The sequence below is a fragment of the Nomascus leucogenys genome, chromosome 2 (assembly GCF_006542625.1).
Source record: "Nomascus leucogenys isolate Asia chromosome 2, Asia_NLE_v1, whole genome shotgun sequence".
NCBI lineage: Eukaryota > Metazoa > Chordata > Mammalia > Primates > Hylobatidae > Nomascus > Nomascus leucogenys.
In genome coordinates this window covers 18,281,966-18,336,203 of record NC_044382.1, presented here as the reverse complement: position 1 = coordinate 18,336,203, position 54,238 = coordinate 18,281,966, and the positions used below count along the sequence as shown (strand labels likewise).

Sequence of the window (54,238 nt, the reverse complement as noted above, 5' to 3'; positions counted from 1 at the left end):
TAAAAAAAGCTCAAAGGGAAAAACATAGATTTGGTGGCTACTCTGTAACCAATTAAGTAAATTTAGCATTACCAAGGATGTAACAATTTGGCATTTTATACCTACTAACCTGAATCAAATGATACTAACCTGAATTGAATAAAGCCTTTCAACCGAACCTCTGATTAGCAGAAAACCTAGAATAATTCGTTAAATGGCATACAAGAAGATACTCATATCAAGTAAGTGGGATATTCTTCAAAATTTTAATGTCATGAAAAAATAAAAAGGTGGTTCAGAAATAAAAGATAATAAAATCAGAAATAAAAGATATTGGGGGGACTTTCAATATGGTCTGCGTATTAGGTAATATTAAAGAATTATTACTTTTTATCAGGTGTGAAGAATGGTTTTGTAATTATAAAGGATAATGTCAGCTGGGCATGGTGGCTCACACCTGTAATCCCAGCACTTTGGGAGGCCGAGGTGGGTGGATTGCCTGAGGTCAGAAGTTCGAGACCAGCCTGGCCAACATGGTGAAACCCCATCTCTACTAAAAATACAAAAATTAGCCGGGCATGGTGGTGTGCACCTGTAATCCCAGCTACAGGGGAGGCTGAGGCATGAGAATCACTTGAGCCCAAGAAGTGGAGGTTGCAGTGAGCTGAGATCGCGCCATTGCACTCCAGCCTGAGCAAAAAGAGTGAAACTCTGTTTAAAAAAAAAAAAAAAAAAGGATGTCCTTATTTTTAGGAGATGCATGATGAAGTATGTAGGGGTAAAGGCACACGATGAACTCACTTTAAAATGGTTCAGAAAACACACATAAACACACATGCAAGTGTACACATGCACATACAGACACACACAGTATTGGTTATTAAGCTATAGTCTCAGTTCCAAACTCAGCTACGTGATGCCAGGGCTGGGACTTTGCAAATCACATTTCTTCTTTACCAGCCGGCCTTCTGTCAGCCTGCAAATAGGGAATACTAGAAGAAGACTGGAAGTCAAGAAGAGTGGCAAGGAACTTGGTCCTTTCTGTTTTGTTCCTGTTACTGTCATTGTCACTAAGCAACAGTTCCTTACTCTGGCAATGACAGTTATTTCCCGTAGGAGCAGCTGGTTCAAGTTTGCATTTTTTTCCACAATCTCAGTCTCATTATACTTCTTCAGACAACCAGTATCAGATGGCAGATGCTCTCTCAGTCCCAGCTGCATGGGGCCTTCCATCAAAGCTTCTGCATTTTAATAATCCCAAATTACTCTCCATGTTCTCCCAGCTGTAGGGCTCGTAGCTGCTTTGTGCATTTACTATAGTATTCCTTTTGCCCCTCCAGTTCTCCAATACCTGGTTAACACTTTTTTATGTTAAATTCTCTCTGTGAAAGTAACTGGTATAGCTTATGTATCCTGACTGAACCCTGATTGATTCAGAAATTGGGATCAGGAGTCCCAGGAAACAGACTCTCAAAGATGGAATTTTTGAGGTGTTTGGGTTTGTCTTTAGACTTGAATGAAATGTTGAGCTCTTTGTCATGAAATGGGATGCTGGTAATCCATGGGATGGAATGGCACTGATATTCAAATTATTTATTGTAATAAAGAACCCCCTGAGGCAGGTGCCTTGGGGGCCCACGTGGCTGCTTAGAATGAAGATGACTATAAACATTGTGAGGTGGGATGCCTGCTTCTGAGTGCATGGAGCGCTTATAGGAAGAAAATGTCATACTCAGCTCTTTCAAATCTCAGCTCAAGTCTTTGTCAGAGAACTAGACAGCATCTGTGGCAGTCCTGAAAGTATCTAAATGAGATTTAGATACATTTCATAGCCTACATTTCCCAGCAAAAGTTAGGGTGAGAATTTGGAAAATGTCCCCAAGACTTGGAATGAGGACATCTTCATGGACTTGGATGAAGCTCAAAATCTTCCATGTCTGAGATTAGCTATCTTTTGCCTGAAGACCTTGTAATAACCTCACCTGAGGCAAGTGCCTTTCAAGGAGGTGCCTATATTCTCTAAGACACAGCCTAACTACTCCTTGTTGCCACCAGAACGTAACTAGGGTCAAACCCAGCATATTCCAAGGGAACAAATACAAAGTCTGATTCTGAAGGAAAGACTTATAATCCAAAAGAACTGCAAGATTTTTCTAATTTCTATAGGCAGAAACCTGGTCAATATATATTGGAATGGGATTCTAAGAGTGTTAGACCAAACAAGGTGGAATATAACAGGCCAAATTTACTGGTATGAGAGTACTTATCAGAGATTCTGGGTGTTAGATTGTATTAAGAATTTACTTACTTAGATGACAGAAACTTGGACTAAACAGTAACCTACATATAATCAATTTGAGGTCTCAGAACTTTCTGGCATAATGTAGAGAAAGGAATCCAAAGTCTTAAGAGGTTCTTAGTGATAAGGCAAATGATTTTTTTTCTCTACACCAATTTGCAATGAACACCAGAAACAGTTTGTCTTTACCTGACAGAGCCAAGAGATCACCTTCACAGACTTGCCTTAGGGATATATTAACTTACTGACTGCTATAATACAGTCTGCAGAGATTTCGATCATCTTGACATTCCACAGAGTAACTGATCTGATAAGAAGGTAGTAGCAAGTACTTTAGATGTCTTAGCAAAATGCATGTGGGTCAGAGAATGGGAGATAACCACCACAAAAATAGAGGGACTCATGACCTTAGCGAAGTTTCTGATGAACTAATAGTCTGGAGCATATTGCAATATCCCCTTCAAGGTGAACAAGAAGTTGCTGTGCCTTGCATGACCTACCACTATACAGCAGAGGAACAGTGCTTGATGAGCTTCTTTTTAAATCTGGATGCAACATATACCACGAATGAGTGATGCTGCTCTGACCCATTTACCAAGTAATCCATAAGACTGCCAGTTTGGAGTGGAGACTAGAGCCCGAAAAGGCTCTACAGCAAGTCCATGCTGTAGTGCTAGCTACTCTGCCACTTGGAGCTTAAGAGGCAGCAGATCCAATGACACCTGAATGTAGCAAATAGGAATTCTTTATGGAGGCTTTGGCAAATGCCAATAGGAGAACTGAAGCACTGACCTCTGGGGTGGTAGAGAAAATCCACACCCTCTTCTGTAGATAACTATTTTTCTCTTGAGAAATAGTCACTGATTTGCTACTAGGCATCTAACCATGGGACAGGGTGCTATTTGATCAAGCAAGCTATAAATTGGAGTGAGCATAGCAGCAATCTATCCTCAAGTGGAAAGAAGTACAGAAGAAACAAAGATTAAGCAGATTTGGAAGGCACAAGCAAGTTGCCTGAGTAAGTGGCTTAACACCTTTAACACCTACTTGTGTTGCAAGCCTTCTTTTTTCTCAATCCATAATTTAGGCTACATGGGGAGTTCCTTATGACCAGCTGACTAGCAGTAAGAAATTTAGAACTGCTTTATAATTTATTCTGACCAATATGCTGGTACAAGCTGGTTGCTGCAAAATCTATTGCAGCATTACAACCCCGATCAGGTACGTCTTGGAAAGATCCTAATGAAGGGAAAAAGTTCCTAGAGAAAATTTTGAGCAGTACGTTTGGTTCTCTACTATGTCTGAATTGAACATTATCCAAAAGTATGGATCTAAACTGCAGTAGTCAAGGGAAGTTACTAATGTTTTGATGGATGATCAGGGACTTGGAAAAAACAGATTGAGAAGATAAGTGACAAGAAGGTGTGGGGGAGAGGTATATGAAAGGACCTCTTAGAATAGGCAGAGAATTAAAGACAACTGTGCTCCAGATAAATACTTACCAAAGGATGTTGTGTGCCCATGAGAATGCAATTTGCAGCTGTCAACTACAGGCAACATAATTAACCAGGGGCCCCAGATACTGAAATTAATGCACTCTGAATTTCATCACTGTACTTGTGCCGGTTCACGCTTCCTGGGAGCTCTCCCCAGCAAATGTCTGAGCGTGGCAAGAATACTTAGCCACGCCTATTCCTGGAATATATGGGTCTCTTGTGACAGCTGACTTTGGCTTGAGGTCTTCCGGACTGCCTTGCTGAACCTAAACTAACACAGACATCCATCCACTGCAGAGGAGGCTCTCAATAAACAGTAAGACAGGATGACACTCTTTCACATAGACCAATGGAAAAGATAAAAGAACCCAGAAATAAATCTACACATTTATAGCCAACTCATTTTTGACAAAGGCACCAAGAACATAAACTTAGGAAAGGGTGGTCTCTTTAATTAGTGGTGCTGGGAAAACTGGATATCCACATACAGAAGAATGAAACAGGATCTCTTTTACAACATACAAAAATCAACTAAAAATGGATTAAAGACTTAAACCTAAGTTCAAGAACTATTAAATTACTAGACAAAAACATAGAGAAGACCCTACAGGATATTGGTCCGGGAAAAAATTTTTGAATAAGACCTCAAAAGCACAGGCAACAAAAGAAAAACAGACAAAGGGATTACCTTAAATGAATAAGCATCTGCACGGTAAAGGAAACCATCAACGGAGTGAAAAGACAACCTACAGAATGGGAGAAAATACTTGCAAACTATCCATTTGACAAGAGATTAATAGCCAGAATATATAAAGAACTCAAGCAACTCAATAGCAAAAACCAAATAATCCAAATTAAAAATGGGCAAAAGTCCTGAGTAGATAATTCTCAAAAGAAGACATAAAAATGGCCAACAGGTATATGACAAAATGTTCAACATCACTAATCATCAGGGAGATGCAAATCAAAACCACAATGAGATATCATCTACCCCAGTTAAAATGGCTATTGCCAAAAAGACAAAAAATAATAAATGCTAGTGAGGATGCAGAGAAGGAGAATGCTCATACACTGTTGGTAGGGATGTAAAGTGGTACAGTGAATATAGAGAACAATGTGGAGGTTCCTCAAAAAAATTAAAAATAGAACCACTATATGATCCAGTAATCCCACTGCTAAGTATGTATCCACACGAAAGGAAATCAGTGTATCTGCACTCCTATGTTTACTGTAGCACTATTCACAACAGCAAACATATGGAACCAACCTGTCTCCATCAATGGATGAATGGATAAAGATGTGGTATATATACACAATGGAATATTATTTGGCCTTAAAAAAAGAATGAAATCCTGTCATTTGCAGCAACACGAATGAGACCGGAGGTCATTATGTTCAGTGAAATAAGTCAGGCCTAGAAAGACAAATATCACATATTCTCAGTCATATGTGGGAGCTAAAAACATGGATCTCATGGAGACAGAGAGTAAAATGGTAGTTAGCGGAGGCTGCAAAGAGTAGGGTGGTGGTGGTTGTGGTGGGCGGGGGAGAATGCAGAGAAGTTGGTAATTAAGTAAAAAAAAATAGCTATAAAGAAGGAATATGGGGCTGGGCATGGTGGCTCACACCTGTAATCCCAGCACTTTGGGAGGCCGAGGTAGATGGATCACTTGAGGTCAGGAGTTTGAGACCAGCCTGGCCAACATGGTGAAACCCCGTCTCTACTAAAAATACAAATATTAGCCAGGTGTGGTGGCAGGCGCCTGTAATCCCAGCTACTCGAGAGGCTGAGGCAGGAGAATTGCTTGGACCCGGGAGGTGGAGGTTGCAGTAAGCTGAGATCTCGCCATTGCACCCTAGCCTAGGCAACAAGAGCAAAACTATGTCTCAAAAACAAAACAAAACAAAAAAAAGGAGCATGTTAGAGTATTCAATAATACACTAGGCAACCTATAGTTAACAGTAATTTATTGTATACTTCAAAATAGCTGGAAAAATTGTAATGCTCCCAACACAAAGAAAAATGTTTGAGGTGACATATTACAATACCCCGATTTGATCAAGACACACTGTATACATGTGTAAAACTGTCACATGTACACCCCAAATATGTATAACTCTCAAATATCAGTTTAAAAAAAGAAAAAAAAAGATGACATCCTCAGTGGATATCAGATGGCCTCTTTCCCCAGCCTTCCTAATGACTGCCCAATAGGTCCATCTACAAGAGAGGCCATGCTGGCAAGGATGGAGACTCACACTTAGGCTCAACAACATGGACTTCCCCTCACCAAGTTTGATACGCTGAGTGCCTGACCTGCCAACAGCAGGGACCAACACTGAACTCCTATGTACTTGGTGGCACGTTGATTACAGTGGGCACTTTCTATTTACTGTCACTAGAAGAGATACATATTCTGGATACGACTTTGTCTTTATTATCTCTGCCAGCCTTGTTAACTATCATGGTATCATGCACATTACTTATTATCAAAAATTAGCAAAGGGGTATGTATTAGTCTGCTTGGGCTGCCACAATAAAATGCCACGGACTAGGTGAATTAAACAACAGAAATTTATTCCTTACAGTGGAGGGTGTGAAGTCCAAGATCAAGGTACTGGCAAAGTAGGTTTCATTCTAAGGCCTCTTCTCTTGGCCTTGTAGGCAGCTGCCATCTTGCACAAATCTCTTGGCATCTCTTCTTCTTATAAGGGCACTAATCTCACGGGACCAGGGTCCTGCCCTCATGACCTCACCTAACCCTAACGACCTCCCAAAGGCCCCATCTCCAAGTACTGTCATATTGATGGGGGGTTAGGCCTTCAACATGTGAATTTGGGGGGGAAACATTCAGTTCATAACAGAGTGTGGCAATAGACTGATGCCCATGGAATTTATTGGCTTTGTCATGTACTTCATCACCCAGAAACATCTGCTTTGTTAGAAGGATAGAATGATTTACTTAAGACTCAGTTACTTGCAACTGAGAGAAAATAACCTAAAAGGATTAGGTTCTATTTCACGGGATGCAGTATGTGCTTTGAATCGATAACCAAAGATATGTAACCCTAACTTCCAAGGTCAAAATATGAGCCCAGAAATTAAGGAGTGAAAGTGGGAGTGGATCATTTTACTATTGCACCTAATAATCCACTCACAGAACTTGTGCTTCCCTTTGCTGCATCTGTGAACTGTTATTTTGGCAGTCTTGTTTCCCAAGAGAGGAATGCTTCCACCTGGGGATATAACAGTGGTTCTACTGAATTGTAAGTTGAGACTGTCACTGATCATTTTGGGGTTGTGCTATGAGGATGAATTCCAGTGGGCCTGAAATTGGCCTCAGCTGTTTGCATAGCACCAAATCCTGGTCAAGGCATAATATATCCTGATTAATAATATTGTTTTGCAACCTTATTTTTGAGGAGTTTCAGGGTAGTTTGTACCCGTTTATCAACAGTTTAATAGTCAGATGAATGATTTATACCTAGGGACCTCTGCCCCTCCCCCTGTTCTCCTTCCTCCAGGGACACAAAAACTTGGTTGCTGGGGCTGGTTATGTGCCAGAAATATGCCTGTGTGAACAGCAGGGTGTAAGAAACCCCAGCTGAGGCTCCATTTTGAGCCCTCTGGTTCTGAGGTGTTCCATGTTCATACTGTTGGTCCCTGATCCAAGACAGTGTGTCCCTGCTGCCCTGTATTAGTTTCCTATTGCCGCTCTAACACTTTACCACAAAATCAGTAGCTTAAAACGACATAAATTTATTATCTTACATTCTGTAGGTCAGAAGTCCAAAATCAGTCTTATGAACTAAGGTAAAGTTGTCAGTCAACAGGCTGATTTCTTCTGGAAATTCAAGTGGAGAATCTGTTCTTACCTTTTCCAAATTCTAGAGGCTGCCTGTATTCCTAGGCTGGTGGCCCCTTCTTTCATCTTCAAAGCTGGCAGAGTAGCATCTTCAAAACTCTGACTCCCTGACCTTTGCTTTTATCCTCACATCTTCTTTGACTCTCCTGTCTCCTTATGAGAGGGACCCTTGTGACTACAATGGGCCCATTGGATAATCCAGGATAATCTTCCTATCTCAAGATATTTCACTTAATCAAATTTGCGAAGTCCTTTCTTCCCATGTAAAGTAACATATGCACAGGTTTCAGGGATAAATATGCAGACACCTTTGAAGGACCATTTTTCTGCCTACCATAAGCCCTGACACTTGGTGCTCAAAACTGTCCTCTCCAGACCTCTTCTTATGAGGCAGCCTTTGGGTATGATGTATACCTGTACTTTAATGCTGATACTATACTACGTCCTTTTCCTGTAATAAATTATAGATTTGTCATTTTGGGTCCTATTATCTGGCAAATGAATTCTGTCCATCACCATTAGTACTGGGCTCATGTCACTGAACCAATACGCAAAGAGGGGGAATATTTTACTGGCTAGGGCAATCAATAATGATTACTAAGGAGAAATTGGGTTGCTGCTACACAATGGCAGCAAGAAAGACTATGTCTGGGACACCAGTGGATGCTCTGAGTACACCTCTTAAAGCTTCCATGTCCAATAACAAATGTTAATAAAAAGTAATTCTTTTTATTTCTTTTTATTGCCTAATTGCCCTGGTTAGAATCTCCAAGTACAATGTTAAATAAAAGTGGTGGCTGGGAGCAGTGGCTCACATCTGTAATACTAGCACTCTGGGAGGCCAAGGCAGGCAGAATGCTCGAGCTCAGGAGTTTGAGACCAGCCTGGGCAACATGGCAAAATCCCATCTCTACATCAAATTTGAAGCTTTCAAAGTCTACCTTAATTTGAAGGGCAGTATAAGGTTATTGTGTGTTGTGATTTGTGCTTCTGTGAATAAAGAGAGACCTTAGATTATTTTACTTTTGTTTTACAAATTTGCTGTAAATCTTATCATAATTCAGCAATGGATTGAGTCCTGTCTCAGCTACTAACTAGTTGTATAAACTTTGTATTTCTTGGCATATAGGAATCAAGAGATCTGACAGTCTGATCATCTTGTTTTGACTTGCTCAGCATTCATTCATTCACTTGCTTCTTTTAATAATAACACCCTGATTTTTCTTGAGGAACTATTTTCCCCCAACTATCAGTCCATATTACCCCCTCCTGGCTAATTAGTTAGCTGTAGTACTTTTGCTGGAATTAATGGGAAAGATGCTATACATGCTAAACTAATAAGATGTGTCTGGACTTCCAGTGGTTTCTGAATTCAAATACATTAAAGCCATGCTCATAGTATTTGATATAATTTAGTGCTAAAAAAAAACCCTGTATACTATCCAGAGCTTTTTTTTTTTGATATGGGTCTCTCTCTATTGCCCAGGCTGGAGTGCAGTGGCACAATCACAGCTCACTGCAGCCTCCACCTCCTGGGCTGAAGCAATCCTCCCAATACACCCTCCCAAGTAGCTAGGACTATGAGGGCATGCCACCACACCGGGCTAATTTTTGTAGAGAAAGGGTGTCACTTTGTTGGCCAGGCTGGTCTTGAGCTCCTGGGCTCAAGTGATCTTCCTGCTATGGCCTCCCAAAGTGCCAGGATTACAGCTGTGAGCCACTGTGCCCAGCCTTTTTTTTTTTTTTCCAGACAAGGTCTCACTCTGTCACCCAGGCTGGAGTGCAGTGGCACCATCATGGCCTACTTCAGCCTCAACCTTTTGGGCTCAAGGAAATCTCCTGTCGCAGTCTTTTGAGTAGCTGGGACTACAGGCATGTGCTACCATGCCCAGCTAATTTTATTTTTTGTAGAGACGGGGTCTTGATATGTTGCTCAGGCTAGTCTTGAACTCCTGGCCTCAACAGCCCACCTGCCTCAGCTTCCCAAAGTGCTGGGATTACCGGTGTGAGTGACTGCACCCGGCCTCAGAGCCTATTTTTAAAAATTGAGGCTGGGTGCAGTGGCTCATGCTTGTAATCCCAGCACTTTGGGAGGCCAAGGCAGGTGGATCACTTGAGGTCAGGAGTTCGAGACCAGCCTGGCCAACATGGTGAAACCCTATCTCTACTAAAAATACAAAAATTAGCTAGACGCAGTGGTGGGCATCTGTAATCCCAGCTACTTGGGAGGCTGAGACAGGAGAATCTCTTGAATCCGGGAGTGGAGGTTGCAGTGAGCTGAGATCATGATCACACCACTGCACTCCAGCCTGGGTGACAGAATGAAACTCCGTCTCAAAAAAAAAAAAAAAAAAAATTGAGATATAATTCAAGTATCATCAAGTTCACTCTTTAAAAGTATAAGTTAGCCGGGCGTGGGGGTGCACACCTGTAGCCCCAGCACTTTGGGAGGTCGAGGTGGGTGGATCACGAGGTCAGATGGAGACCATCCTGGCTAACATGGTGAAACCCCGTCTCTACTAAAAATACAAAAAAATTAGCTGGGCATGGTGGCGGGTGCCTGTAGTCCCAGCTACTCAGGAGGCTGAGGCAGGAGAATGGCGTGAACCCAGGAGGCGGAGCTTGCAGCAAGCTGAGACTGTGCCACTGAACTCCAGCCTGGGCAACAGAGCAAGACTCTGCTTCAAAAAAAAAAAAAAAAAAAAAAGAAAAAGTATAAGTCTATTTGGTTTTGCTTTCCGTTGGCTCACGCCTAAAAATGCTGACCTGTTATTTAATAACTTTAAGCAGCTTTTGGTGGCTTAGACAAACAGTGAGGATTTCAAAAATCCACATGCTTCTATTACAGAAAAAGTCATTTATATTTTCTCTTTCCCACCTGTGTTTCCCAGTGATTTCTTGCAGTCTCGTAGTTACTGGCTCCAACAGAGTTCTGCCTGCCAATTTTCAGTCCACAGAACTCAGGTAGGGAATTTTAAATTTGAGCCACTACTACCTTTTCTAGAGATGTTTAAAATCAGCTATTTGGCAAAATCTGTAATGAGAGTAAAGTTGCTGTCATTCAAACCTATACAGAGAGTGACATCTGCTGGTCATGAACATTATGTTTTTATTCTATTTTATTCCTTTTCAAAATTTATCAATGACTCTAAAATAAAACATAAGAAAAGTAATTATCTCTTCTTTGGGAAAAAAGAAACCAACACATGACTAAAATTCCAATATATGTACCATTGTGGGACATTTTTAAACTCAAAAAAGTTCAAATTCTTTCATTTTAGCAAACACTGTGGCTCTTTCATTGGATCGGGAGAAAATAAATTGTTGTAGAATTTGAAAATGAATAAAAATCCTAGTTAGCCATTTCCTTAAAAATGTCCTTTGAGTTTTTGTTTCAGAGCAGCAATAACTAATTTAGTCTAAGACCTAATGAAAGACTGGCTATCAAAGGTCATTTCATCCTGGTCCTTCTATCATACTATTAAATCCTAGGTTTCATACATGCCCATGTCCCTATTCCTACCTCCTTCCTAACTTTAGAATTGCATACAGATTAAACTTTATATATACACATCTAGATTTTTTTTTTTTTTTTTGAGATGGAGTCTCACTCTGTCACCTAGGCTTGGGGTGCAGTGGCACGATCTCGGCTCACTGCAACCTGTGTCTCCCGGGTTCAAGCAATTCTCCCGTCTCAGCCTCCTGAGTAGCTGGGATTACAGGCGCATGCCACCATGCCTGGCTAATTTTTGTATTTTTAGTAGAGGTGGGGTTTCACCATGTTAGCCAGGCTGGTTTCGAACTCCTGACCTAGTGATCTGCCCGCCTTGGCCTCCCAAAGTGCTGGGATTACAGGCGTGAGCCACCACGCCTGGCCTACACATCTAGATTTCCATATTAGCTTTGGAAATTTTTCTTTGATGTTAGATTGTAATAGGAAAATTAGGACCTATATTCTGTTATTACATTTTTAAGTGAAAAAAGGCATGTATTTATACTTACTGATAAAATATAAACTTTGATTTGCGTACTAATGTGGCATCTAAATTTGGTAGTCAGGTTCCATTTCCCTTCAGGTTTATTTTTTATTTTTCACTATTATAAAAATGTTGTGATTAGCCATCTTATAAGTAAAACTTTTGGACATTCCTGATTCTTTCCACATGATAAATTTATAGAGGAAAAAATCTTAATCAAAGGGCTATAAATAACCAACAAAGAGACTAACATTAGTGTAATAATAATAAAAAATTGAGAGGAATAGAAGAGATGGATATTTTATAAATTCAATCCTTACGTATTATCTAGGGGAGTCAATATATAACTTTTAAAGCTGATACAACTGCTATATGTCATGGTATGAACATACTACTTAAGAGATGTGGGTGGAACCACAAGAAATTACAGAAGAAATGGGTAATTGGGCAGGAAGGGGATTGTGGCTTTTCCTTATAGGACTCTCTATATCATTTTTTCCCAGCCTTGAGCATGTAGTACTTTGATAAAACATTAATGTTTAAAAATATACATGAAAATTTATTTAAATTAAAAAATATTTTGCCAAATTATCATCCAGAAAAAGTGTGCTAAGTTAGATTCCCATGGGGAATTTTTTGATGGTCTTGAATTACTCCATTGATTTCATGTCAATTTATTTATGATTTATACTCTGACATTTTGAACTTAGAAAAATACATATAAATGTAATATAAGTGACAAAATTAGGGTAAAGGAAAAATAAGTATAGGAAAAATTGAACCCAGAGGACCCAAGAATCCAAGAATGCATCAGAACAGTCTGGAAAGCTGGTTACGAATGAGGATCCTTGACCTTATCACAGACCTGCTAATCACAATCTCTAGCGTAAGGCTCAGGAATCTCCTTTTCAGCAGCCTTGATAACTTGGAGTTCTGAAGTAATTTAAAGATGACAAACAGTGATTAATATATTAGGCTATTTATTAATATGATAATCATAGCACAGGAGCTAGGGGAAGGGACACTGTGAGACTAACTCCAAAGAGTATATTTAAAAATAAGTCTTATATAAGCCAGATCATTCCTTTTCCCATTATATTTCATAATCCTCTTCTGATTTCATTAACCTCTCCATAACAAAGATGGGCGAACTTAATCTGTCATTTTGCCTTTTTGCCTTCTAGGATATCTTCTCTTTTCTCCTGGCTCAATTCCTAGCCTATTGCACGATTTAGCTGGATATTCTAGTGCTTAGGTATCTTTTTCATATACCACACGAACACGTTAAACAGATACTTAGAATTAGGAACATTTCATGATAGCAACTAGGCAGTAGTACTTAATCTTTTCTGCTGTTTGTGTTTTTATTCTCAAAACACATTTTCACATGCCTCATTCAAAATTAAAGTTCTTAAGTTTTTTAGACATAGAATTCAGTATATCATAAATATGAAAGAGACAGAATTACAGCTTAATTTTACAATGGCATTAAGATTATTCACTAAAAAAGTATATCAGCTTACAGTGACTTCTGCTGTAGCTGTAGCTTTTGTTCAATGATGTCTGAGAAACGAGGAACTTTTTTTGAAATAGCCACACGGATATCATCACTCAGATTAAAGCAGCTTCTGGACTTTGTTTTGAAATGTAAAAGTGATGAAAATCCCAACTCACAAAGGTATGTAGTTGCAAATGGCATAAGGATTTCTAGAGCTGTCTTTGCCAGGTTTGGAAACACTGTGAATTGGGCACACCAGAAATCCTCAAGCTTCATTGTCTCAAATTCCATTAGGATTTGGCCACTAGCTCGTAATTCAGCAAGATCATTTTTCATTAAATAACTATCATCAACAAAATCGATATTAAAAAGAAATGGATCCAATATCCATTTACTTGCCTCATTAAGATCTCCAACGGAAAAATATCCATGGAAGAAGTTGCTCAATTGTTGCAGATGCAGTGTTATTTCAGCTGCAATGAATACACCTTCATTATCTGAAACAATTATTTCTTCAAGAAAAGGAAAATTGGTAAAATTTCTTTTCTCAATTCGTTTTTGCCAACATGGAAACTTCCTAACAAAAGCAGATAACTTCTCTCTAGCTGATACTGTGTTCATCCCAGTCCTTTGCATAGATGCACTGAGTTCATTCAAGTGTTTGAATAAATCTGCAAGGTATGCTAGGTGAATTTTAAACTCTTTATTTTCAAAGCCATCAACTAAATTACTGCTTTTGTGGTGAAGAAACTGATTTATTTCTTCATACATTTCAAAAATGTGAGTAAGTATTTGGCCTCGGGAAAGCCACCTCATTTCAGTATGGAAAAGGAGGACACTATATTCTATGCCAATTTCTTCAAAGAAAGCCTGAAATAGGCGATGATTTGGAGCTCTCCCTTTGATGAAATTTATTACCCTCACCACAGTAAACAGAGCATCCCTCAGTTTTGTAGGCAATGTCTTTATGACAAGTGCGTGAGGATTCAATAAACAATGTGTGACTACGATATGAGGTATCTCTTTTTTCACGTAGGCAACAAACTCGGAATTTTCTCCTAGCATAGAGGAGGCACCATCAGTACAAACAGAGCCACATACATCAAGTGCTATCTTATGCTTCAGAAAGAAGTCTCTGAAGAGATTGAACACATCTATTCCTTTCATGGATAGCTGTAATGGTTCACAGAAGAGAAATTCTTCTACGATCTCTCTTTCTTTTATATAGCGCACAAATGCCATTAGCTGACTGCAGTCATCCATGTCAGTTGTCTCAGCAAGCTGAATACCCACTTTAAGAGGACTGGCTTTGATATCTTCTAGAACTTGCTGTAAGATATCTTGGCTCATTTCATCAATTCTAGAATGGATCACGTCATCTGATAAGGGTACCTGCTGAAGCTTCTTTTGTGCATCTGGTCCCAAAACTATTTGTGCTATTTCCAGTGCACAAGGTTTCACTAACTTTTCAGCTACTGTATGAGGATTCTTCTCCTTGGCACATAAATACGCAAATTGATATGATGCCTGTAATAAAGTATCCTCATGAGATGCAACTCCAAATGCTTTCAAGGTTTCACTCTGATCAGATGGTGTTGGCATATGCTTCAGGCTATTGAGATCATGCCCAGCTACACCACCATGCTGTCTGTTAAAATGGTCTGACAGTTTTGATGGTCTGAGGTCAGCATTTGAAAATACTGAGTTACACAACACACACTGTGGACGCTGAGTTCCATCTACTTCCGTTGTACAGGTGAACCAGTAGCGAACATAGTCATCATCCCATTTGCGTTTCTTCGACATGGCACACAAAAATTCTCAGGTAGTATTCCAGAGATGCCACAGAATTTTGCTTTGGGAGTAAAATATAACCCACACATTAAAAACCAGTGGCTAACTGAATTAAAACAAAGCCACATCACATGCTATATTGTCATCACATGCTATCTTGTATATGTCAAGATATAGCCTGCAGCATGTCAATTCAAAGTAAGCCATGACAGGATATAGTTCAACTTAAAGCTAGCAACTCATAGCTAATGCCCTGGAATAAATGATTTACCAGCAAGTTATATATGGGAGATTTGAGCTTAGACAAGTTATGAACACCTGTAAGTCCTTTATTGGTGAATTATAGTTATGGCTTGTTTTCAATAATGTATGTTACAAACAAATCTAGCACATTTTGTATCCCTAGAAAGGGCATCTCACTACCACCACCTTCTTCCATTCAGCCCCAAAGATGTATGCATACCCTCAGTTAAGAATCATTGAATAAAGGAGCAATTCACTAAATAAGGAAGGGTGGATTCTGACATGGAGGTTAAAATAATTGTATAAATTTATGGGGTAGAAGTGCAATTTTGTTATATGCATAGACCGCATAGTGGCGAAGTGAGGGTTTTTAGGGTATCCGTCACCCAAATAACATACATTGTACTCATTATTTCTCATCTACTCCCTCCCACCCCACCCTTCCAAGTCTCCTTTATCCATCACTCCATTATCTACGTCCATGTGTACATATTATTTAGCTACCATTTACGAGTGAGAACATGCTAGTTCTTTTTAATAGTTAAAGATTAAACAGGTCTGTAATACTATTTGAACCTTGAGCAGTTTTGACTCCAACTTAGGCAGAGAATTTCAAATAGGTCTTTAAGTCTGATTAAGCCATCCTTGATGCAAAGGTAGGCTACAAATTGGCTCAGAGCTTCCTTGCTGCTAAGTGTAACACACTATCGGTCCATGATTCATAGCGTCCATATAAAAAAGCAAAATGGCCGGGCGTGGTAGCTCATGCCTGTAATCCCAGCACTTTAGAAGGCTGAGGTGGGTGGATTGCCTGAGCTCAGGAGTTCCAGACCAGCCTGGGCAATATGGTGAAACCCCATCTCTACTAAAAATACAAAAAATTAGCTGGGCATGGTGGCATACGCCTGTAGTCCCAGCTACTAAGCCAAGATCATGCCACTGCACTCCAGCCTGGGCGACAGAGCAAGTCTCTGTCAAAAAAAAAAAAAAAAAAAAAACAAAACAAAAAAGCAAAACAACTTGCTCAGGGAAAACACAACTATTCTTGTTACTGAGACTTCAGAAAAATCCCTCTCATAGGATAACACTCTTAAGTAAAATAACGAATTTCATGATGCTTTTCCACCTAAATACCTCTAAGGGAAAGCAGTCAAGAACACACACACACACACATACACAAAATAAGCAGCATTCCTAAGGTTTGGTTTAACCCAAAGACAGGATGTAGAAGGCCCTACCCATAGAGATTCTGATTCTCTAGCTACGGAGTGGGGGCCTAGAATCTGTATTGTAAATAAGTATTTTAGATAATTCTTATAAATAGTAACTAGAACAGTGATCTGGGACAAGAGATACCGTATCATCACAATCACTGGGAAACCCTTTGAAAATATACAGGTCCCTGCACTACCTTAGAACTAATACATCATCTTCCCCAAAAGCAGAACAAAAGAATATGAAATAATGTTGTTCAGGCAATCCTGAAACACATCCTGGTTAAGTAGTCAGACTTAGGGGAATGAAAACATATCCTTCAAACCAATCCTCAGCTAACAAATATTCTAGGTTTCTAAGTGAATGGTCCCAATGCTTTAATAGATATTTAAATTTTCTACGTTTTCTGAGTTGATGACAGCCTCCTATGAAAGTTGAAACCTAAAATGAAAGCCATGTCTTTTCTTTTTCTCTCTCTTTAGCAATGAGTAAAGGCATAATCCACAGGTAGGCTCAAATATACCTTAGAAAACATTCTATCTCCAAGATAAGTAAGTGATCCCCAAAGTTTCCAAAGTTCTGTGCCAGAGAATGTGGCTGAAATAAAGTAACAGGTACACATTTAAATCTGAATGCCCACTTTGGCCATTAAAAGAAAAATCACAAGCCAAGAATATCTACTTAAAGCATTAGCTTTCAAGTGGATCTACCAAGAGGAACTAGTTGTAAAGTGTACTCCAATAAAATAAGCTGAGCTGTTACACAGCTGTTATGAGCCTGTTAAATTGGAGGATGTCTGCCAATCAAAAAAGACAACCTGAAGTTTAAAGAGCTGATCTTAAGACTTCTTTTGTCAAGTAATGAGACTACATGGCCACTTTTGCTTAGAACCACTTCTAATTAATGATGATAAAATTATGACATTACCATAAATGCTTATTTTTCTGTATTCTATTAATGTATATTTATCATGTAATATTTGGGGAGGAAGAGGGAATAAAGGAATATGTTTTTAGTCACATTAGAAATCATTACAAGAGGGGCCCAGTGCCGTGGCTCACACCTGTTATATCAGCACTTTGGGAGGCCAAGGTGGGCAGATCACTTGAGGTCAGGAGTTCCAGACCAGCCTGGCCAACACAGTGAAACTCTGTCTCTACTAAAAATACAAAAATTAGCTGGGTGTGGTGGCGCATGCCTGTCATCCCATCTACTCGGGAGGCTGAGGCAGGAGAATCGCTTGAACCCAGGGGGCAGAGGTTGCAGTGAGCTGAGATCATGCCACTGCACTCCAGCCTGGGTGAGAGAGCCAGACTCTGTCTCAAAAAAAGGCTGGGCACGGTGGCTCATGTTAATAATCCCAGCACTTTGGGAGGCCGAGGAAGGCGGATCACCTGAGGTCAGGAGTTCAAGACTGGCCCCGCCAACTTGGCGAAACCTCGTCTCTACTAAAAATACAAAAATTAGCTGTGCATGGTGCCTATAATCCCAGCTACTGGGGAGGCTGATGCAGGAGAATCGCTTGATCTGCGAGGCGGAGGTTGCAGTGAGCCGAGATGACGCCACTGCACTCTCCAGACTGGGTGACAGAGTGAGACTCTGTCTCAAAAACAAAACAAAACAAACTGGAAATCATTACAAGATCTGTTAAGAGTCCATTCCTATCCACCTTGACTATGTCTCTCAAGTATATTTTAATTTAAAATTTATCTGAACAGTTTTAGGAAAATCAATTTATAGTATTCTTCTCCATCCCCCTTAAAAAGGGAGAACAGGTGGCAAGAATTTTCAAGGGCCTCAAAGATGAACTTACGGCCCAAGAGGCTTGTGTTTTAGAACCTCACAATTTGCACTTTCGCTTTTGTGGTATTTAGGAATTACAATATCCAAAAAAATGTAAACATTAAAAAGCATCTTCATGATAAGGAGATATTGTTAAACAGGCATGATAATGGTATTGTGGTTGTGTTTTTCAAAAGTCCTCATTTGTTAGATACAGACAATTATTTACAAGTGAAATAAGATGTCTGGGATTCCTTTGAAATACTGTACTTCAGCACACTCACAAACATGCACAAAGCGGGGTGGAGATAAAAGAAATGACTGGCCTTAAGCTGGTAACTCTTGAAGCTGGATGATGGGTACACATCATTACACCGTTCTATTTTAATGTATTTTGGAAACTTTCCATAATAAAAAGATAAAAAGCATTATCTTAAGATAGATATCACTCATTTTAAGAATGATTCTATTGAGAGATTATCTTCAGATGCTTAATGAAAGATCTGATATAACAAGGTAAAATGTTTTTGCAAGTTTATGAAGGGTAGATATGAAAAAGTATTACAATTGAGAAAAATCAGTTAAAAGTGAACACTCACAAAACAAATATTTAGGGAATGGTAATATATATACATATATATTCCAGCAGTGAAAACACCAAAGTGCAGTTGTAAAACTAAAACTCCAAACCAAATACAATTCAACTTCTATCTAGCCACTGCGTATGCAAGATCATGATAGGCGCAGGTGTTTGGGGAGGCAGAGCATTTAACCATTACATTTTACAGTTAAAATCAATAGCAGGAGAATGGGGGCAGGAACTTGGTGGCTGGGCAGACGCTCCAGGGGCAAACGCCTGGGATCGTGGCTTTGTCACTTACAGGCTGGGACCTTTCCAAGCCTCAGTTCCTCCAGAGGGGATAACAGTACCTACCTTACAGGGTTGTTGGGAGGTTTAATTATAAGAATGCATGCAAATAACAAGCAGCTCTTAACTGATAGGGCCTGATGGTGTTACTGTTAAGGACGGAGATTTTTACAGCCTCCTGGGTGAGATAAGAACGCCAGCAGCTAGGAAAAAAAAAGACTCAGCGCGGTCTCCGCCCGCCCGTCTCCAAGCCTGAGGCGCAGGCCTATGGGATGCTCGGGCTTCTTTTAGGCGCCCGTTTCAGGCTCCAATCCCACTCTCCGCTCAGCCTAGGGCCCAGCCTCTGGCCGTCGGAACCAGTAGAGGCGGCGGTTCCTCAGGTCCGACCCCCGAGCAGGAATCTGCGGTGCGCCTGGGGAGAGAAGCATCCGCAACTACCTCCACCTCAGCCAGGCCCGGGTTCCATCCGGGTTCTCCAGGGTGCTTCCCGCCCGCAAACGGGGCGAGGCGTCTCCCACACGCAGGCGCAGTAGCAAAGAGCTGTGGGATGGGCTGGCTGGCTTGAGTATTGAGCATGCGCGCTAGGCCTCCCCAAATTTTTTTTTTTTTTTTTTTTTAGATTGTGTACGTGGAAAAAGAAACCGTTTGTTTATTGTGTCTGCCAGAAAGGATGAACTGTACAATTTCAGGAATGGAAGGGGCTGTAAAGTCCACATAGTTCTTTTTAACATGCAGAGAACTGAAACTTTTATATTGTGTCGGGCTTTGAGCTTGGAGATAAAACGCTTGATAATTGCCATGTTCCATGTGGAATAAATGAGAGAAAAAGAGAAGGAAGCTCATTGTAATTTCAGATTAGACATTTCAGCAGTGAAGGATGAGCTTCCATAGCTTGTGTACTGTTGCCCATGCAAGGTGATCCCCCCACTTTCCGTAAGTGGGAGCATGGGGATGAATTCCTCTGGCATCATCCATCTCAGAGGAAATATTTTTATTTAAAATTCTTTCAACAACATGATTTCAAAGAAATAAACCCATATTAGAGAGGTTTTAGAGAAAAATCCCAAGTAGAAACTAGGAAACGTTGTTGAAAGAACTGGAATATAGCCCTTTCCTGTTTGGGGGTCTTTCCAGAATTCTTATAAACTTAATGAGTTTACTCATTTTTGTACAGTCTTGTTAGAAGCATTCCATAAGACTAGTGTGTGTGAGGAGTTGTGGGGCGTCAACGAATGTGGGCCAGATACATCATTTTCAGGTGTTAAGGGTGAGCCTGGTAAATATTGAAGGGCTGCTGAAGTTTTTTGTGGATGGAAGAAACTGCTAAAGACCAGACTTGTTGGTCAAGAAACTATAGAGTCTTAAATACTAGAGAAAGGGGTAGGCTTCAGAATCCGAGACAGCTAGCTTCATGTCCTGACTCCAACGGTTAGGATTTGTGCAGATTACTTGGAGTTAGTTCCATGTGCTTTTTGTAAAATTTATATATCATCCATTACCCCATGAAGTTCTTTTGAGGAAGGAGATAACATTATGACAATTACAGTATATAATTCTCACACTCAAAGGCAGCTATTATTAGATAATAAAATCAAAGCTCAATCTGAGTAATGTCCTAGGCATTATGTTTTTCTTTTCTTTTTTTTGAGACGGGGTCTCATTCTGTTGCCCAGGCTGGAGTGCAGTGGCGCAATCTCGGCTCGCTGTAACCTCTACCTCCCAGGTTCAAGCAATTCTTATGCCTCAGCCTCCTGAGTAGCTGGGATTATAGGTGTGTGCCACCATGCCCAGCTAATTTTCATCTTTTTCATAGAGATGGGGTTCTGCTATGTTGGCCACGCTGGCTAGGCATTACTTTTCCAAAATGAAACGGAAAACAAGATTCTGGATATTACAGAATTCTTCCTAAATCAAAGTAAACCAGGCCTTATAGAAGAGGGAAAGAGGTCCAGAAAGGTTAGGTGACAAGATGCCGAAATTTTCTTAAACTCACGGAAGCTAATCCAGGTTCTCCTCCCTGTCCCATAAACACCTTTTCTGCCAAATACTAGAAATAATGCTACAAACCACTCACAGTTAAGTATTGTCATTTATCTATCTTTAACAAAAGATAAAATACAAAACAGACACAACATCAGCCTTTATGTTGAACCACCCTGTTTGGGTAGGAAAATGAACATTGTTTTTCATTCTTAAAGTAAATAAGAATTAAATCTATTTGCATTACTGTTCAATTTCATACCAATCTAAAGCTAGACACTATGCATATCCAAAGTACTTGACAATTTGACTCAGTTACTCACACCACCATTTCTGAGATGCTGACTTAACGCAGTATCCTACAGGTGGTTTTTGGTAGTTTAGAAAAGCCAGTGGGCTGTTAAAAGTTGACATACTGATGTCAGAGGTTTTGTTTGGCTGTTTTCACTGATTCCACTCTGTCAGTATTATCTTCACAGTGTTCTGAGAAGAGGCTTCAGGATCATGGCAATCTATTACTAATATCCCTACAAGCTATCTTTATAATTCTTTCAATAAACCAACTTCAGGTTTTGGTTTTTTGCAAAGTTTACAAACAAAGTAACAGCTGCTGGCTATAAACATTAGGATATTCTACAATTAAAAAAATCTAATATTCATGATTGTTACATAGGGGCAATCACAATGAAAACAAACAGTAACGTAAACCATATCCTCTATGATAAAGGAAAGGATTTCTACATCTAGGCTTATGTCCAGAATGGTAAAAGACCTACTACTGATTAGTCAATATTGACCCAATGGTGAGAAAGTAGTTGTTTTCCATTCAAAGACTAACACATTTAGTCTACTCCAGAGGCCAAGGAGAGAGAATCGCTTGAGCCCAAGACTGCAGGGCAGTATGACTGTGTCTGTGAAAAGCCACTGCTCTCTAGCCTGGGCAATATAGCAAGATCCTGTCTCTAAAAAAAATAAAAATAAAAAATAAATGTAGTCACAGAGTTGCTAGTAATTATTTTAAAAAAACAAAGCCCTGTTTTTTTCTCAAAACCAAGGTGTGCTAATACTAAATATAGGGCTACAAAAATCGAAGCAATAAAATTTGAAGTTTAATAAATGTAGAGAAAGAGACATTCTTAATAGGTAGAGAGCCAAGGCTTTTTTACACATGACTCACATAAAACTGGAAATAGGCCAGGCGCGGTGGCTCACGCCTGTAATCTCAGCACTTTGGGAAGCCAAGGCGGGCAGATCACGAGGTCAGGAGATCGAGACCATCCTGGCTAACACGACGAAACCCCATCTCTACTAAAAATATAAAAAATTAGCCGGGCATGGTGGCGGGCGCCTGTAGTCCCAGCTACTAGGGAGGCTGAGGCAGGAGAATGGAATGAACCCTGGAGGCGGAGCTTGCAGTGAGCCAAGATCACGCCACCGCACTCCAGCCTGTGCGACAAAGTGAGACTCTGTCTCAAAAAAACAAAAACAAAAAACAAAAAAAAACTGAAAATAAAATCTTAATCCAATTTTAAATTCTATTCCCAAAAGCACACTTCATGTGCCTCTTCTTTTTCTTTTCTTTTTTGTTTCTTCAGTATGGAAAGGAGTTAACTTACTGTGAGGCATCTGAAATATTTATTAAAGCCAGGCAGCAGGAAGAATAAACAAGGATTTTTCTATCTACAATCATCAATAAAAAGCTGAAAAGAATGTATCAGCTGCGTCTATCTTGGATGGTCTTCTGACTAGTTACTACTGTCCAAGGAAAGAGGCCATGGGGTCATCTGGCCTCTGACGTTTCATTCTATATGCCTCCATTTCCTCTTCAGTAGGTTCCCGAGTTTCATACATGCTATTGTAAGGCCGCTTCCTCTCATCAATCTGCATGGTCTCCTTGACATGAAGAAGGCGGGCCTCCTCTGCATTCAGTGCCTATAGTGAGAGGAATAAAATCCGTATCACAGCTCTACATCAGATGTCTTTTCTTCAAAAGTGGCAGAGTACTAACAGACCCCAACTGAATATGAACTGCTCTATCAAAAACGCAGATTGCCTGAAAGAGCTTTGGAGTCAGCCCTTCTACTGTCAAGCTACAACTAATCACTATTTGGCTTATATGATATTTTTATAGAGCACAAAACATTCTATAACATTTTAAATAAATGTTGAAGAAATTTAATAACAAAAATTAAATGAGGTTCACTTTACTGATACAAGCTCACAAATGATGCTTCTGGTAGAGACTACAATTCTGACTTTTCTCAAGGACTTGCCGAAGCTTACAAATTATGGCGCCAGAAGGCAATTCTGGTCAACATGCCAATAACTCTAAAATGCTTTATAATGCACATTTCTTCTGTCCATTAGTCATAATACTCCAAGAAGAAGGCAATACCTACACCTCACAATATCTCCATTAATATAACTTAAGCAAATCACTCAGATTCTAGGCTTGTTTCGTCATTTTAAAAACGCATTTGGAGACAGGACTAGATCATAGGCCATTACAAATAAAGGCCTTTACAAATAATACTGGCCAAGAGCGGTAGCTCATGCCTGCAATCCCAGCACCTTGGGAGGATGAGGTGGACAGTTCACCTGTGCTCAGAAGTTTGAGACCAGACTGGGAAACATGGTGAAATCCTGGCTCTATAAAAAAATACAGAAATTAGCTGGGCATGGGGGCATGTGCCTGTAATCCCGGCTACTTGGGACACTGAGGCAGGAGAATTGCTTGAGCCTATGAGGCAGAGGTTGCAGTGAGCTGAGGTCGTGCCACTGCACTCCAGCCTGGGCAACAGAGCAAGACCCTGTCTCAAAAAAATAAAAACAACCCAAAAAACAAAGAATACTGTTACTTGTCACTTTTACTATTTAGACTTCACAAATTACCTTTTTCAATTTTTCATGCTTCTTTTCTTCATCATCACTATCTGAACTGCTCTTTCGATGCTTCTTCTTTTTCTTTTTCTTCTTCCTCTTTTCCTCTTTCAGTTTTTCTTGATGCAGCTGAAAGGGAGGATTGTAATGCAGTGTTATTATGTGAAAACAAAGCTCGGGTCCACTACTTGGGAGGCCGAGGCACAAGGATCACTTGAACCCAGGAGGCAGAAGTTGCAGTGGGCCCAGACCATGCACTGCACTCGAGCCTGGGTGACAGAATGAGATTTGTCTCAAAAGAAAGAAAAAAAAAAACAATTCAGGTGCAGGTTTTAAAGCCCTCCCTCCAGGACTTAAAAATTCAGGACAAATGATTATCAACTTACCTCCATGAGGGTTTGAGGTTTTTTCACAGATTCTTCCCCAGTTATATCATTTATAATGCATTCTTCAGAGTTCTGTGGGAAATACATGTAATTTGAGTTAAGTGTCATAGTTACTAATCATCTAAGAACAAATTAAAATTTGAAACATGAGACAGTATGTTTTAGTTTGACTTAGGAGCTTCGGTTGTTTTAGACCTTTAAGAACCAAAGACAATTACTTACAACAATCTCCTTCCCAGCTTCTCCAGTACAATAGGAATACTTGAAAAAAGAGTGACAGCATTTGTATCCCCATCGGCCTTCTTTCCAGTACGATCCCCAGATATGCTGTAGAGACAGAAATTAAAGAGCTTAAAAAGGAAGCTGAAATTAGAAACTTCTGTATACTGTTGATAGGAGTATAAAATAATACAGCCCTTTAAAGGTAATTTGGGAGAAAAATTACAGGGATTCAAGGCTGGCTAACAGGGAGAAGGCAGTCTGACCTGAAGTGTGAGAAGCAGGACCTGTAGTTACAAAACTCTTAAATTCTATTCCCAAAAGCCTATAAAAAAACTTAGGATATCTGACTTCTCTTGAAAAATGTAGGAGTGGGAAATTCTGGGCCTATATAACCACTTGGTAATAATCAGCTGTTGCTGAACAGTGGATGCCCCATTAGATAGGGCTTGTGTTCTCCAGTTTGTACAATTTGCCTGGCTCACTTCACTCATGTATGATCACTGGTCTGGCTCCTATAGGGAGTTAGGTTTTTGACCCTCAACTAAGAGAGACAATTGTAGTTTGGTTACTTCAAGAGAACAGCAAAGGACAATATATGCTTTATGATGTTTACAATGCAATATGAATGAATATACTACATTACTTATTAAATATTCTTGTCAAAATATTTAACATATCCAATCAAGCCATTAGACCTGAATTCCTCTTTATATAACATACAGGGATACAGAAACAAGTTATATAACACTACTAGGAACCAGTCAATACAGAATATGAGACAATTTACAAACTAATTGGCCTAATCTGTTAAATGGTCACCGTCATGAAAATGAAGAGATACACTCTAGAAAAGAGACATAATAACCAAATAATGATCAAAAGAAATTTGAAAAGAATTCTGACTAAAACAAAAAAATAGGTGTTAAAGGCATTTTTCTGTATATTTTGGAAAATGTGATTAATGACTAGATATTAGGTGATATAGAATTAATGTTAATTTTCTAAAGTGCAATAATGTCGATGTGGTTATATAGAAGAAAATCCTCATTTTAAGGAGACATGTGATACAGCGTTTATGGATAAAATGTCATGATATATATAATTTCCAAATATTTCAGTCAAATGTATACATAAACTATATGTGTGTATATATGTGTATTTTACATATATATGTAAAACAGTGTGCATACGCACACATACAACTAGACAAAGCATATAAGGCAATACGTTAAAAATTTCAGAATTTAGATAATGGGTATATAGATGAACATAGTATTCCTTCAAAATTTTTCTATTTTTGAAAAAATTCCACGAAACACAGTTAAAATTTTTTTTTTTTTTTTTTTTTAAAGCACAGAGCATACAAACGGTTAGCTAATAAAGTTGTAGTGGAAAAATGCAATACAGAGCAAAACCAACAAGGACACAAAATTGTTCCAGTTTAGCACATACTGTGTGATTGTGGATCTTCACATCCTCCTCATACTTAGAGCAGGCAACAGCCCGCTCCTGTCCTTTGATGACTGTCCCATGTCTTGAGTACTCCACATAGTCTTCAGTCTGGGCTAAAAGCAATTCAGCTGGAGGGGCATCCAAATGTTCTTGGCCACCATACTAAAAGGACATTGGACATTATTAAATACATTTTACAACCTGATTTGCATTTAAATTTCCAGGAAAACATTTATTTCTAATCAGAAAGAAAGGGAACATTCTTTACTGGGTTTTGTTATAGAAAGCACAGTAGGAAAAAAAAAAGCCACAAAGATTTTCTGAGGCAAATAGGAGATGTCTCAGCTGCTATTCATCTGTTGAGTACAGTAAGTTACAAGATGGCCATAAATTCCTCTTATCCTTGTATATATGCCCTTTCACAACAGGGCTTTGCTTTTCTTCCCATCAAGAGACGAAGTCTTTCTCTATCCCCTGAATCTCGGCTTGGCCATGTTACTTGCTTTGACCAATGGGAAGTTGGCAAATGTGATGCAAGCAAAGGCACTTATGTACCACAGCACACTTTTTGCTGCCACTCTCTAGAACTCTAAGAATGCCATTTTAAAAAGCTGTGCTACCCCACTAGAGGATGAAAGACCACATGGGGTGGAGATGAGCTGTCCCAGAAGAGGTCCCCTTAGGACAGTTAGCCTGTTAACTGCTAAACACGAGAGTGAGGCCATCTTAGTTCATCATCTAACCTCAGCTGAGCAAGCCCAGACCAGGAGACTCGGCCAACTGTGAGAAATAATAAATGTTTAAGCTACTAAGATTTGAGGTAGCTTGTTTTGCTGCAAAAGCTCATACAAAATTGTATACCATCTGCCTAAGAGAAAGGAAGAAAAGAACTATTCTTCATGGATTAAGAGGGCTGTCTTTGCATTATTTTCCAAATGTAAAACTAATGCTTATTAACTAGTAACTTCTCTTTAACAGAAGTTCTTCTTTAGCATTTTGGTCAAAATTACCTTTTCCAGGATGCTTTCTTTCTGCTGTTCTTTGAAATCTTCTTTTTTGACTTTGAAGGACCTATACAACAGCTCTAGCTTTGTAGGATCTGCCTGTAGATGCACTTCAGATCCCTTGTCATAGGCTTCCCACGCAAACACTAGAGTAATTCAAAACATCTTAATGAGTTGGCAGCTGCATTATTGTATGCTTCTTGAAAACAAGCTTTAAACAATCCCAAACGTCTTATGAGCTGATATAAAATGCCTTGACATAGAGGAAACACTTACACTGTGTCTGAGCCATTGAAATGGTATCTCCTGTGTACCTAACAAAGTTATCTCCAGCGTAACTCACTCTGTAAATACAAATAAAGAAAATGTTTCAGATTGATTTAAGGAAAATTAATTCGTAAAACTGAATCTGAATTAAAATGAACACCATCTATGGTCAGGTCAGAAAACAATTAACTTTCCCTCATCTTGAAATCTGTACATTTAACTTGATACTTACTCATCTGGATTCTTTCCTGCATTGGCATAAGGATTCTCTCTCATTGCTCTAGTTTTTGGATCATAGTAGGCAGAATTTGGATCTAAATTCCTCAAATACTAGAAGAAAAAAATATTTAAAGAATAAATTAATGTTTACTCACAGCAAAAACATTTCAGCAGACTAGTTGGAGGAGTTGAACATGATCAATTAAATGTGTGTATACATTTCTGGGGTACAGGTGAAGAGAAAAAACAGAATGAAACCTTATCTTTCAATGACTCTGACTATATTATCCATATGCTACACAGGGTCGATAAAATTTACGCTGGGAAGACAAGTATTTTTCAAATATGTATGTTAAGTTGACAAGACTTACTTTTGCAATATCTTCTCGAATCCTGAGATTCCGGACAGTAATTCGTCTCTTGGAGTCAAAATTCTGTCCAGGCATGTCAATATCATCTGCATATTTATCTTCATCCTCATCTTCACTATTATGATCTTTTTCCTAAAAGAGGGAGAGGAAGGAAAAAAAATAAGAAAAGAAAGCAGCATGTAGTTCTTTTTTTTTCCTTTCCCTTTAACCAAACCCTTATTTACTTGTGTTCTTTAAAAGCTATTATTAGTGTTATTTATTATTAGCCATCAGAAATTTAAAAATTTAACATATACTCAGAGACAGCAAATATGTATTACCGTCTGAGAATTTGGTTCCTCTTCTCCCCACTGGTGTTTTGGAGAATTCTGCATCATGGAAGAAGAAAAATAATTCATAATTTCATTCCACTTAATCCAATTAACACTTAAAAAATAGTTAATAAAACTTAATTCTAACTGAACAAACTCTCACATTTCTCAGTTGTAATGAGCAAAAAAATTCTGAATACAAGAGTGCCATTGTGAATAATTTTATTACACTGTCTATAAAGCCAGCAAATTTCAAGAGAATTTTAATTAAGGTTATAACCACAAAATGGTAACAGGAAGATTAAGATGACCAAAGTACCCAAAAAATATTAATTTCTAAATGTATTAGTCTTCAGACATACTGTATTCATTAAACGTTACTAGTTTCCTAGTAAGTCCAAAAAGAAAATGTTACTGGGTTCATGTCTTCACAGCCAAAGTGAAGTTTGGGCAATGAAAAAAATCTACAAGTGACACAATATTGTAATTTAAGGAGAGGCCAAACTCCTTGTCACAAGGATACACTTTTCTTCGCTAGCAATTGGTCAGAATACTTTCTAACTCCACAGAATGCCTATACTAACGTGGTATTTCATCATGTCCCTTCATAAAGGCTTCAAAGATTAAAAATACTTAAAAAGAAAAAAGAATACATTATAGCATTAGTGAGATGTAGAAACACGTGTATGTATGTATACTATATAGACGGAAGCATAAATCTGCATAGCTTTTCTGAATGATGGCTAAGTGATATGTCGTAAAAATTTTAGAAATACAAACTCACTGAAATACACTTCTAGAAGGTTATCCTAGTATCATGTCAATTATATAAAGATGTATAAGAATGTGATGTGCAGTGTTGTATATGTGCAATGTTTTTTCAAAACATTGGGAAAAAATCAGATTAATAGATCACTGGTTATATAATTTATTGCACTCCATGGAACACCAAACGGCCATTAAAGGTGACTCTATCCAAGGGGCAGAAAAGTATGTATCATTTCCCAACTTTTTTGATTAAAAAAAAAGGGAGGGGAGAGAAAGGTGGGATAAGAGTATATATTTGTATTTGTATTTATTCAAGAAAGTCTGAAAGGAGCCACATACATATACAAGGGGCGAGAGGAAGTTTAGTGTTAGGGTGGATAGAAACAGGGGTGGAGAGACTTCACTGTGCATCTTCTTAAATTGTTTTAATTTTTGAGCCATGTGAATTCATACAAAAATAAATGATGCTATAGGTCTATAAATATAGACAGAAAACACATTCCCATTGTACTCTATGTTGTTAAATTAAAAAAGAAGGTAATAAATGAATATATAAAGATGGATTCATGTAAGAAATATTTTGTATTCTAGCACACATGAACAGGTATATGTGGACAAGAGAGACCTGGAAAGGCCTACTTTAAAATGTTCATAATTAACACAGGGCTATTTTCTTTTTTATATAATGTTCTAATTTTTTTCCACTTAATATGTGTTACTTTCAAAATCAGAAATATAAATATTTTGTAAAAAATAATTTTTTTGAGTTCCCACTATTTGCTAGTTCACCAAAGACATTTACATACATTTCTATAGTGACAGCTAAGCCTCTAAATCTACTGTATGTGGTTCATCTTAATATCCAAGCATCCTGGGAGCGGGGAGGGATAGCATTAGGAGATACACCTAATGCTAAATGACGAGTTAATGGGTGCAGCACACCAACATGGCACATGTATACATATGTAACAAACCCGCACGTTGTGCACATGTACCCTAAAACTTGAAGTATAATAATAATAAAAAAAAAATCCAAGCATCCAAGTGGGCAAAAATCATTAGCCCCTTACATTAAGTATCCTTACTGGGGAAATAAATTACACTATGTTTACAACAAACAACAGAGAATATATTAGAACAAAAGAAACCGGCCCTTTATCTTTTCCCAAAGTTAGTAATAAATAAAAATAATCACAACAACAATAGCTACTAATTACCCAGTGTTTACTATGTCATATGTATATAAGCTTCCTGGGGGTAGGTGTTGTCATTTCTATTTCAGACATACTAAAATGCAGCTCAGAGAGGCAAATTCTTTTTTTTTTTTTTTTTAAGACGGAGTCTCACTCTGTCACCCAGGCTGGAGTGCAGTGGCGCGATCTCGGCTCACTGCAAGCTCCGCCTCCCGGGTTCACGCCATTCTCCTGCCTCAGCCTCCCGAGTAGCTGGGACTACAGGTGCCCGCCACCACGCCTGGCTAATTTTTTGTAGTTTTTAGTAGAGACGGGGTTTCACCATGTTAGCCAGGATGGTCTCGATCTCCTGACCTTGGGATCCACCCACCTCGGCCTCCCAAAGTGCTCGAATTATGGGCGTGAGCCACCACGCCCGGCCAGCAAATTCACTTTTCTAAGAGCATGTATCTCTCATGGAGCGGAGACGGATTTTGTTATTGATTGATTGACTGATTGATTGAGATGAAATCTCGCTCTGTCGTCCAAGCTAGAGTACAGTGACGTGATCTTGGCTCACTGCAACCTCTGCCTCCTGGGTTCAAGCGATTTTTCCGAGTAGCTGGGACTACAGGTGCTCGCCACCACACCCAGCTAATTTTTGTATTTTTAGTAAAGATGAGGTTTCACCATGTTAGCCAGGCTAGTCTCGAACTCCTGACCTCAGATGATCCACCCGCCTCGGCCTCCCAAAGTGCTGGGATTAGAGGTGTGAGCCATTGCGCCCGGCCAGAGATGGATTTTAAACACCTATCTGGTAACTTACGATGTTAACTTGCCTGATAGGTTACCTTAGTAACTTGGTAACTGCTTATTTCGTAATTATTTCAAGTTCTGTTTGCTTTGTTACTTATACGTGGTTGAGTCCCTTTTAGAAACTTAAACTAAAAAACTATAAATGTTTACTATTTATTTGTGCCTAGATTTGTTAAAAAGAAACTTGACAACTCTAATATGCATAATATACTCTGTTGACAAGGATTTAAAAAAAAAAAAAAACTGGCTGCAATAGACCTTTCATTCATATAAAAAAAATGCTTTTTCCCAGTTATATAACTAATACATATTCATTGTGGAAAATGCAGAAAATACTAAAGAAAAAGGATACAAAGAAAAATTCATAAATTCTACATTAAATAAAAACTAGTGTTCTGGTCTTTTTTTCTGTGTGATAATATTATACTATCTTTTCATGTATTATTCAAATACAAGTGTTAACCAGTGTTGTTAATGAAGTCTTGAAAATGCCATTTTAAGAACTAAGCAGCATTATACCATGCAGATGCACTTAACCAATTCCCTGTTCCTGGACATTTAAGCTATTTCAATTTCTTTACTATTGTGAAAAATGCTGTACTGTCTTTATGCATAATGATTTTTCTGAACTCTAGAAAATTCTTTAGGATGATAGATCTAATAATTTAACTTGAAAAAGTAAGTGTATGTCTGTGTGTGTCTAAATATAAATAGTGGCAATATTGTTCCCAAACTGACTGCATCAATTTATATTACTATGAACTGTATACAAAGCATCAGTTTTATTTCTCCCCCAACAGCATTTCTCTCTTCCTCTTTAACTGAAGAGCTATAAAATGAATTCTCGTTTCAATTTTCATTTCTTTTATTGATCATTTTCATTACTTACAGCCTGTTCCACTAATTTTCCTGAGGCTAATTCCTCTTGGAGTTTCTGGGCTTTCAATGTTCGTTTTGCCTTTAAAAGAAAAAAAAAAAAAGAAAGAAAAAGTAAACATTTAAATTTTACTTACAACATTCAAGTTACCACCTAAATTTTTATATATTTAAAATGAATAACTTTAAATTAATTTATTTCAGAAAAGGTCACTGAACAAACCTATCTCTTTGGGATTCCTTGTAGCCCTAGACCTATTACTCCATAAAGAGCAGGAGTTACACAGTGTTTGAACCAGGCATTAATGTATACTGAGCCAAATGGCATCAGTAGTAAATCGCAGGGAGCAAGCCCTGATAAAAACAAGCAGTTGCCACAGAACTCTAGATGACCGACTCTTACCAGGCAGGCATGGGGTTACCATATATTACAATGTTCAAGAAAAGATAAAATCCAGATTTTTATATGAAATCTTATAATTTTAAAATGATACCTCTAATTAAAAAAAAAAGGCAGTGTGACTATGACTTCAAAGGAATAAGGGTGAATAGATCAAATCATAACAGTAAAAACTGAAGTTGGTTTAAAATAAAATAAAATGTTCTGAAACAAATTATCCATTCCCTTTCTACTACTCCCAAATGCCATGGGAGGCAACTATAAAATAGGTTCGTGGGCAAGCTATAGCTTGGGGCCATGCATTTCTAACCTCACAAAACCAAAAGCTTTGGACACTAATCTGTCTTCATGTTTCCAATATCTTTTGCTACCTAAGTCAGGGAGTAAAGGACGATATAAGAATCAAATAAGAAGAAACTGCTGGCAAGTATGGCTAGCACACTATTTCCTTTATTCAGTATTACAATTATAAAGGTAGCCTATACAGTAGTACTACTACTATCATAAAAATGCTACCATTTTTAAAGTGCTTCAAGATTTGAAAAGTAGAGCTGCTAGAGATACAGCAAAAGGACGATTCTTTAAAAACCCCAGGAAAGCAGGGAATTTTGCTCACCAGATCAACTTTGGCATACTCTTCAACAATTTTCATGTGTTCTTCTGGATTGTAGCCATTCCATCGATCCCTCTTCCCATCATAGTCAAACATCAGTTGAGGCTGGACATGTTCATCTGGCGCTATATTAGTACCTGTAAATTTGGCTCCAACTCGCCTAGGTCTCTAAAAACAGAGTAAGATTTAATCTTTTAATTTAGTCTTTTCCTATAATCTTTTAATTTATCTTTTCCTAAGTGCTTATGGCCCAAAGGAAAACTTCATACAACTTTTACACAGTGGGCACTTTACGATCTATTCAATTATGGAATTCACTCAAACTACCAAAAATACATCCTAATAATATATACTGTTTCATATGTTTTTTCTCCTATAGTATGTGTAAGGATACTGTCTTACAGCAGAAAATTTTGTTGGTGTTGAACCAATTCCACTGAAACTAATTTTTCACCACTCCTATAGTATGTGTAAGGATACTGTCTTACAGCAGAAAATTTTGTTGGTGTTGAACCAATTCCACTGAAACTAATTTTTATTTAATTTGTACCTAAATATAGGTGATTTCAGAAAAAGAGAAGTAAGCTCTCTGACAAAGAAAAAAGAAAGACTCTGACAATGGTTTTCAAAATTTTCAAAGGTGAACTTACCTCAAAGCAGTCTTTCTTTTTGTGTGTCATGGCCCCACAATTTTCACATGCTCCTTTGCGGTACTTAGTAATTATGGAATTCTATAAATATATATAAAGAAAAACAAAATGTCTTAACCACGTAAGTTAGAAATAACTTTGACTCTCATTACTACTTTGTCTAGTGAAATGATTTCTTTGTTAAAAGGAAAATGAGTTAGAGTCTCCACACATTTATAAATGTGAAAGTTTAAAGACTTCAGGAGTATAAAATTTATATAAGAAATACCAAGATAAAATAGTAAAGCACTGTGAATTTCAATACCAGATAAAGGGTTTTATTATCTGTTTCTACTTTAAATAGTATTGCATTAAAAGTTCTTACATTTTCTTAAACTCTCCATATCCATGAAGATGTATACAGGTTGCCTACATACCTCTTTTACACCCCTCTTGTACCATTCTCCAGATGAGCTGAACTGCTTTTGTTTTTCTGGTTGTGGTCTCTGGTGTTTTAAAGTAGGTCTTTTTGAAGGATCAATATACCATGGCACAGAAGAAATATACTGAGGAATATGGGGGTTGATGTCTCTGTAATAAAAGTAAAAAAAAAAAAAAAAATTTTAAGGATAAAGTTGGAAAATAATCAGTATTACAATTACAAAGGTAGCTTATACAAAATCTAAGAACAGAAATATTGCAGTGGTAGGGGGAAGAGAATATGGTTGCTATCTCTATACTATAATAAAGAATAATTAAAAATAATTTATTTTAGAGTGAAAATATTTCTAACTAAGAAACTAAGAATAGTGATACAACTGAAGGGGGACAAGAGAGGAAGGAAAATAGAGATGTGTGTTAGTAATCTAAATCTTCTATCACAAGAAGTTTTGGTTCAAATAATGTCTATAGTCAATTAATTAAAATAATTGTGTAGGTATTATTATCTAGAGATGTGACAGTAACAACCAGAAAAGCTCAAAATAGAAAGATTTAACAGCAGCCACTTCTGTAGAGCAGGCCAGGGGTGGGAAGGGTAAAAAAGGACTGTTGCTATTCATTATAAGTCCTTCAACATTATTTCATTATTAAACCATATACATATGAGTTTGATAAAATAAAAACAAAAATGACATAAATGATGAAGAGAGGTTCCTCTCAAAGAAAAGGATGAAAAATTAATAAACTAGGTAGACATGAATTTGAATTTTGAATGAATGGATCATACAAAAAATTAAGTACTTACTTTCCTTCTTCATCAACTTCTGCAGGAGCATTGCCCAATTTTCGCTGTTCTTCTAGCTCCTTCTTCTTTCTCCAGTCCTCTCTGGTCATCTTCTTTGGTTCTTCCAAACTCATTTCTTTGGACCCTGATAGGGGTGCAGCATTAACTGCATCTACAACTGTGGCTGACATGGTTATCTGGCCTCCTCTAGGAAAAGAAGTCAAATTTACAGTAAAAAGTAGGCCTTCATGAATTCACTCAAACTACCAAAAATACATCCTAATAATATATACTGTTTCATATGTTTTTTCTCCTATAGTATGTGTAAGGAAGGGTCTCTTTCCCCTCCTCAAGGTCTCTATATACTGTTAGCACTGTTTCTCTCTCAACTCCCATTTACAAATGTAGACACACACATGTATTTAAAATTTCACAGGACTCTTTTCTCATATATATCCTGAATCCCTCTTTCTGTGTATGTGTCTCAAACTTTTCTAACACAGTAACTCTTAATGAGAGAAAAGAGGGTCCTATCTCTGTACCCCTTTAGAATGAACATCTCAAGAGTTATCTATATTCACTGCCTCCATTTCCTCACCTTCTACTTTCATCCTCACTCACTCTAACTTAGCCCTCCACTCCCTACCATTCTAAAGAAAAGACTTAAATCATTAAGTCATCAAGGACCATTGTGCTAAATCCAATGGACATTTTTCAGCTCTGTTCCTTCCCTTTTTATATATTGTGTCTTGACTTCCCTAACACTACATTCTCTTGGTTTTCTTTTTCTTTTTTCTTTTTTGAGACAGAGTCTCGCTCTGTTGCCCAGGCTCAGCTCACTGCAACCTCTGCCTCCCAGGTTCAAGCGATTCTCCTGCCTCAGTCTCCCGAGTAGCTCGATTACAGGTGCCCGCCACCATGCCCGGCTAATTGTTTTGTATTTTTTGTAGTGACAGGATTTCACCACACTGGCCAGCCTGCTCTCAAACTCCTGACCTCAGGCCATCTGCCCACCTCAGCCTCCCAAAGTGCTGGGATTACAAGCGTGAGGCACCGTGCCTGGCCCTCTTGGTTTTTCTTGTACCTCTCTTGTCATCAAATTTTGCCCAGTTATTTAATGTTGGATTCCTCAAGGTGCAGTCAGCACCTTTTAAGCCACTCTAAACTGCCAGTAATGGATAAGCTCATTTACTTCCAAGGCTTCAATGGTCACAATACAACACTGCTGGCTCTCCAACTTATTTTTCTATAAAATAAAAAATAGTAAAGGAACAATGTATTTTTCTATTCAAGACTTTTCATCTGAGCTTCAGATACATATATCCAATTGCTTACTTGACATCTCCACTTAGAGGCCAGAGGCATTTAAACTCAATACATCTTAATTCAATCTCATGATCTTCCCTCTGAAATCTAATCTCCTACTGTTCCCTATCTTAATGAAAGACACCACCATCTGTCCCTTTACATTAAGTACTTCAGCTTATCCCTACATCTGTCTCATCACTAAGAACCGTTATTTTCACCTTTTGAGTATCAATCAAATGCATCTACTTCTTTCCATTCTTACTGCTACCACCCTAATGTAAGTTATTACTTTTTCCTACTTACTGGTCTCCTCTGATTCCCTCCAATCAATTCTCCACATTGCAGTGTTAATTTTTCAAAACACATATCTGATCATATCATGTCTGACATGGTTTGGCTCTGTGTCCCCAGCCGAATCTCATCTTGAATTGTACGCCTATAATTCCCAAGTGTTGTGGGAGTGACCGGGTGAGAGATCACTGAATCATGGCGGCAGTTTCTCCCATATTGTTCTCTTGGTAGTGAATAAGTTTCACGAGATCTCATGGTTTGATAAAGGGAAACCCATTTTGCTTGGCTCTCATTCTCTATTGTTGCCGCCATGTGAGAGGTACCTTTCACCATGATTGTGAGGCCTCCCCAGCCACGTGGAACTGTTAAGTCCAACAAACTTATTTCTTTTGTGAATTGCCCGGTCTGGGGTATGTCTTCATTGGCAATGTGAAAACAGACTAATAGAATGTCCTACTGCCCAAGCTTAAAATCCTCCAATGCAGTACCGTCCAAAAATTCAATACAGCACCATCTAAGAGAAATGCAATGCTAGTCCCATATGTAATTTTATGTTTTCCAATAGTCACATTAAAAAAATAAAAACAGGTAAAATTACTTTTACAAGATTTTATTTAATGTAATATATCCAACATACTATAACTGCAAATTTGAATTAGAAAAAAACAACTCTGTCTTTAAAAGTTGATATGGGTTTTACACTTATTTAAACTAATCACATTTCCAGTCTCAATAACCACAAGTGGCTAATAACTATCATCATGAATAGTGACAGCTGGGTGTAATCCCAGCACTTTGGGAGGCCGAGGCGGGTCACCTGAGGTAAGGAGTTTGAGACCAGCTTGGCCAACCTGGCGAAACCCCGTCTCTACTAAAAATACAAAAAATCAGCCGGACGTGGTGTGCACCTGTAATCCTTGCAACTCGGGAGGCTGAGACAGGAGAATCACCTGAACCCAGGAGGCCGAGGTTGCAGTGAGCTGATATTGGGTCACTGCCCTCCAACCTGGGCGACAGAGCTAGACTATGACTCAAAAAAAAAAAAAAAAAAAAAAAGTGACGCTCCAAAGGATTTTATCATTCGTACTCTAAAAACTGACATTTTTTAACACACCTACATGGTCCACCGTGGTCTGGCACCTGCCTACCTTCCAGCCTCACCATTACAACTATCCCTGCTTCCTTCTCTACTAACTACATAGACCTTCTTGTAGTTCCTCTGGTTCCTCTAACACACCGTGCTCCCTGTAGACACTGGGCCTTTACACAAGCCCTTTCCCAGTGGAAAGTGCTCGATGCCTGGGGGTCTACGATACTTCTCAAAGGTGTTCTCTTCTCCTGTGTCTGACCTATAGAAAACCTCCACATATATTTGTGTAACATATAAACTGATGGCCTAAATATACTGCGAAGAGAAGCAAAACAACGGTAAATTTAATCTTTATTAAAACAGCTACCATTTCTTGAGCCTACCGTGTATCACCTCATCTAATCTTCACAATAAGCCCAGTAGATAGGTCTGATGAACACCATTTTACAGTGAAGAAACAGGTTCTGCGAAGTAAGATCCTCAGCCAAGAACACATTGTAGTAAGAAACAAAGACTTCAAACACAAGTCTGTCTGATTCCAAAGTCAGTTCTCTAAACCAGTATGTTATACTCTGTCCAAAGAACACTGGCTTCTGGGCCTGAAATATTAAAAACTAAAACTGAATAAAGTATTATAGTCACCAAGTTGTACTCACTAGTTTCCGTCGCTGTGGAGGAGCCTGTTTTCTCCAACTAAAAACAGTAATAGCTCCCACTTACTGAGGGCTTACCGTAAGACACTGTTTAGCGCTTTATCTACACAGATGTTTTCATTTATACCCGCATGATACCCCACTGAAGTCGGATCATCTCGACCTAACAGGAAAAACTGAAGCTCAAGTAAATTTTTCTGGCGAGGAAATACAGTCTGTCAATTTGGGTACTGGAAGCGGCTTTCCCTGCTCGCAGTCCGGGGATTGCTCAAGGTCTTCGAGGCACCGCCACAAAGGCGACACTCTCATAGTTATCCCGATTGTTACCGTGAAGACGCAGGCCTGGTCTGCCATGAATAGATCTCAGGACAGTGGCTTCCTTTTCGGTCCCCCGTCCTCGCTCCCTCAACACCTGAGGGCTCATCACCCCCATGAAGACATATCCAATAATTAGGAGCCTTCGACCCATTTTCTCAGGTTCCCCAAATCCCCGTCGCCCGCAAGTTCTAACAATATTTTCTTACCTAGTCCCGCCGCAGCAAGCCCCAATTCCATCCGACTGAATCCAAGCCAATCTCGTAATGTTTACTTCCGGCTTTTCGCCTTATTCCGGCGGCCACTGCGGTAACTTCCGGAAGATCGGCACTTGCGCACTAATTTCCTGGCGGGACGGGTGGCGGAGGGGGGCCTCCAGTGCACTTGCGCCGTGGGAATCGCGATAACTCTAGCTGTGCGTATCGCGCTATTTACCCGGTTTGTGGGGAGTTTCAAGTTGGGTAGCTTCTTTTTGGCTTCTATTTAGGAGCTTTCTTTTAGAGTCGGAGAATTTTAGGAAGTTAAAAAAAAAAAAAAAAAAAAAGACCAGAACAGACAAGCGCGTAAGCCTCACCAGGAGACTATGAAATGAAGGGGGAAGTTGGTGAAGTATCAGCTAAAAAAAAAAAAAAGCAGTTAAACTTGGCACTAATTAGTAGCCAGGCTCTGCAACATGCTGGGGATTTGGTGAACACAGTGTCTTCCCTCAAATTTACATCAGCGTGCAAAAGACACCGAAACAACTATTCAGATAATTTAGCAGTTGTAAAAAGTTGCTATGAAAGGAATACCAGGTGCTGTGCGAACATAAGGCACGTTATCATTAGAAAAAAATACGACAATTTCCATTTTGGAGAAACAGTATCTGTGCTATCCCATCCCTTGTTTAAAAGTATACATGTGAAGTAAAATACTGGAACATAAACTAATTTTCGTGGTAGAATTTCTTGTGTGTTTTTTTTTTCTTTGTGCTTTCTATTCTGGTTGTTCTCCTCCTCCCCCCATAACGTGTATCCTTTTTGAATGTAAAAGTTAAAATAGCTACCATTTCTGCCCCAATAAAATAGCCCAACATAATAGAATCTATTTTTTTGTATTAAGAATTTGCAATACCTGAAGTTTAGGAACATAAATATTAATTGTGATTTTACAGGGCAGATGAAGAAACAGAGTCAGAGATTAGCGTGAAAGTGAGTAGAGTCTATGAATCATTCAGGCTTTGTTTTTTTCCACTTAAAAACATTCCTGAAATTTGCTTAGGAGTGTTAAGGCCTAATTAGCCAAAACCACCAGGAGAGCACATTTTGAAGAGGAATCAGAAAGCGCAGGACAAGAGAGTTGAATCTTTTCTAAGACTTGAGGTCCCTCTGGAGGGTTCTGAGGAAGGTCTAGGAAAGCTGGGATTGGTTCTGGATGGGTTGCTGTTTGTAAAGCAGGATTGGGAGAAGCTGATTAGGGACTAAATGCTGTTGTGAGTGAGGGTGGTTTAGCAATTGAGTATTTCCAGTAATAGGAATAGCAAAGCTGGTCTGAGGGCATCATTAGTAAGAAAACAGTGGTTATTCAAAGAGAGGGTGGTTATGGTTTACAGCTGCTGCATGACCTTTGGAGAAACAATGCTTTCTGTTGGTGAAAAAAAGAAGACATCTAAAGGAGATAAACCTTGCACCCCAAAACCTCTGTAGATAGAGAATCCCCACTTGGAAGCTATAGGTGTTGTACAGATTCAGTCTCAAAAATTAACACTTTGAGTGCTGATAATATGATGATGTAAAATTTAGGAGATACAGGAGGAAATAAGGGATGGGGATAAAGGAAAGAGAACAGTGAAGGGACAATAAAGGTATGCATATTTTTCTGTCTTTCCTCTTTTCTTCACCTTAAGTTAGGCTCTTTTCTTCTTGATACCTAGGATAATGTCCAGCATTTAATAGGTATTCAATAAATATTTGTGAATGAATGATTCATTCAATCAATATTGGTCCTGAAATGCCAGGGAAGAAGAGATGATGAACTGGCATATATTGAGAACCATGTCTATGTCAGGTATAGTGTTAAGCCTTTTGTGAAAGAGTAATATGGAATCAACTCCTCTCTCTCAGCTGATCTGCAGGTTAAAATGTATATATGGTGACCTGTGGGAAGTGGAGTTTGAATGACACAGGTCAGCCTTATCTTTTGAATTTATACCTTCATCTTGTAGTTGTTCAATGTATTCCATTTTACTATAGAAACAGGAAAAGGTCGTCAACTTTTTCAAGAAAAATTTCTTTTCAGATCTGGGAAATTGGAATTCCTTTTTTATATCTTTATTATCTCTCTGATGTTCTCTTGCTCCCTGGCCAAGCCCTCCCAGGCAGCTTTGGTTAATATATTATTGAGATGTTAGAGGTTTAAAATAAATCACTATCAAAGGACAGGATTTTAAGGGAAGACCAAATTATGTATTCATTAGAATCATAATTTTGTTCCTAAGACAGATTCGTGATGGTATAATAGAAACAGCATCTTAGCCTGAAGTATTGAGGATAGTACTAAGATTAGGGAATGATCAGTTCGTTCTTAATCATAAGCATAGGAGAATGACCTAAACGCTGCTGTTTGATATATCTGTACTTATACTTACGTTTCTTCTTAATTTTAAATTCTCCTCTGCTAGTATTCTTTAGACCCAACATTGGTGGTTTCCCCCGTTTCTACAATATTTCTATTTATTTTGCATCCTTTCTACAGTGCCATTTAAATAAAAATATCTTAAAGCAATAAAACTTTGTTATTGAGTCAGTACCTCACTCCATGCAGCTTAATAATATGGAGAGCAAAAAAAAAAGCCTCTCAATTCATTTTTTAATATTACACAATCCTAGCTTTTTTCTTCCCAGAAAACGTGCCACAAAGTTTGAGAGCTTTTGGGGCGGAGCCCTGGCTGCTTAGGTCCCTTCCATTGGTTCTACTTGGTGACCACGCCCCCCCCCGCCCCGCCTCCTGGGCGGAAGAGCCAATTGGGCCGCGAGTTGTGGTTTAAACCGGGAGTGCGCCGCGGCCGTTCACCGCGCCCTTAGATGAATGTGGCTGTTAAGAGCTGCGTGAGTGAACGGGAGGGTCGCGGGTGGTTAGGTGAGCCGGGTCGGGCGGGGAAGGAGGCGGGCTGGGGCTGGGGTTGGGGGACTGCCCGGGGCGTAGATGGCTCCGAGCCCGTTTGAGCGCGGTCTCCGACTGCGAACTGGACCCACGGCGATTCTCTGATGAGTGCCAGCCCCAAACTGTCCGCTCCTCGGGACCTTAGAGCCCCTGACTCAGGCTGGAAGATTTGAGAGCTGGATTAAGTACTTGTTGGCTCACGCCCGTGACTGTCTGTTTAGCTCTTGTTTTTGTGTGGACACTCCTAGGATAGAAAGTTTGGTATGTTGCTATACCTTTGCTTCTCCCACCTTCCCTAATATCTAATATGTATTTCTCATTCTTAGAATAATCCAGAATGGCTACTCTGATCTATGTTGATAAGGAAAATGGAGAACCAGGCACCCGTGTGGCTGCTAAGGATGGGCTGAAGCTGGGGTCTGGACCTTGTAAGTATACAAGGCTGCAGTCGGATACACTGGTATTGTGGACGTGGCCTGGAGCTGGACGAGACGTTTGGTGTACTTTTTGGGCAACTGGAGTCAAGTTTGTTATTGGCCCTTTTTCATTTTCAATATCTTAATGAGATGATTTAAGGAAATACTGAATCTCAGCTATTAGGCCTATCATAGCCATGCCATTACCAAAAGTGGGGGGGTGGGTTTGGGGGTGAGAGGTCAAGTTTATATACACAGTATTCAAGTTGTACAGGTATTTTGCTGCTGGAATATTCTTATGGTAAGACTTTTTCTTCAGCAATCAAAGCCTTAGATGGGAGATCTCAAGTTTCAACACCACGTTTTGGCAAAACGTTCGATGCTCCACCAGCCTTACCTAAAGCTACCAGAAAGGCTTTGGGAACTGTCAACAGAGCTACAGAAAAGTCTGTAAAGACCAAGGGACCCCTCAAACAAAAGCAGCCAAGCTTTTCTGCCAAAAAGGTAAGTGTTGGCTATAAAGACACTGTTTAAACACTTAAGCACTTTTGACTCTTAAAATGACGATTGGCATCACCCTGCCTAGCTTTCTTCCCTCTGAGTAGAAGGGAAATAGGGGTTAGCAAGCAGAGTAGTAGAGAAGACTCAGATTGTACTTGTGGACTTCTTGGTACCTTGAGATTGGAAATCTCAGATGCAGCTAATGCATATTTTTGCCTCACCTGTCCTTAACTAGTGTCTTGAAACTGGTTGGTGGTATCTACTTACAGATACATACTGAGAGAGAGGGTGCTTTAAGAGGGTTCTGGTGCTGCTATAATAGCACAGGTGCTGCCATTCTCCTCCTAGCCTTCCAGGGCAACTAGCAGCTTGTTAGGTGACAATTTGCTAGCATGTTGATCTTTGTGTGAGTCACAAGCTACAGGTCCGTGTATCCCAGATGAGAGGACTTTGCTGTGAAAGATGTTAGCATGTGGATTAACACTTTATTTGAATAACTGTTTTGTTTAATTTGCATTAGGAAACAACTAGTGAATTACATGTAGTGCAACTTAGGACAAGGATGTCTTCTTTAAAAAGTGAATTAACTTAAAGAAAAATATTAAATACAGGAATTGCAAAGATATGGCAAAAACAATGAGACAGAGAACCGAAGTGTGAGAACCTCATAGGGAGTTCTAGGCATGCATATGTGAGGTGAGATAAATCAGGAACATACCACCTTCCATTGTAGCACCCTTCTGTAGTAGACTGTAGTAGACCTGTCAACTCCAGACTAGGAGATTGCCCATGGTGTTTATTCTAAAGTCCTTGACAGTGTCTTGCTGCCTCTTACTCAATGTGTGTATTTGAGGAACACAAACTTGTTTTTAATATTAACCAAGCAAATAATTTAAGGTAACACTTGTGGAAAAAATCACACTCCTATAAGCCAAAAATGGCTTTGATGATTAGCTACTATCCTGGGTGATTCATGCCCATTTCCTTCTCTGTTAGGTTGAATAATTGCATTGATTAGCTCTGAATTAACTCTGCATTCTTGATCACTTATGCTGACAGGTGCTGGTACTTAAATTTCAGATTTCAACTTCTGAGTCATGCTACTCGAATTACATTTGAATCATATTATTTGAAGTATATTTAGGTGCAATTATGAAAACTAAGGATTATGGCTTCTTAGAAGGCAGCAAGAAATTGACAAATTTAAAAACTAATCAGCTAATAAGACTTCCACTCTCACTAACCCATATTTTCTTTGGCTGTTCTAGATGACTGAGAAGACTGTTAAAGCAAAAAGCTCTGTTCCTGCCTCAGATGATGCCTATCCAGAAATAGAGAAATTCTTTCCCTTCAATCCTCTAGGTAGTATCTTTTGCAATTGCGAAAAGTGCTTTTGGCCTTTAATGTCTTAGTATTCAGCTCAGCTGTAACTTGTTATGAATATAATATATGACCAAAAACTATGATGAGACTGTCTGAATCTGGGTTGCTTTGGACAAATGTACTTGTTGATGGAATTATTTGCAAGATATCATCTTAGGTCAGGAGGGGAATAGGAACAAAGATGTAGAAGACATTGTTCCTGTCTGTAAAAGCTTATCACCTAGAGGAGGTAAGATGTATTCATGAACATTGAATAAGTCCCATTGTGGACAGTCTTTCTCACAAGCCTTTTAGAAAGTGAGCTTTATGTCAAGTTGAGCAATGCCTGAGAGTACTTTGGTAGGATTATTTCTTTGGTTAGAAAAATCTACATAAGACAGTGAAGACGTGTTTTTCAAATTTCTTCAACCTGCTACATGTATCTGAAATATTTTCTGTTTTGGAAACAGCTTTTCAAGCTTTAATTTACTCAGCCATTTGAGGAGAAGCTACTGTGTGTCAGGCATCATTAGGTGCTGGCCACACTGTTTAACAAGATGGGCCCTGCCTATGGGAGCCCATAATTTGAAGGGAAAGTCAGATGCTGGACAAGTCATCTCACTTTGAGTGTGAGCCAGAAAAAACAGCATTGTAGGTCAAGGTGGTGCAAAGATCATGAGGTAGGAAAAGAGACTGAAGTGGTTCTAGGAAAAATACAGGCAGAGTAACTATTTACAGTTACAGAAAAATACAGGAGGATACAGGTGAGGTGTGGGAGCAGATCAGGGAGGGCCTTACAGATTTCTGAGCTGGATCTTTTACCCTTTTGTTTAGCGGAAGAGGTCATGTAGTTATTCTTTTACTAATTTGCATTCAGATTGTTCTGGCTTTTAGAAACTGCAAACATTTCTACGATTAGTATTCTTGAAATGATCTTGTTGTAAGTTTGTGAGTACATCCAGAGGGAAACTCTGAGAAGGACTGCTGAGTTCAAGGGTTTGTGTGATTAAGTTTTAAAATTATAAAATGTGGTGCATCCGTGCTAATAATTACCATTCAGCCATTGAGGAAAATGAGGTAGATTTATACATATTGATCAAGAATGAAGACCACAATATCCTGTGTTATAGGAAAGAGATATTGCTAAGTGGCCCTTCAAAATAGTGTAAATTGTTCAATCCATCTACAGTGGATGAAGATGTCTACTTCCTCTATGTTCACTAACTATCAATGTTTTAAAACTCTAATCTTTTTCAGAAAAGAAATATTTCATTGTTTTAAATTTGTTGTGTGTATGGTGAGCATATTTGATTATTGGCCACTTACAGTTTTTCTTTTTTTATTAACTTCCTGTTTGTGTTTTTCTTTGATTTAAAAGAGCTCTTTGTAGATAAAATTAGCTCCCCTTATATTGCAGACTTCTTTCCTCTGGAGTCTTTCGTCTGTTTATGGTTTCCTTTACAATTCAGTGGTTTTAAGTTAAATAGTCACATATCATTCAATTCCTTTTTGACTTCTGGATTTTACCAGGCTTGAAAAAGAGCAGACTAATTCTTGAGTACTTAGGCTTTAGAGAACTTTCACACCTACAGACAAAGATAAGGAAAACCATGATTTTCTAATCTTTTGAGAAAACGGCTCCTTGAAGAAAATTCAGTATTAAATCCTACTTTTGTTACTGTACAGAAAAATCACTTTTTAAAAATAATTGCTAAGAAGTAAGGTACTTGGATTTTAAGAAAGAATGTTACCTAACACAGTGGTTCCCAATTTTTTTTTGTTTTGCTTTAAAGACCCTTTTACACTCTTAGAAATTATTGAAGACCACTTTTGCTTGTGTGATCTGGTCTTTTCTGTATTCAAAATTAAAACTGAGAAACTTGAGATATTTATTCACTAAGTAATCACATTACATTAATGTAATTTTTTTTAACATAAAATATTTTTTGTTTTGGAAAAGTTTGGAGAAGAATGGCATGGTTTATATTTTTGAAAATTTGCTTTATTTGGCTTAATACAAGACAACTGGATTCTTGTCAAATTCTATGTTCACTCTTACATGTGTTAAAATATACGAAGAAAACCTGGCCTCACACAGATACGTTTTTAATAGATAAAACGTATCTGTTTTATCTTTTATCGCTTTTCAGATAAGTGTGGATAGTTTTTTTTGCCACTACACTAAAACCCACAAGTGGCTGTTTCTGAATATAAAATTGCAGTGTGGAATCTGAAACTGTATCAATGAGCATTTTGTATTTTGACAGTAAAATCCAATGGTCTATTTTGCACTTGGAATGTATCTTATATTCTTGCATCTATCTTGCATTGATCATTCAGAAATACTGATTCACTGAGATATGTAGATACCCACATGTTGAGATGCTTTATTATACAATATCAAAAGCACATTAATATCACAACTGATCTCATCAGAAAAGTGTCTAAGGCACCTGTCAAGCTAATGACTGCAGATAAGTTTTCCAAAATTCCTTTTTCTGGCCAGATGCAGTGGCTCACACCTGGGAGGCACTTTGGGAGGCAAGGCGGGTGGATCACCTGAGGTCACGAGTTCAAGACTAGCCTGGCCAACATGGTGAAACCCCGTCTGTACTAAAAATACAAAAATCATCCGCGTGTGGTGGGCGCACCTGTAATCCCAGCTACTTGGGAGACTGAGGCAGAAGAATCGCTTGAACCCAGGAGGCAGAGGTTGCAGTGAATGGAGATCGTGCTACTGCACTGCAGCCTGGGTGAAAGAATGAGACTCTGTCTCAAAAAAAAAAAAAATTCATTTTTTAATTTTTGACAAAATTTTGACATTTTATATTCTGCCATTGGCAACAAAGACTGTCAGTTTTCCTTGATGTGATAGACTTCTTTCATTCCTTTGAGAAAAAGTGTGACAAGCACCCAGGTCTGGGTGACCATGGGATTTCTTGCAGTTGTTAATTCAAGTAAAAACAGTATTCCAGGAAAAAGTTCTCTAGTTTTAGCTTGCAACTGAGATAATTGCACAAATCCTTTTGCTTTGAGATAGTCATATTTTGGTGTACAGTGGAAGTGCTTTATGGCATACTTCTCATTTTATCACACAGAACATTAAAAAGACATCTTCTCAAGGATGGAGAGCTAATAAAATTAATACTTTCTACTGCATATGGTGAAGTGACATTAAGTGAAACTGGCATTTTTAAACTACAAGTGAAGAAAGATGTAGAACAGAGACTGCTAATATGGTTTACTGTCACTGCCTTGATTTGTGTTGAGGCACCAGCAGCTTTATCCACCATTGCCTTGGTACCATCATTATAAATGTCAACCCAGTGGGAAAAAGTGTGAATATTGTCATGAAAATAGTTCTGACCTTATGGACCCCCTGAAAGGGTCTCAGACCACAAGGGGTCTACAGCCCACACTGAGAACTGCTGCCCTGACAAAAACGCTTTCTCTCTGTAACAGACTTTGAGAGTTTTGACCTGCCTGAAGAGCACCAGATTGCACACCTCCCCTTGAGTGGAGTGCCTCTCATGATCCTTGACGAGGAGAGAGAGCTTGAAAACCTGTTTCAGCTGGGCCCCCCTTCACCTGTGAAGATGCCCTCTCCACCATGGGAATCCAGTAAGTGAGCAAGTGCCATTCTAGAAGGGCTACAAACAATTTGTTTCATAACCCTTCCATTACCGTGGGAGCAGAGTTGTGCGGGAGGTGAGCCTGTGAGTAATTTCTATGCTTCAAAGGACAAGGATTAGTTTTCAGAAAAATAAACTACTCTAAATTGGTATTGCTTTTTAGTCCCAAGTGCCCCAGTAAAATTGTTGTTCGGGAAACTGGATAGTCTTACTACAGTCAAAAGATTAATTCTCACTTACATCTTCTTAGGCTGTAAGTTGAAGCATATATAATAAACTTGCTTGGAATGATGATTCCCTGTTATATCCAAAGCTAATATAAGATCAAAACACCTGTGCTGTAGCATAGACAATAACTTCTTACTGCAGAAGGTTTGAGGTCTTTGTTTGAACTGGTAGTCAAAGCCATCATTATGTTTTCTGTTTGTTCTGATGTGGGATAATTTGTGCTAATAAGTTACATTAGTGAGACTGTTAACTCTTACTTTGGTCTCTAAGAACAGTAGAGATTCAGATACTTCTAAGACTTACTTCCTAATGAAAGTCAATTCTGGGGCCACAGACACATTCCAAAAAGTGTGTGTCAGGAGGGGATGGAGGTGATTGATTTGACAAAGAGAAAAACATGAGTTTTTGATTGACAGCTAATGTCTATGTTGATATGGACAATGACTCAAGGATTTGCAGAAATTTAATAAGAGATTCCTGTTTTCTAGATCTGTTGCAGTCTCCTTCAAGCATTCTGTCGACTCTGGATGTTGAATTGCCACCTGTTTGCTGTGACATAGATATTTAAATTTCTTAGTGCTTTAGAGTTTGTGTGTATTTGTATTAATAAAGCATTCTTTAACAGATTCTTCCTAGTATTGTGGTTGCTTTTCCGTGGAGGTTACTTAAAACAACATGAAAGCTAGCTGAGGTGTTTAACAGAGTCTGTAATGTGACAATAGAGATTTGTCTGATTTCTAAAAACTTAAATCTTTTTGGTTTAACAGCTTATTTTAGAAGCCGCCACTGTTTTTCCTGAAAAGTATACCCCTCAATGTGTACTTTTATTGACTTTTTGTGGCCATTAACTAGTGACAGTTATTAGACCTCTTAATTAAAATAATATAATCTAATTAATAATTAGATCTCTTCTAGTTAAAAGAACTACTTCCAACTCATTAAGTATCTATTGCTAGGCATTCTTTATTGCTGGTTGTACTTAGTTTCTAATGACTTTAATACTCAGTATTGAAAGGCTCTGTATCTTCTGAGAATTCAACCTCCGTGGGATCTTCAGTTAGGTTCCTTAAAGATCACTGTAGATAATCTACTGATAGTAAGGTCTACACTCCACCTATAGGAAACTGTATTTAGTTGTTTACCTTGTGTTGGACATGAGTATTTGAGAAGCATTATTATGTTTAATGTTTGACACTTTTCCAGATAAGACAATGAAGCTCAGAAGTTCATAGATTCGTCAAAGATGTGAAGAGCTAGAAAATGATAGAGCTGGTATTTTGATGTCAGTTCTGAGGTTGGAATCAAAATAGAGATGGCAAATGGTTGCTCATAGGTTTTTTTTTTGAGGGAGGGGGTGGATATTTGAAAAACCTTAATCATTTCCACTATTTAAAATTCTAGTGTTTCACCAATCTGGCTTTGGAGATTCTCTTGAAAAGAGATGGGTCCATAGTAGACCCTGTTTCCAACACTTGCTGGGGCTAGAGGTGGATTGCTGGCTGCTGCCTTTTAGGTGGAATGTAGGCTTTCTATCCCACAGACCCTGTCTTAAATGGCCTCAGTGAGAACTGAAGTGATCCTTTTACTTTTCGTGTCTCTTCTCAGACGTAGCCTACTTAACTTTCTTGACTTGCTTGGGCCATGTAGTCACATGAATTTGACCCTTGCTTGATTCTAAGTTTTATAAGTCTTTCCTTTGATATATCAGTAGCTTCTATGGTCAAGTTAGAATGTGAACCCTTTGCCATTGTTATCGGAGGAAGCTGAAGGATATTAGGCATGAAATACTAAGAACACCTACAACCGCTTATCCTGACTTTAAAACTTTTTACCTTCTAAATACAACTGAATCAGTGTGACTTTCTGGAATTACTGGAAAGGCAGACTTCTAGAAGATAATACCATAAGACTACTAGGGCACTTGGCTTTAGGGGAGAGTATTAGGTTTAGCATCCTCAGATAAAATAGGGCTGCTAAGAAAACCAAAGTATAGGTTGGACACAGTGGCTCACACCGGTAATCCCAGCACTTGAGAGTTTGAGGCGGGAGGACTGCTTGATCCCAAGAGCTCAGGTTCAACCTGGGCCATGTAGTGAGACCCTTGTCTCTAAAAAATTAAAAATAATTAGCCGGGTGTGGTGGCGCACGCCTGTAGTCCTAGTTTCAGGAGGTTGAGGCAGGGGGATCACTTGAGCCCAGGAATTCAGGCTTACAACTTGAGTGGCTATAATCATGCCACTGGGTGGTAGAGTAGCCTGGGTGGTAGAGTGAGATGCTGTCTCAAAAACAAAAACAACAAAAAAAGCAAAGTGTAGTTCTGAATGGCTTTCATACTCTGCAACACAAACTGAAACTCTGGAAAATTGTCTTTTGTGGTAGAGGGAACCAAGGGCTGGGAGCAAGGGGACTAGTCAGTCCCTTACCAATTAATTGCTGTCCTCTGGGTCAGAACTGAGTATAGAGGGATCTGATTTTTTCATCTGCTGTTAATCAGATTGTAATGTGCATAATGTGTTTTGAGACTGAGAACTTTAAGCAGCTGCTCCTTCATTAATACAGATAATTTGCATCTTGTGGGGGTTGTTGCTATTTTGTTAAGTTCTGACACTTTGAAATAAGACAGACTTTATTCATACCTTTACAACTCTGTAAACCTTCTACATTTCTCTATACCACCTCTGAACCTGCCTCTCAGGATACTGTACCTTCTTAGAGTAGGAGCTAACAGTCAGGAATGCCATTATCTTGCTACCATTTTTTCTTTCTCATCGCAAGTTGTAATTTTCTACTTCTTTGCATGCCAGCCATGGATTTTACCTTTTTTCATGCTGGGTGTTTTTACATTTCTATTAATGTTCTTAACCTTTGTTCTGGAGTATGGGTAAGGTACCTAGAAGCAATTTGATTCATTTGAGACTTGCCTTTAAGGTCAGGCATCACCAGAGCAGCATTTAGCCCAGGGCTAGTTTCCCCCTACTACTGAAGTGTGAGACGCTTAGGACTCTGCTGCCCCCTGAATTATGAGGTTTTCCTGTCCTGCTGGTGGGAGCAGACACTATTCCCAGCCCTGTGTGGGCTTCAGGAATTCTTCCCTCTCATCTTTTCAGCTAGTTTTCTCATATGCGTGTATGGATCAGTGCTCTTCTGAATATTACAGGGAGACCCTCCACAAATTTCCAGGGTTCTCTGTGCAGCGCTCTCCTCTCCAGTGCTCTGCTCTGCAAACTTGGCCTGCCTTGGCCTGACTCTGCTTTGTCTCTTCAACTCGGGAAATTCACTGAGCTCTGCCTGCCTCCCTTACTTCCCTACTCTGAGGCCTGGAAACTCAAAAGTAGCCAGTGAGGACAGTCATCGGCCTCGCCTCACTTATTTCACATTCCTCAGGCATCGCTGTTCTCTGTTGCCTGATGTCCACTCTTTGGGAAGCCCTTGTTTCATATATTTTGCCTTGTTTTTTAGTTTCAGGCAGGAGAGTAAATCTGGTCCCTGTTACTCCATCTTGGTTGGAATTGAAAGTTCCTTCCAGGTATTCATTTTATTTTTTTTTCTTTTTTGAGACGGAGTCTCGCTCTGTTGCCCAGGCTGGAGTGCAGTGGCGTAATCTTGGTTCACTGCAAGCTCCGCCTCCTGGGTTCACACCATTCTCCTGCCTCAGCCTCCCTAGTAGCTGGGACTACAGGCACCCATCACCACGCCCGGCTAATTTTTTTTTTTTTTTGTATTTTTAGTAGAGATGGGGTTTCACCGTGTTAGCCAGGATGGTCTCAATCTCCTGACCTTGTGATCCGCCCGCCTCAGCCTCCCAAAGTGTTTGGATTACAGGCATGAGCCACCACGCCCAGCCTTTTTTTTTTTTTTTTTTTTTTTTTTGAGGTAACATTCACATAAGAAAATTCATTTAAACATGTGGCTTTTAGTTCATGGAGCATATGCAACTATCACCACTATCTAATTTCAGAACACTTTCATCACCCCCAAAAATAAACCCATGCTCATCAAGCACTCATTCCCTACTTCATTTACTTTGGAATGATGTCCCTCTGCCACCAGGATGAAGTCTGAGTTGCTCAGTGTGGCTCACACGGCCTTGTGGTGGCTCCTTGGGGGTGTAATTTCCTCTCCTGATTCACCTGGCTCACACTTGTCCATCTCTAGTACTCCAATGAGATGCTTTTCTTACCAGAAGCCTTTTCTGATACCCCAAGATCAGGCTATGTGTCCCCCAGTTTGCTCGATTAGCCCCTGACCTTAGCTTTTTCCTTGCACTTACCATGCTCAGCTGTGTCTGGTCCTCTCCTCCGCTATACTGGGAGCTGGAGGAGGTGTGTCCTGTGCACTGGTATATTCTCTGCCTGGCATGTGGCAGGGGCTCAGGGACTTGCTGAAATGAGTAAAGATGTCATCAGTCCCTGGGAATCCAGGTTCCTAGAGACCCAGTGACTGCACTGTACCCACTGTTAGCATCACACAGTATCAGGGCCAGGGAGCCTGACTTCAAGGTTTCCAGAGAGAGAGTGGTGGGGCAGGCACAACTCTAGGAGGTCAGCTTCTCCCACCCTAGACAGTTCCTGGTCACCTGTTGGTCTGTGCCCCGCCGAGCCCAGGTATAACCTGTTTACTGAGAAGCACCAGCTCTGGGGGGGAACATAAACTGAGTTTCTTTCTTTTTTAATTGCCACCAACCGTGTTTTGTTGACCTATTCTCCTTTCTGGGTGGGGGGTGATGCTGAGCAGCATTCAGACAGATTTCATAGCTTTCCAGTTACTTTGGGTTAAAATTAAACTTTGCTGATTTTAAAACTTGAGGTTCAAACCTATTTCAGGCTCTTCTCCCTCTCCCCTAGTATAGGCGAGGGCTCGGCAAAAGCCCATGTGCATGCTCTGCTCGCCACACATGTCCCCTCTCCCCTTCTGGTGTTAACGACCCTCACAGGGGCTTAGTCCAGCCCCAAGCCTGGGAGGACAGCTGGAGGGAGAAGAGAGTCTGCTCGTGTGACAGGCCACTTGTTGGTTATGGGGAGTGTGCTGGCTTCGTTCTGGCTCTGCACGATGCTGGTGGCCTCTGCTCATGGGGAGGTCCTTGTGTAGAGAATCACCCTCTCATCCATGGCTGAAGACCCTGTCCCTCCTGAGAATGGCAGCCTGCCTCTCTTCCCACACGTTTCCCAGGTGGGCCCTTCTATTCCTTGGTCCAGGGGCTGTCCAAGGCCTCTGCCCTTCCATTATTAACTACTGGGGTCTTTTCCATCCCCTTTGAGGGCTGCAGAACCAGGATGGGGGGAAGATTTCCCTGCAGGCCTGGGTACTCCAGCAGGTGTCCCACCGTGAGAAATCTCTGGACCAGGAGCAGGTGCCAAACTTTAAGTTGCAGTCAGTCTCCACATGCCGATGATCCTCTCCGTCTCCCCATAGTGCAGTGACAAGACTGAAAAGGACAATAAATACTCCCAGAATGCTCTCTCAAGAGCCCTCTTTCTCACCAGTCTTGGTTCTGTTGGTGGCACCAGCATGAGCTTACCTATTTCTCCTGCAACTCAGCAGGTGTGTATCTGGGGGTGAGAGGCCCTTTTCCCCTTCCTGAAGATTCCTATCTTTACGTGTTCATTTAAAGCTTCTCATACTGCAGGAAGGAGAGGAACACATCTCCCACCATGGACACAGCTTTCCTCTGCAGACATCCCCAAAGTGGACCACCTCATCTATCAGGCCTCTTTCTGCTCCTGATGGTTGATGCTTCTAGGACTGGCATCTCTTGGCAAGCCCAGAGCTAACTTTAGAATATGCCACACTCAGCGGCTTTTGGGGACCTTAGCTGCATGTTTTCAAGCAATAGGAACAATCAAACAGTAGATCTGTCTCTCCTTTCCAGCCAGAGTGAACTTGGACGAGGGTCTTGTTTATCCTTGCACTCTCCGAGTCCAGTGTCTTGCCTGGAGTAGATGAATGATCAGTTTGTGGAACTGAACCATGGCAGGAAGAATGAGTGCAAAGAGGCTCCCTTTGGCTCTGTGTGCACAGGCTTCTGGGAGGATTTGTGCCTACACTCCCTTCTGAAGAGGCCTCTTTTTCCTGCAAGAGGAGCCTGGGACTGATGAGCCATTTCTCTTTTCAGATCACATAGTGGAACAGACCGCAGGCCCCACCTTCCTCTGCTGCCCGAGGAGTGGGAGTGGGTTTCCATGGCAATGGCACGCACCAGCGCTCACCTCTGCTTTGCAGCCCTGCTGCAGAGGTGAGAGCTGCCTGCCTTTGGTGTGCTGCTCAGAGCCCAAGCCAGGCTGGTTCCTGGCTTCCTGCACTATTGTGGGAAGGGACCCCAAAAGGACAGCACTATAGGGACACTAGCCCAGAGGTGTAAATCTGGGGCAGGTCACATGACTAAGAAGCATCTTCATCTTACTGGAAAGATGAAAAGTTAGTTGAGTATGATGTTCTGTATTACTAGTTTGAAAACTGGGCATGTGACTAGAGCCGTACAACACATCGTATTTCAGTCTTGTAGTTAGAGGCAGAGGGTGGTATGTGAGATGGCAAAGGGGAAAGAGGGAAAGGCAGGCATGGATTCATACCTTGAAAAAGAGACAGAGAAAGAGGGAGGAACTAAGAAAGCAGCAGACACAAAACTACATGGTGCTTGGTGCCTACCGGGTACTCAGACACAGGGCTGTTGAGTTTTATGGGAGAGTTGTGTTC

The 54,238-nt window shown here is 39.6% G+C and overlaps 3 protein-coding genes across 5 annotated transcripts; 1 reads left to right on the top strand and 2 right to left on the bottom strand.

Annotated features, from left to right (window-relative positions):
* Nucleotides 1-12,580: 12,580 nt before the first annotated feature.
* On the bottom strand, nt 12,581-19,537 carry ZBED8 (zinc finger BED-type containing 8). The gene is made up of 2 exons (XM_004087229.1): nt 19,084-19,537; nt 12,581-14,970 (listed from the first exon to the last, which is right to left on the bottom strand). Exon 2 carries the CDS (start codon nt 14,919-14,921, stop codon nt 13,137-13,139), a length of 1,785 nt encoding a protein of 594 aa, XP_004087277.1. The 5' UTR covers nt 14,922-14,970; nt 19,084-19,537; the 3' UTR covers nt 12,581-13,136.
* A 1,550-nt stretch (nt 19,538-21,087) lies between these two features.
* Nucleotides 21,088-38,613, bottom strand: SLU7 (SLU7 homolog, splicing factor). The gene is made up of 16 exons (XM_003268605.4): nt 38,475-38,613; nt 34,630-34,815; nt 33,821-33,974; nt 33,405-33,485; nt 32,758-32,922; nt 31,755-31,823; nt 28,119-28,166; nt 27,799-27,930; nt 27,441-27,538; nt 27,218-27,285; nt 26,948-27,087; nt 25,938-26,099; nt 24,486-24,590; nt 24,264-24,335; nt 23,890-24,006; nt 21,088-22,929 (listed from the first exon to the last, which is right to left on the bottom strand). Exons 2-16 carry the CDS (start codon nt 34,797-34,799, stop codon nt 22,750-22,752), a joined length of 1,761 nt encoding a protein of 586 aa, XP_003268653.2. The 5' UTR covers nt 34,800-34,815; nt 38,475-38,613; the 3' UTR covers nt 21,088-22,749.
* Nucleotides 38,614-38,627: 14 nt separating this feature from the next.
* PTTG1 (PTTG1 regulator of sister chromatid separation, securin) lies at nt 38,628-48,176 on the top strand. Of its 3 annotated transcripts, none has more exons than XM_030825629.1 (6): nt 38,628-38,680; nt 41,733-41,834; nt 42,142-42,326; nt 43,592-43,685; nt 47,148-47,306; nt 48,034-48,172. In XM_030825629.1, exons 2-6 carry the CDS (start codon nt 41,744-41,746, stop codon nt 48,111-48,113), a joined length of 609 nt encoding a protein of 202 aa, XP_030681489.1. In that variant the 5' UTR covers nt 38,628-38,680; nt 41,733-41,743; the 3' UTR covers nt 48,114-48,172. The 3 variants fall into 3 exon arrangements, with proteins under 3 accessions (XP_030681489.1, XP_030681478.1, XP_004087276.1); XM_030825618.1 differs by lacking the exon at nt 38,628-38,680 and adding an exon at nt 41,300-41,382; XM_004087228.3 differs by lacking the exon at nt 38,628-38,680 and adding an exon at nt 41,370-41,591 and having other exon boundaries at nt 48,034-48,176.
* The last annotated feature ends 6,062 nt before the right edge of the window (nt 48,177-54,238 follow it).

Bases quoted from the DNA above. Each gene is read 5' to 3' on its own strand.
- ZBED8 (XM_004087229.1), bottom strand. From the start codon at position 14,921: ATGTCGAAGAAACGCAAATGGGATGATGACTATGTTCGCTACTGGTTC.
- SLU7 (XM_003268605.4), bottom strand. From the start codon at position 34,799: ATGTCAGCCACAGTTGTAGATGCAGTTAATGCTGCACCCCTATCAGGG. The intron at 27,931-28,118 runs GTAATACATATT...TCCCTCTTTTAG, and splicing joins AGGAACCAAATTCTCAGACG to GAAAAAGATCATAATAGTGA. The intron at 27,088-27,217 runs GTAAGTGTTTCC...GAATTACTCTAG, and splicing joins TTCAATGGCTCAGACACAGT to TGTTTGCGTGGGAAGCCTAT.
- PTTG1 (XM_004087228.3), top strand. From the start codon at position 41,744: ATGGCTACTCTGATCTATGTTGATAAGGAAAATGGAGAACCAGGCACC. The intron at 41,835-42,141 runs GTAAGTATACAA...CTTTTTCTTCAG, and splicing joins GAAGCTGGGGTCTGGACCTT to CAATCAAAGCCTTAGATGGG. The intron at 43,686-47,147 runs GTAGTATCTTTT...TCTCTGTAACAG, and splicing joins CTTTCCCTTCAATCCTCTAG to ACTTTGAGAGTTTTGACCTG.